At 31.7% G+C, this 72089-nt stretch overlaps 1 protein-coding gene, 2 long non-coding RNA genes, 1 other non-coding gene and 2 pseudogenes across 6 annotated transcripts; 5 read left to right on the forward strand and 1 right to left on the reverse strand.

The window, feature by feature from the left end:
• The first annotated feature begins 4639 nt into the window (after positions 1-4639).
• On the forward strand, positions 4640-5199 carry LOC146886988 (uncharacterized). The gene is made up of 2 exons (XR_014994272.1): positions 4640-4828; positions 4947-5199. It is a non-coding gene; the product is annotated as an uncharacterized LOC146886988 (long non-coding RNA).
• Positions 5200-14956: 9757 nt separating this feature from the next.
• Positions 14957-17394, forward strand: LOC146886989 (uncharacterized). The gene is made up of 3 exons (XR_014994212.1): positions 14957-15178; positions 15325-15387; positions 16303-17394. It is a non-coding gene; the product is annotated as an uncharacterized LOC146886989 (long non-coding RNA).
• A 114-nt stretch (positions 17395-17508) lies between these two features.
• LOC114181047 (uncharacterized) lies at positions 17509-20982 on the forward strand (annotated as a pseudogene). The gene is made up of 3 exons (XR_003603736.2): positions 17509-19670; positions 19851-20009; positions 20104-20982. The product of XR_003603736.2 is annotated as an uncharacterized LOC114181047 (transcript).
• Positions 20983-24178: 3196 nt separating this feature from the next.
• Positions 24179-27158, forward strand: LOC146886990 (uncharacterized). Its single transcript, XM_085671967.1, has 3 exons — positions 24179-24222; positions 24269-24441; positions 24727-27158. The coding sequence occupies exons 1-3, from the start codon at positions 24179-24181 to the stop codon at positions 25314-25316; spliced, it is 807 nt and encodes a 268-aa protein (XP_085528093.1). The 3' UTR covers positions 25317-27158.
• Positions 27159-38725: 11567 nt separating this feature from the next.
• TRNAR-UCU (transfer RNA arginine (anticodon UCU)) lies at positions 38726-38797 on the reverse strand. The gene has a single exon. It is a non-coding gene; the product is annotated as a tRNA-Arg (tRNA).
• Positions 38798-52893: 14096 nt separating this feature from the next.
• LOC114182554 (uncharacterized) lies at positions 52894-57541 on the forward strand (annotated as a pseudogene). The gene is made up of 13 exons (XR_014994231.1): positions 52894-53043; positions 53162-53262; positions 53708-53814; positions 54234-54320; positions 54672-54974; positions 55217-55359; positions 55433-55607; positions 55749-55839; positions 55929-56078; positions 56338-56503; positions 56586-56775; positions 57078-57162; positions 57330-57541. The product of XR_014994231.1 is annotated as an uncharacterized LOC114182554 (transcript).
• The last annotated feature ends 14548 nt before the right edge of the window (positions 57542-72089 follow it).

Below are 72089 nucleotides of genomic sequence, written 5' to 3' on the forward strand. Positions count from 1 at the left end.
ATCTTCCTCACTCGTCGATCACCACTTCTCCTATTGCCAGCGAGATCAAGATCTTCACCACAACGGCGACACCACTCACCGCCCAGTCTCCCTCACCTTTACATCTCCTAGTTCAGTCTCCTCATTGCTCATTCATGTGTTTCCGTATTTTGTCTCTCTGTTAAGTGGTGCCTCTCACTTCATCATCTCATTCTAGGTTTTTTTTCCTCCATTTGCGATGCCTACTCTGTTCGCGGTTGTCAATTCTTGTATGATCACAGGTAGTATATTTCATTCTCTCACCTATGTAATTTAGGGTTAAGCTTTTGTTGTTGTTAATTTCTTTGAATTTTGGAATAATACAAGAAAGGAAAGGTAAAATTTGCCTTCGTTGATGAAACAAAGGTGTACTATTTAGTTCACATGAGCTTCAACATTCGTAACAACAACGAAGAAGAATGTGAGGCGACGAATAGTGAGAAAAAACTCCAAGGGATGTAGGTAATTCTGATTTAGATTTCTAATTTGTTTCATTTTCTTAAGGAGCTACCTGTAATGATTCAAGTTGCATACCTATGAAGTCAGTTAGAGTGTTGTTCACATTAATGGAAGTGATATCACATTTTTCTTTTCCCTCTGGAGTGAAATAAAAAGGTAAAGGTTTTCCCTGTTTTTCTTTTACAATTCACAAAAAATATGAATAAATTATCTGTGAGCAAAAGTAAGATTATGTACCATAGAGTAATAAGAATTGTAACAATTGAATTGTTATTTTTATCTCTTGTGATGGAAAATGGTTGAAGAACAATTTAAATAAGATTTGGTGTTACAATTGTATGATGCATGAGGATCCTTACCTGCCTCATCTTACTCTAATGCTAGTGTTACAAGATTTGGTGTGGATCGCGATAGATGTGGACAAAGTCTAGTTCTACAGTGTTGTTACTAGAGGTTGTTTCAACCACACCTGGGAAGGGTTTTTTTTTGGCCCCCTTTTTGGTTAACATTATACATCTTGTAAACCTAACTTTCACATTTAGCTTGTGTCTTTTTTAGATGTTCATGTTTCCAATTACCAACTCTTAAATGCCATTTAATTGTATTCTGAAGAATGCAACCAGAGGTAATATAAATATTATGTTAGATTTTACTAAATCTACTGTAACATTCATATTTACACCTTTCCAATGTTCTAAATTATTTTTTTGAAACACTTGTATTGAAATACAAATAACATCATTTATATTGTAACGTATACTTATTTTTTCTCATTTTGTAACACAGACCATCCGAGGTGCAGAATGAATCACCTATTCTAAGTTGTCCTTTTTGCATTATGTTAGAATAGGGTTTGAAGAGACACAAAATGTACTCTGAATCTAAAGTTGTTTAAAGATAATGTTGGATTGATTATTTACATAGTACGATATTTTTTTGTTTTTGTTTTCAAGTAATAAGGCAAGTTCTTTGTAAAAGAGGTCTAATACCAGCTTGAAGAAATTTGAATGTAACAATGCTTTATTTGAATTTGCCATGATATCCTGTGCTTGTTTTGAAACAAACTTGCATTGAGTTTTTTCCAGAGAACTCAACAAGCCACCAAAACTATGATTAATCTTCATTTCTAGCTATTATGGTGTTTCTAAAGTCTTAAAAAATCACACCATGATGAAAGAAGTCACAGACCCCCTCAAGTGTGAATCATGGATGTGGACATGTGAATCCTTGAAAGCTTGATGTTACTCTTTGTAGTTTACATTATAGTGTAGTTATTATCTTAACACATCATGAGTGGATTTCTCATTTTTTTATTTGAAGCTCGAAGTTTTTTCATTAGTTTTATAATTCATTTGTTCAATAAATTATAATTCATCTTATAATTATGTTCTTTTATATCAGTAATTTCACCTTCTCTTCATTACTCTATTATTTCAATGCTTTTTATAATTTATAGTGTTTCACATGCTACTTTGCAGTATTCTACGTCAAGAAATTGACTATATACATGAAGGAAAGAATGTAGATTGGCTCTAACGAGATTTTAGAAACATAAAGTGGATTCGATTACTTGTAAGTTTGAATACCTCATCTCATTATGCTACTAGTATGTGTTCATCCCTCATGTGATTTAAATTAAGTTCACTAAAGTCTTAATCATGTCATTACATTTTCATTGAGAAGCAAAGTAATTTTTATAAATGTTGGTTAATGAAATTCATTCTATGAACCTTGCAGATTTCCAATTTAAGTCTAGCAGCCTTTTAAACTTGTTAGGGGAATCCCATGATGCATGTCTCAAAATGTTTCAACAGTAACAATATAAAAAGTAGGAGAAATTAGAGTTTTAGTTCTCTTTTAACAATATAACAGGAAGCATGTTTATGGATCTGTGGGAGTCATAGTAACTTAATGAGGAATAATAGGTTGTTATGAGTAACTTTATTAAATGTGCCCTGCCAACCCTTTTATTCAACCACATCATGTAGATGACAAAATAAAGTTTTATCATTTTCTTAGTACCATGTTAAAATTGAAGTTTATTTTCTCTAATAGTTTGTGAGGTTAGACGAGTTTATCAAACTCAATACAAGATTTTGAGAAACTCTAGACAAGTTTAGATACTCTATCATTTTGGTATTGTATTGTATTTTAGCATTCTAAACATGAGTAGGTTGAGACATTCATAAAAACTGGACAAGGGGAAAAGGCTGGTGATGCTGAACAACAGAGTATTAAATTTGAAAATTTAAATAGAAGCGCCAGTAACTAAAATTTACCGGAAGGTTCTACTATTTTCATAGGTAGGTTTTCTCACTTTTTCTTTGATTTTCATTTTCAGTTGTGGTTTAATTGTATTTCTTTTTTGTGTAACTCTCTCGCAGACATATTCTAATCCTTTACACAACAATCCTTGTTGTAATTTTATAGGTTAACTTTTTTGGTATCTTTTAACAATGTAAAAGTTAGTGAAAGGGGGAAGTAACGTTGTAATCTACAGAAAGAATTGTAGTCATGTGGTGGTGAGAGTTGGAAAAGAAGGTGATGTTATATATTTTATTTGTGTCTTATCTAAACTTGGTGAAGAGATTCCACCACCAACTTGTGTTAAAAGCAGATCTAAGATTTTTATAAAGGGAGGAGAAGTGATTTGATGAGGAATGAAACCAAGATCAAAAGAGAGGATTCGGTTTGTTTGCTTCATCTTTTAAATAAGAAAGAGATTTGATAAAAAACAACATGATGAAGGAAAAGAACAAGATAACATGGGCTTGCTTGTAGGTTTTCCCATTGAAAAAATAAAGTCATGTTTGTCCCTTGAAAATTTTGGGGTGCCCAAAAAAAAATGAAGGGAAATGAATACTTTAATGTGAAGTTTATAATTGGGCACAAAGATGTAGCATATTTTAATAGGGGACAACCCGGTTAGGATATTTGTGATGTGAGTAACTTTCTTGGTATTCTATTTTGTTAGGAATATTGTAGTTTAATTATTTTTATTTAGAGCGCAGAAAGAGGTGTGGGGTATATACATTGAATTTGGATCATTTATTGTTTTCTAGATACTTATGCTTTTTGGCATCAATAGTTTTTATTTGTCCCTTGGTTGCATCAATTAGAATATGGTAAAATGATTAGAATTTCATACGAATATTTCTACATAGAGAAATAGAAAAACATAAATTTAAAACATTTAGTAATGTTTTAGTTTATTCTTTGAAAATGAAATAAGATTTTAAAAGTGATATATATCAGTATCTCATTATAAATCAATTGACCCATCTTTCAAAATAGATGAAACTCTTGTAGTTGCTCCTTATAATCTCAAACCATCCAAGCCTGAATTTGAATGACATAAGTTATTCAAGGAACACCATTTCCCTCAAAATTGTTATTTATTATCCACTGTAAAATTGTTTTGACCTTTATTCTCCTTTGATCGTGGGTGGAAAAATCAATACATTTTTCTATTCTATCATTAGTTACATTTTTTTCTTTATTAAATTTATTTTTGTTCTCATTAACAGACTATTCTTAATGGATTTGGATAAGTCTTGGATTGATTTGCTTCGAAATACACAACAATACATGGATGGATTGAATAAATTTTTGGACTTTGCATTTGCTAATAAGAGCATTGAGGGTTAGATAATTTGTCCATGTTTGAAAATGCTAATGGGGAATTTGTGAATGATGGAGCAAGAGAGATTGGAGTAAGTATAAGTTGTCTAAAGACAAATACTGAATCAAATTGAATGTTACCTTCATTGATAACATTTTGTATTATTTGTAGGAAAAAATTAAAGCATGAGACAAATACATATTCCCTTTCATAAGATATATCAATTGAAGATTCACTAGTTCATGTTCTAGGAAGTAAAGAACATTGTGGTCGTGTCCGAGGAATGGGATTGGGACCTTGCCCTTCTCGTGTGTTTGGATATACTAGGAATTTTCATTTTGGGACATCCTCATCTTGTCCTTCTTATTCAGAATTGCAAAATCAGGTTATTGATTTGGATTGTCATGTGTAACAATATGATGTTTGCTTTTGATTGTCATGCCAAGGTTGTAAATGTTGTTGTGTTGAATATTATTGGACACTATTAATGTTGTTGTTGTGTTACTTTGGATTGTTTTTTATAAGTAGGAGTAAGAAATGTAGTATATTTTTTGTTGATAGATTGAGTGTTTTATAATGTTTATGTGTTTTTTACGATTTTAATAATAGATTGTGTTCTAATATAGGTCATTGCATTAAAGTCACAATTGGATGAACAAAATAAACGAAATGAAGAATGTGACAAAAGACTTGATGCAATCATGAACTTCTTTTCTCAAAATTATCAAGGTCAATTGCCTTCTGAGTTGACTATGTTCAATCCTACACCGGTAATGTTTAAGACTGCATAACTTCTTTTATTTTTCAGAGTTTACATTTGTAAGTATGATTCACATTTATATTATAGGTTTCTGATCAAGGAAGTGTGCCAACTAATACAACAAGTTCTGGACATGAGGAAAATCATATGTGATAGTTGAAGAATATAATATAATGTGGAAGTTAATTGAATCATTTTATGTTTTGAGAACCATTGCAGTACTTCATGATAGTTTTTGCTGACTAATATTGTACTTGAATTTGAATTTGAATTCGTATATTTGTTATACTTTGATATAAATTTAGTCATCTATAAATAATTTGTCAATTTGATGAGTTTATATCTATTTAGGTATAATTTCAATAAATATAGATTAAAAAAATAGAATAAATGTAAATAATTATGATTGAAAAAATATATATGAATACATAAATGATAAATGAGTAAAAAAAATATAATAATAATAATTTAAAAATCTATGGTACTTTACGGAGGTTTTGAAACCTATAGTATTTTATGGAGGTTTTGAAGCCCAGGGTATTTTAGGGGGTTTTGAAACCCATGGTATTTTATGGGGGTTCTGAAACCTATGTTATTTTATGGAGGTTCTAAAACCCATAGTATTTTATAGAGGTTTCAAAATCCATGAAATTTTACGAAGGTTTCAAAATTCATGATAATTAACCGGGGGTTTTAAACCCATAAAACTTAACTGAGATTTTAAAACCTATGTTAAATACAAGAGGATAAAAAACCTCCATTATTGATTGGTGCTTCCTGGGATTCCTAAAAACCCTAGCTAACACATTTTCTAGGGATGGTTTAGTGGGGGAAATCAAAACCCCGGGTAGAGAACTTAGTAGAAATTTTAACCTTGGGTAATGTAAAAAAAAAACCTCCGTTAAAAATATTTTTTCTTGTAGTGCATGACTCCTTCCTACAAACATAACTTCTCTATGAGAATGAATCCATGGATAGAATACTCAAAAAACAAATAGAAAAAACCGAAAAAGAAATTGTTAAATTTTGATATGCTTGAAGATATTATAAACAAAATTATATTTTGTTAAAAGTCTTTATAAAATACCTAAAGAAAAAGATGAAAAAGAAGGATACCTCTGAAAAGTTGCTTGAACCAACAGAGCCGTGATAAAATTTTGTTCCAGTGAAAAGAGGTTGCAGTAGCAACAACATACTGAATATAACTTGAGATAAAGTGAACCATTCCTTCCTTCACAGTTCCTTCCACTACAGAAATTATTAGATTTAGTAACATTTTTCTATTACATTTATCTTAAATGTTACCTGTTGGCAAAAGCAATACAAGTCTAAATGCTGAAGCAAGATTTTGATGATGATAAAAGAAGCCATGAAAGCCATATGGAAGTCAATATGAAGACCATGTGTTTTTATGTTTAAAGTTATCTTGTCAAATGTAATTAGATTAGTTAGAATCAGTATTATACAAGAAAATTTTGGTATTTCTCGAAAAATCAAGGCGATAATCGATTATCACTTAGAATAATCGATTATCACCTCTGATAATCGATTATCACCTCTGATAATCGATTATCACCTCTAATAATCGATTATCTGCTCAAAAATTTGTTTTTCATAAACCACACTGGAATAATCGATTATCACTAGTGATAATCGATTATCCTGGTCAGTTGGGCGCGACTGTTCAGCTTTTTGACCTAATTTCTGGAACCCCTATTTAAGGAACCTCAGAGTTACTTCTCACTTACCTTTTTGAGAAGCTAGAGTACTAGTGTTGTGACTGCAAGAGAGTTCTCTGAGTGTTCTCAATAGAAGCTTTGAAAAACCTAGTGTGGGTAGAGCGATAACTTTTCCTGAGAGGTGTTCTAGGAGATTGAGTGCTGCTACTGTTGCTAGGAAAGCTAAGGTCAAGGTTCTCTGTGTGATTCAGAGAAAGGTGTTCATCTCTTGTGTGATTCAAGAGAGGTGTTTTCTTTCCTTACACTTTTAATATCTGATTGTAAATTTGTTACTTGTTAGTGATTAAGTTAATCTCGTTTTTGAGAGATTAACAACTGGACGTAGGGTCTTTTGATCCGAACCAGTATAAATACTTGTGTTCAATCTTCTTCTCTATCTCCTTATTTCATCTATTATTGTGTTTAAAGAAATTAATTATTGATTTAATTGATAAATTTTGGAAAAATTTTAAAGTATTAATTTTATTACTTAAAAACCAATTCACCCCCCTCTTGGTTTTGTCCGCACGCTCAAACATTTCGCTGCACGATACCAACAATTGGTATTAGAGCTTGCTTTGATAGTTATTCAAAATTTTCATAAATGGTTGGACAAAATCAAACCTTTGCTAAGGGTGCATCTATCAACAGACCTCCTCTATTTACTGGTGAAAATTATCCTTTCTAGAAAGTTAGGATGCAAATTTTTCTGGAATCTGTTGATAGAGGTATTTGGGATGATGTTTTAAATGGTCCATTTGTTCCTGTTAATATTGTAAATGATGTGCAGGAACCAAAGCCATTTTCGCAATGGACAGCAGACGAAAATAGACGTGCTCAGTATGATGTAAAAGCTAGAAATATAATTTCATCTGCCTTAACCTTAGATGAGTTTTACAGGATCTCAGTCTGCACCAGTGCCCAAGAAATGTGGTAAATATTGCGTGTAACCCATGAAGGAACAAACGATGTGAAAAGAGCACGCAAGAACTCCTTGATCCAAGAATACGAAATGTTTCAAATGCAACAAGGAGAAACTATATACGATGTGCAGAAACGATTCACACATATCGTCAATCATCTTACAGGTCTAGGTAAAACTTTTGACACTGATGAATTAAATATAAAAGTTTTTAAATCCTTGAACAGGACTTGGTAGTCGTAGGTGACAGCCATCACGGAGTCACAAAACCTTGCGACAATGACGATGGCGGCTCTGTTTGGAAAGCTGAGAGAACATGAGCTTGAACTAGGCAAATTAAATGATGAAGAAGATATTGGAAGAAAGAAGAACATAGCCTTTAAAACCGAAGTGATTAAAGGCAAAAGGCAAAAGGAAGAAGAAGATTCGGATGACGATGAAAATCTTAGTCTTATGATTAAGAAATTTACAAAATTCATGAAGGCCAAAGGTAAAAATCAATTCAAGAGCAATAAGAAGGATAATCAAGGATCATCCTCAAATTTTAAATGCTATGGATGTGGAGAATCTGGACACGTCAAAGCTGACTGCCCAAATTCAAAGAAAAATGAAGAAAAGAAGGGTAGAAAATTCTTCAAAAAGAAAGCATACATAGCTTAGGAAGACAATGCCTCAAGCTCATCAAATTCTAGTGATTCTGAAACTGAAGAAGCAAATCTATGTTTGATGGCTAATCATGATGATTCTGACAGTGAGATGACTTCTAAATCCAGAAGATCAATGTGGTATCTTGACAGTGGTTGTTCAAGACACAGGAGATAAAAAGAAGGAACAAGGATTTGTCACTTATGGGGATAACAACAAAGGAAAAATACTTGGAACAAGTGATGTAGGTGGAGGAAATACTTTGGAGATCAAGGATGTACTGTATGTGGAAGGACTAAAGCACAATCTTCTCAATATAAGACAATTATGTGATAAAGGACTCAAAGTAATATTTGAGAGTGACTACTGCACTATTCATCAAAAGGACTCCAAAGAAGTAGCCTTAAAAGGTATGAGACACAATAATATTTACTTGATTGATCTTGATATTGCATCATCTAGTGATATAACTTGTTTAGTTGTTAAAGAGGAAAATCCCTGGTTATGGCATAAGCGAGCTGCTCATATTAACATGCAACAATTAAACAAACTGATTTCTAAAGAATTAGTAATTGGATTGCCAAAAATAAAGTTTGAAAAAGATAAACTATGTGATGCATGTCAAAAAGGAAAACAAGTAAAATCTTCATTTCATTCAAAAAATGTGATTTCTACATCAAAACCTTTAGAACTTTTGCATATGGATTTGTTTGGTCCTTCAAGGACAAAAAGCTTTGGAGGAAATTATTATGCTCTTGTTATTGTTGATGATTACTCACGATATACATGGACTTTCTTTCTCACACTAAAAAGTGAAGCATTTAAAGCTTTTAAAAAGTTTGCAAAAGCAGTTCAAAATGAAAAAGATTTGAAAATTAAAGTTTTAAGAAGTGATCATGGTGGAGAATTTAAAATGAATTATTTGAAAACTTTTGTGAAGAAAACGGAATTATGCATAATTTTTCTGCACCTAGAACTCCTCAACAAAATGGAGTTGTAGAAAGGAAAAATAGATCTTTAGAAGAATTAGCTCGCACAATGTTGAACGAATATGATGTGCCTAAATATTTTTGGTCTGATGTTGTGAGCACAACTTGTTATGTATTAAATAGAATGCTAATTAGACCAATTTTAAAAGTTACCCCTTATGAATTGTTTAAAGGAAGAAAGCCTAATGTAGCACATTAAAAAATATTTGGATGCAAATGCTTTGTTCTAAATAACGGAAAAGAAAATTTGGGTAAATTTGATTCTAAAGCTGATGAAGCTATTTTCTTAGGATATTCATTAACTAGTAAAGCCTATAGAATTTTCAATAGAAGAACCTTGAATATGGAAGAATCTGTGCATGTTGTTTTTGATGAAATTGTGGACCTTGAGGAGAACCCTCTTGAGTCAAGTAAAACAAATGCAGGTGATGAAGAATATTTTAAAGAAGCTCTTGATGAGATGTACCTAAATGAAAATCCACCGACTGAATCTGAGGATCTTTCTAAAAGCTAGAAATCACCTAGAGGATTGACTCTAGAAAATGTCATTGGAGATATATCAAAGGGAGTAGTTACTAGAAATATGTCAAATTTCTATATGATTATTGCCTTTGTTTCACAGATAGAACCCAAAAGTGTAGACGAAGCTCTTCAAGATGATCAATGGTGCATAGCAATGCAAGAAGAGCTGAATCAATTTGAAAGGAATGAAGTTTGGGAACTCATTCCTAGAGATAATTCACACCAAGTCATAGGAACAAAATGGGTGTTCAGAAACAAGCTAGATGAGGATGGAAATATCACTAAAAATAAAGCCAGACTTGTAGCTAAGGGATATAGACAAGAAGAAGATATAGACTATGATGAGACTTATGCTCCAGTTTCCAGGTTAGAAGCTATACGTTTACTTCTTGCCTATGCTTCTCTCATGAAATTTAAACTATATCAGATGGATGTCAAAAGTGCTTTTTTAAATGGATTTATAAAAGAAAATGTGTATGTTGAACAACCACCTGGCTTTGAAGACTATAAGTTTCCTAATCACATTTATAAATTAAAGAAAGCATTGTATGGATTAAAACAAGCACGTAGATCTTGGTATGAACGATTAAGTATATTTTTTGCTAGAAAATGATTTTGGAAGAGTAAATGAGCATATTTTGCTAGTTCAGATTTATGTAGATGACATAATATTTGGGTCTACTGATAGTTCACTATGTAAAGGCTTTGCAAGCATAATGCAGGGAGAGTTTGAAATGTCAATGATGGGAGAATTGACATTCTTTTTGGGTCTTCAAATTAAGCAAATGGAAAATGGAACTTTCATTTCTCAATCTAAGTACTGTAAAGAAGTACTTAAGAAATTTGGAATGGATACTGCTAAGGAAGAAAGTACTCCTATGGGAACCTCCTGCTACTTAGACAAAGATGAATCAGGAATAGAGGTAAATCAAACTATGTTTAGAGGCATGATAGGTTCTTTGCTGTATCTTACTACAAGTAGGCCTGATATTATGCAATCTGTATGTGTGTGTGCTCGTTTTCAAGCCAATCCAAAAGAATCACATCTTACTGCAGTAAAAAGAATTTTAAAATACTTAAAAGGAACTGCATGTTTTGGACTTTGGTATCCTTCAGGAACATCTCCTAATTTGATAGGCTATTCAGATGCTGATTATGGTGGCTGTAAAATAGATAGAAAAAGTACCAGTGGTACTTGTCACCTCCTAGGTAGTTCATTAGTCTCTTGGCACTCGAAGAAACAAGCTTGTGTGGCTTTGTCAACTACAGAAGCTTAATACATAGCAGCTGGAAACTGTTGTGCTCAAATTCTTTGGATGAAACAACAACTAGAAGATTATAATATCTTTCTGAATCACATACCTCTGAAATGTGATAATACCAGTGCTATTAATTTAACCAAAAATCCCATAATGCACTCTAGGACAAAGCACATTGAAATAAGGCATCATTTCCTAAGAGATCATATTAATAAAGGAAATTGTGAGATAGAATATGTAGATACAAAGCATTAATGAGCTGATATCTTTACCAAACCTTTAGCTAAAGATAGATTTTATGACCTAAGAAGAGACTTAGGCATATTAGAGATCTCTTAAATTGCCAAAAACTCAAAATCCTTAAAAAAAACCGAAAAATAGCGTCAATAATCGATTATAAGTGTCAATAATCGATTATCAGACACTCTTAAAAATTCCCAAAACATTCTGGAATAATCAATTATTTGGGGACATAATCGATTATCCTTAAACTTCTCAGCCTTAAAATTCAAAAATGTTCTGTAATAATCGATTATTTGGGACAATAATTGATTATCCTTAATTCTGAGCCAAAAATCAAAACTCACTGGAATAATCGATTATCACTTAGGATAATCGATTATCAGCTCGTCAGGATTCATATTTTGCCCAGAACATGAACCAATAATCGATTATCATCTTAGGATAATCGATTATTACACGTTGTTGGACCAAATAATTTTAAAAACTAGCCGTTGCAACGGCTAGATTTGCATCAAATCGCGTGTATATGGCCGTTGGAGACTCTTCTCTATAAATATGAGTCATTTTTTTCACCAAAACACTTTTTTCTCTCCATCAACACTCAGATTTCTCATTTTCTCAAAAACTCTCAAAAGCTTCCCTCTCCTTTACCTCAACCATGGCTGAATCCTCTCGTAGAAAGATTCCTACATGCAGAAGGACTGCATCTCGTGCCTCTCAACCCTCAACTGCACCTCGAACAGCTTCCATTGAAGGATGGATTTCGGATGAAGAAAGAAGATCTGAATTCATCACATTGTCGAAATACAAAATCCTCATCACTCCAAAATTCATCCAGTCTCAATGGTTTGTAAATCGCCATTTCACAATTCAAAATTTTCTGGCTGAATAAGGTGTGAAATTATTCACAGAGATGCAAGGCATCTACTACCCTGATTTGGTACGAGCCTTCTACTTCAATTACAAATTCAGAGATGGAGTTGGGTTCACAAAGGTGAAAGGTGTCGACATTATTCTAGATGATGATATTTGGGAAAATGTTGCACAATTTCCCATTCATGGTGGCACATCCCCAATCCTCACGGCTGGCATTGAAGGGTTCAACAAAATTTTTGCATATAGATCCTTTATGCGATGCCCAGATCAAGAAATTGGCCGTCAATTGCTAGCCGGACCTCTCAAAATCGATGAGCGACTACTTCACTATCTCATTGTTTGGATTCTATGTCCATGTGGTACAAACCATGCACAGTGCAGTGAAGCAGATCTCATGATCATTTATGCCATGCTCAATCACATTCCTATCTATTGGCCAAACATCATTCTTGACACCATGCTCAAAGCTAAGAGATTGCCTCAATATCCTCTCCCATATTCCTTACTCATCTCTCGTATTTGTGAGTATAAAGGGGTGAATGTCTCTGATGAACAGTCTCATAAGACCACTACGGCAAACAAAATTGTGGAAAACTCCTTGAAGTAGATGAAATTTATTCCTTTTGGGAATACCTACATTCACAAGGATGATATGCCTCCCTCGGACAATGAAGAAGAAGAAAATCCTCCCATTGTTCCTATTCCTCCTGTTGACACAAATATTGGATCATCCAGTGGTGTTGGTGGCTCATCCTCTTCTTTAGAGGATCACATTTTAAATCTCAACTAGACACTTGAAGAATTCTTTCTTCTCTCCACTCACAGACATGAAGAAGTCACTGGCTTAATTAGAGGATTAGATTCTAGGATCTTTAACTTAGAACATAAATTTGATAAATATGAGGAAGATGATGACATGAGTCAAGACTTTTAAAAGTCTACATCATCGTCTATTTTTTGTGCAATTGTAATATGTTTTCTAGTTTTATTATCTATTTTCAATAAAAGTATATTTGTCTTGTTATTCTTTACCATTGCCTAATTGAGGGGGGGCTTCTTTATTAAAACTTTTTTCATATGATCAAAACAGGGGGAGAAAAAGTTTAAACATTTAAACCAAACAGTGCTACTAACAAATCTACTTGTAAGATATTTTGATTGCGGATACTTTAAACATATTATTTTGATCATCATCAAAAAGGGGGAGATTGTTGGCAAAAGCAATACAAGTCTAAATGCTGAAGCAAGATTTTGATGATGATAAAAGAAGCCATGAAAGCCATCTGGAAGTCAATATGAAGACCATGTGTTTTTGTGTTTAAATCTATCTTGTAAAATATAATTAGATTAGTTAGACTCAGTATTATACAAGAAAATTCTGGTATTTCTCGAAAAATCAAGGTGATAATCGATTATCACTTAGAATAATCGATTATCCTGAGCTGAACCAACTTTTTCAAGAAAACACTGGAATAATTGATTATCACCTCTGATAATCGATTATCTGCTCAAAAATTTGTTTTTCATAAACCACACTGGAATAATCGATTAAGTGATAATCGATTATCCTGGTCAGTTGGGCGCGACTGTTCAGCTTTTTGACCTAATTTCTGGAACCCCTATTTAAGGAACCTCAGAGTTACTTCTCACTTACCTTTTTGAGAAGCTAGTACTAGTGTTGTGACTGCAAGAGAGTTCTCTGAGTGTTCTCAATAGAAGCTTTGAAAAACCTAGTGTGAGTAGAGCGATAACTTTTTTTGAGAGGTGTTCTAGGAGATTGAGTGCTGCTGCTGTTGCTAGGAAAGCTAAGGTCAAGGTTCTCTGTGTGATTCAGAGAAAGGTGTTCATCTCTTGTGTGATTCAAGAGAGGTGTTTTCTTTCCTTACACTTTTAATATCTGATTGTAAATCTGTTACTTGTTAGTGATTTAGTTAATCTCGTTTTTTAGAGATTAACAATTGGACGTAGGGTCTTTTGATTCGAACCAGTATAAATACTTGTGTTCAATCTTCTTCTCTATCTCCTTATTTCATCTATTATTGTGTTTAAAGAAATTAATTATTGATTTAATTGATAAATTTTGGAAAAATTTTAAAGTATTAATTTTATTACTTAAAAAACCAATTCACCCCCTCTTGGTTTTGTCCGCACGCTCAAACATTCCGCTGCGCGATACAAACATTACCTTATGAATAGTTATAGTAATACTTTTTAGAAAATGTTATCACAAGTAATTAAAAATGTTACTATAAATATTGTTACTATGATATTGTAACATTTTAAAATAAATGTTACTATAAATAAATAAATAATTTTTATTTTTTACCTTAATTATAAAATTTTAAAATGATAACAATAAATTTAAAATTAATTAATTTTATTATAATATTGAAATATTTAATATGAATTAAATATTTAATATTTTAAAGTAATATTTTAAAGTAATATTTTAATTTATTTAATAATAAATTTTAAAACCTTTTCAGATATTTAAATTCTATGTGGTTTCAGATCAATTTTAAATTAATATTTTAATTCATTTAAAGATAAATTTAAAATAATAGCTTTTAGATCGCTATAGTATCATCACATGATTTATTAGTTTTAACAACATTTTTTTGTTACATTTCTTAAAAATGTTATCCTATGTATACCTAGTCATACTTTTTAAAAAACGTTACAAGTAACACTTTTAAATAAATATTACGATAAGTAATTAAGTTTTCACTTTTTTAAATTGTAACTTTATAAAAATATTTTAAAATAATAACAATAAATTGATTAATTAATAAATTTTATTATAACATTAAAATAGTTAAAATTAATTTAAAAATTAACATTTTAGAGTAATATTTTAATTTATTTAAAAAACATTAAATTAACATATGACCAATTCATTGTGTTTGAATCCCTGACAAGTAGAAGAGTAACAATACATCCTAAGTCCTAACAATCCAAACTCTCGTATCTTTCTTTTCAAACCCTCCTTAGTGTTACCAAAACATCTCCTTAGTGTTGCTCGAAACATCCTCAACGATTTTTCTTTAAACTGTCCTTGGTAGTGCTCGAGTCATCTTCAACGATCTGGCCGTTGCTCGTCTTTCGCAACCTGCTTGAAGGCATTGACTTCCATTTCCATCTTCTGGTATTCAAAATCTTCTTCTCATACACCTCTTTTCATTTCGCAAAACCTAATGCATCTTCCAAATTTCTCATATTCTTTTCCTCTTATTTCAATATATCTATTTATTATTAACAAATTGTTGATTCACTATTTTAATTTCGCATCAGCACAAATCGATGAAGCATCACAAAAAGGAGGGATTTCTTTGCATTCTTGAAGATATTGTAAAGGTTAGTAAATCTCTACAATTGGTGAAGCGTTTTATGACTTTCTTTGTTGGTGGTTCAGACGTTGAAATCTGCCATTATGAGTACAGAACTATAGATTGCTATTTTGTTACTTCCCTTTGAGTTTGTGCTTGTAGTCGATAGCATGAATTGGTCACCCTTATAGTTACAACCTTCAACAACTTGAAATTGTTAACCAGAGGTTGAACCATCGTTCTTATACAACATTAAGAATATGATTTTCTTGAAATTTTGGTTTGAGGGATTGTCTGCTCAATATTTTTATGTATAATTTTATTATTTAGGACTGTACATGCTTATGAATCATAGATTTGTTCCACCTTGTATTTTAGAACAATGAGTATATTACCATTGATATATACTTTTTTGTGCTTCGATTGCTTTCATTTTGGCACATGTCAATAGTTAAATATGAAGACACTTTTTATACTTTGTTTGAGAGAAAAATTGTTTGATGCGAATTGGTTGAGAAGAACTATACACTTCAGTTCATGTCTTATGACCGTCAATAATTCCTCAGGGCTTCTTTGCATTTGGCGAATACCCACAAGGTCTAGTTAGAATTTTCATTCCTATACCCATCGACTTGGACCTACATAACGATGATGCTAATTTGGAATTAAATGTGGTTTAAGCTGACAGTATAGTGTTTCAATTTCTTTTTTAAACTAATCCTCTGTGCAAGCAATGCTGATAGTATTGGGTTTTTACGCTGCACACTAGAATGCATGATTTTGATGTTGTTTATAGAGTTTTCATATTTTCATTTGACTGTAGATTGCTATGTATCATAAGTTTTCATAGTCATTTCATTCTTCTCTTTCAAATATGTTCCTGTGAAACAATTTTATTAGAACATGTGATTGATGTTTGTGAATCAATTGTGTGCATGTACAGTTCTATAGTGTATTCGGTCATTTTATAGGGAAGAGGAATGTAAATATCTGTTACGTTGGAGTTCAATGAACATACGTACACGCTTTCGAAGTTCAGACAATTTCAAGAAGAGTGAAATTTGCTTTGTTAGTTTTGAAATATTATCTATTTAATACAATATTGTTAGTTTGGTCATGTATTCCTTTTGTTAGTTGGATTTTATTGATACTGGATCAATGGATCAATGCTTACAGAACTTGGCATAAATGTATATCATGATTCCTTTTATGAAGTGAAGTTGGTTGCCTAAATTCATTCTCTTTTTTTTCTAAGAGGTGCTAACAACAGAAATACAAATTGCAAAAATTTGTAATTCGGTAAATTTGTGAAATAAACAAGTTGTGTTTCAAGTATGTAATTTGTTGAATTGCATCAAATTAGATTGAAGATCAGAGAATAGATAATGTTCATTAGTGTACATGATATAGAGAGAGTCAAATCCACCAAGCTTGCTCTAACACTACTAGACCCTTGCATTGTTTTGCTGGAGACACAGCCAAACAATGTTATTTCCCTATCTAATGAGACAGAAAAAGAGGTAAGCACAGTCAAATATGTTATTAACAATTTTATCATTTCAATTGATAGTTACAAATCTCTTTGTACCTACAATGGAATAGGATGGCAGACAGAGGCAGATCAATATATTTTAACCAAACTTTGTTGTTCTATGAGATTTCCATTTATCGTATTGTAGTGCCACTCCTTTGTCTGCATCCAACTGATTAGGAACTTAATGATTCCCATACATCTTATACATTCCCACCATCTTGGTTTACCTTGAATATTTTTTTAGAGGATCTCTTGATCTTTCATCAAGTTGAAAAGAATCTTTATCTGGTTCTTCAGTCTTTATGATGTTGTGACTAGTAACATGTATGATTTAAGTAATTAGTTTTGGTCAAAAATTATTGCAATTCACAGCACTTATGTGTTCATTTCTTGGATTTTATTGCTTCATGGCATTTAAACTTGGACCACAAATATGATTTTTTGAGTGATATATTTTTTGGACCATAAAGTTGAAAAAGTTATCTAATTCAATTATGTCTTTTACAGTAATTATCTTAACAGTAGCTGAAACAATTATCAAGGAAAATTAACCAGAAAACCAAAGTCATGGACAAGAGTTGGATGTGTCAACCAAGATCTTCTAGCAGGTACTTAGATGGTTTAAACAAAATTCTCAACTTTGCATTTAGTAATGCAACACAAGGTGATCAAATTTTATGTTCGTGCAAGAATTGTAATAATTGTTGTTGGAGTAACCGAGCAGAAGTGTATGAACACTTAATTTGTGATAGATTTGATAAAAGATATGATAAATGCATTTTTCATGGGGAAGGTGGATCTTCAAAAGTGGATAAAGGAAAGGCTAATATGCATGATAATTTGGATGAACATCTAGAGGATACTTTCATGATGCCTGAGTGTGATTTTGATGACATCTTAGATGAAGATGAAGAGTTTGATGTAGAAATGGTGAGGATTTACAATTTAGTAGGTGATTCTCGTCAAGAAGCATACCCGGGTTGTAAAAAATTCTCAAAACTATCAATCATTGTTCGTTTACTCCATATTAAGAACCTTTATGGGTGGAGCGATGTATCATTTAGTGCGCTACTACTATTGCTCAAAGAATTTCTTCCTGAAAACTCTTCTTTGTCAGTAACATTCCATGATTGCAAATAGTTAATCAAAGAGTTAGGTTGTAGTTATGAAAAAATCCATGCTTGTCCTAATGACTGTATCCTATTTTGGAAAGAGCATGAGAATGAAGATACATGCCCCAACTGTGGCGCTTCTAAATATAAAGAGAGAGTGTGTCTAAATCTTAAGAAGAAAGTTTCTTGGAAGGTAATTTCTCCTCCGGTTCCAGCCAAAGTGTTGAGGTATTTTCCTCTTAAACCGAGGATCAAGAAGTTATATATGTCATCAAAAATTGTTGATTCAATGAAATGGCATGAGAAGGGTCGTCCTAATGATGGAAAATTAAGGCATCCTGCATATTCACTTGCTTGGAAAACTTTTGATTCACTACATCCTGATTTTGCATTGGATCCACGAAACGTGAGACTTGGGTTAGCAAGTGATGGATTTAATCCATAGTAGAAAATATAGTATTTGGTCGGTTGTTCTAATGTCATACAACCTACCTCCATGGGCTTGCATGAAACAACCTTATTTGATGTTATCTTTACTTATTCCAGGTCCTTCTTCCCCTAGTTGATGTCTATTTAAAACCTCTAGTTGATGAGATAAAGGAGTTATGGGAGAAAGGATTTGAAACCTATGATGCCTCTAGTAAGCAATATTTTATTGTTCGAACTGCATTACTTTGGACTCTAAGTGATTTCCCTGCCTATGCTATGCTATCAGGTTGGCGTACTAGTGGATAGTTGGCGTGCCTTGTGCGTAACTATGATACATGGTCCAAGTACTTGTCAAAAAGTAAAAAGATGTGCTACATGGGTCATCGTAGATTTTTGGACTCTAATCATAAATGGCGGAAAAATAAGAAGTGTTTTGATGGCTATGAAGAATTTCAAGTTGCTTCAGTTCCATTATTAGGTTCTACTTTATTGGAAAAAATTGGCGAAAGACATAATTTATTTGGAAACCCTCAAAAGAGGAAAATAAATAATGTTGATCTATGGACAAAAAAAAGTATATTATTTGAGTTGGCATATTGGGATACTAATTTGCACCGTCACAATCTCGATGTAATGCACATCGAAAAGAACGTTTGTGAAAATGTAATTGGAACACTATTGAATGTAGATGGGAAATCAAAGGATCATATCAAAGCTTGCCTTGACTTGGTAAAGATGGGTATAAGGCAGGACATTCACCCAATAGAAATAGAATCAAATAAATATTAGTTACCACCTGCACGATTTACTCTTTCATCAAAAGAAAAGGATATCTTTTGTGGCATTTTGAAAGGAGTGAAGCTTCTAGAATATTATGGGTCTAATATTTCTAATTGTGTTCAACTTGAGCAGCAAAAACTTCTTGGGCTTAAAAGTCATGATTTTCATATTCTGATGCAAGACTTACTTAAAATAGCAGTACGAAGAGTTTTACCAAAAGAAGTCGCAAGAGTTTTAATTAAGTTAAGCTCATTCTTCGAGATTTTATGCTCCAAAGTTATCAATGTTGAATTATTTGAATGTTTGGATGTTGAAATTGCATTGATTCTTTGCGAATTGGAAAGAATTTTTACCTCCATCTTTTTTTGTTATAATGGTTCATCTATCAATACATTTAGCATACAAAGCTAGAATTGCAGGACCCATGCATTATTGTTGGATGTATCCAATTGACAGGTAATTTGATTTATATTTTTGTCCTTTTGTAGGTTTCTTCTTAATTCGTACTTAAGTTTTGTACTTTTATGCTTATAAGTTTCTTCTTAATTTAAAGAACTATGTGCGTAATAGATGTTATCCAGAGGGTTCTATTGCAAAAGGGTATATAGCATATGAATGTTTGACATTTTGTTCAAGGTACTTAGATGACGATATCCAAACAAAATTCAATAAACCAGCAAGGAGTTTAGATGGTCCTATAGGAGATGGAGTCATGACAAGTTTGGATCCTCTTACATGGGAGCAAGCTCATCGATATGTGTTATTCAATTCTGAAGCTATCAAACCATTTCTCAAGTAAGAAGATATGCATACTCAAGAATACATATTATTACTACACTTTATTATAGTTTACTTAACATATATAGCATATTCATTTTTTTTTATGTAGCCAACATGAAGAATTTGTTTTCAGTCACAATCGTCAAGGTTCAACAAGAAAATGAAATAAGGCTAAAGATCAATGTCTTACTTTTCATGAATGATTTGAAGATCGAGTAAGGAATTTAGATGTTAGTGAAGATGTTAAATGGTTGTCTAAAGGGCCAAATACAGTTGCGAGAAGATTTTCTGCAATGCAATAAATGGCTACAAGTTTGTCATTGAAAGTCGTGAAAGAAGCAAGAAAGATGAAAATTTGTTGGTAGAAAATGTTACCTACTATGGAGTTTTGAAATATATAATTGAATTGGATTACTATGGACATTTCAAGTTTGTGTTGTTCAAACGTCATTGGTTTCAAATTAAACAAGATGGTTTTGGATTGGTACTAATAAATGTCCATAGGTTGATCTATGAAAATGATCCTTTTGTATTTGCATCTCAAGTAAAGCAAGTGTATTATACAAAAGACCCAAATGATGATTGCCATGTTGTTACTAACACCACCCCTAGAGATTTGTTTGATATATATGGTGATCTAGAGAATGAAGATGTGGAAAAGCACTTGGATGATCAATTAAGAAGTCTAATGTTTGATCAAATTACGGTTAATGAAAATGAAAATATTTTGTTTAGGGATGATGTACCTGGAACAACCGTTGATGCAAGTTTAACAGATGATGAAGAAACAAGAGAAGAACCTAGACAAGAGTCACTTGATGATTGAGTTCACTATTTAAATTGCTTATGTTTTTTATGAATGATTATCTTGTTCCTTTTTAAGATTATTGAATATGGTGTGAGTCGATTAAAAAAGCTAAGTGAAATCCCCATTGGACATTAAGATAGCATGCTATCTAGATGTCAAGATTCCTTTCACAAAGCTCAAGAGAAGAAGATGATGGATTGATTCAAAACAAAAAGGAAATGGAAGGCACATAAACCATAGAAAACCAAGAACAATTAAAGGAAGAAGAAAACATAAAATGGAAAGGAAAGAAATGGTAAAAATGTGAGAAGCACGCCACTACAAGGCTAGGCTAGAAGCCATGGCAACCTTGAAAATGAGTGGATGTGTGCCGCAACTTGCTATGCAATATAAGGCTTAAAAGTATTCACTCCTAAGGGAGGAAACTCTCACAAATGGTTGAGACACAAGAGTGTTTTTAATTCTAAATTTTCAATCCTTTTACATGTCTAGGAGCACCCCTTATATAGAAGAGTTTAGGGCCTCTAAGCAAATAAAAGATACCTAAGGATGTCTCTACAAAAACCTAACCCTAGCTTCTAGAAACTAGGTCAAATAAGGTTACAAAAATGAGAGACAAAAGAGCTAACTATGGTGTGTGCAAGGCTAATTTCGTTCTAGCACAAAAGGAGACGAAGAATATGTCTCATATGTCTCCAAAAAGTGGCCAAAATGTTCAAAAAACAAAGGAGACCAAAGGTACATAGGTACACTTGTTTTATGCCTTTTACTTTATGCTTTATGCCTTTGTTTTACTTTCTCCTCCACATCATTTATGCTCCCCAATCACCATGCACCACCTAGCATTGCTTTCTTACTCCTAATTAACCTACAAAGCAAATAAACATAGATTAGCATGTTGGCTTAAGTAAAGTCAACTATAGTCAACAAGTCAAACCTAGTCTAAGGTCAACAAGTCAACTAAAGTTGATTCAACTAAGTCAACTTAGGGAATCAAAAATAACAAACACAAATGAAAGGGATGAAGGATTAGTGAACTTACTTTCTAAACATTCTTAGTCTTCTTAAGCATGTGCCTCCATCCTTGGTTGGGGTCAATCCTTCATCTGTTTTTATTTTTTTACAATGGTACAATAAGGGCAAGAGGTAAAGTTTCATGGGCTGCCAGCTCAATGGAAGATACCCTTAATTATCAAGAAGTTCAAACATACACCAAGAAGTGTAAAGCTTTATGGCCAAGTGAATCAATGGCTGAAATTCTTAATGAGCTAGAGGAGACAGCATCAAGTCCTTGCCTAACACCCTTTGCACCCTATTTGATTAACGATGATAGTAAGTGTAAAGTACTTGATAATATATATTCTTTAGCAAAAAAATACAAAAACAAGATTATTCTTTTGTCATTTATTAAAACAGGTCTTGTTATCAAGAAGAAAAGGGGTTCAACAAAGTGTCTTAAGACTCATGGTTTGAGTCATGAAGATCGCATCAAGTTACACTAAATATTCTTGGCCAACATATTGGTCAATATAGGGCTGCCTTGAGCTCTTATTTGGGAACATTGGCTAGCAATGCACACATTGCTCCTTTGACATAACAACTTGGAGAGAGTTGAAAGATAATTGGAAGGATATGTGGCAAATAGTCAAGGTATCATTATTTTTCTTATCATTGATATATGCTTTTTATTTATTTCTGAATTGATTTTGGACCAAGATTGAACATTAAATGTCAATATATTAGTGTTAAGAGCTACACAAATTTGTCACTGTTTTTGGATCAGTTTCAAGATAAGATAACATTATTTATTTAGTTCGACCTTTCATCTAGAATGACCTAACTCGACCTTAGCCCAACAAACTTGGCTTCACTTTCAGCCTAGCCCGCCTCGGCTCAACCTCCATCTCTATCCGACTCAAATTGACCTTTGGCATTTGACTTAGATATACCTCAGCCCGACCAAACTCAGATCAACGCTTGTCTCAGACCAACTCAAATCGACGTTCGTCTTGGCCCGACTCAAGTCAACCTTTAGCATGACCCAACTCGGATCGACTTTCAACTCAGTTATACTAAAATTGACGTTCATCCTAGGCCGACTCAGCCAAACCTTCAAACCAGGTTATTCGACTCAACTTGTGGCTCATACTAACTCTACTCGACCTTTAACCTAGGTCAAGGGTTGATCTTGTCCTTAATCTCATTGACTTGACTTAGAGACACTTTTATTTTGAGTTTTCAAAATCCTAAAAATACTTATCTAAATATGATTGAAATTCAATTAAATAGATTGAATTTAAAATAAAAAATTTGATTTGAATTTGGAAAAAATCAATTTAAATAGACTTCAAGTAATATAAATTTGAATTATTGTAGATCGGATTTTACAATTTGAAATTTTGTTCGTATGTTTAATAGAAAACAATTTGTAAAAGAAGAAATCAAGTTCGTTTTAGTGAAAAAAAAAATCATTTTGTAAGGATGGTTTTATAATTTTAAAGCACAAAGTTAAATTAAAATGAATATTTTAATACAAGGAGGTTATAAAACTTATATATAATACACAATTAATTTATTCTTGATTTATCTACAACGTCTCGTCTCTTTAAATATAATTTTATTTAATTATAGTTTCCAAACTTTTCTTTTATTATTTTTTTATCAATAGAAATACATGCATGTATCACATGCCTATTTTTTTTATTACAGAATTTTTTTATTAAACTATAAAATATTTTTTTAATTATTGAAATAAGAAATGTTAATAAGTATAAAATAAATTTGATAAAAATAAATAAATTTTGTAATTTTCTTTTGTGTAAATCTATGATGCACCGATACTTCAACTTGGGTCATGTATCCGTGTCTCATACTTTAGAATACTTTATCGATACTTATCAATGAAGTATCTAGTTTATAAAGTCATAATACACTATAAGAAACTCTTTGAATAATGACCAATTTTAATGAAAAAAAAAAATCAGGCACTATATAGTGACCAATTTATGTGCCAATTTAAAAACTAAAAATTATTGGCAACTAAAATAGTTCCAAAAAAATTATAATTGGTCTTTAAGTTAATAATTAAAATAGATTTTATTATAGATTGGTTTCTAAATTAGTCACCAACATTAACTAGTAAGATTTTGACTACCAAAATAATTAATTTTTAAATTGGTCACTAACATTAACTACCAAGATTTTGGCTACCAAAATAATTGGTCTCTAATTAAAAAATTGGTCTCTAACATATTTTTTATTATTAAAATCGGTCATTTTTTAATAATTTTCTTATAGTGAAACTTTTGAGAATTCGCCTTTTTTCTTTTCAAACGAATGTCAACGTCTTTTTTCTTTTCTCATTTCCCATCCAATCATGGGGAATATGAAATGTGGAGGATTTTTCAGAAATCGGGAAAGGTACAAGACATTTTCAAATATAAGAGACTGAATCAAAGGCCTAAAGGTTTGGCTTCGTGAGATATCATGGAGTATCTAATCAGTCAACTTTGGAGAAGCAACTAGACAACATTTGGATTGGTAATACGAAGATCTACGTAAATCAGCCAAAGTATCAGCGTACTAATGATGTGCCATTAACAGAAAGAAGAATGCCTATAGAAAAAGGTGATTGCAAGGGTAAGAAATCTCTGAGTTCTAAGACAGTATGGAAAAGGAAAAATGTACAAACTCATGCTTAAGTGGTAAAAGAAGGAGTGACTAATGATATCAGCGTAAGGAAATGGGACGGTGTTGACATAAAAGTGTCGGTGGAAGAGAAGGATTGGCTCCAAAGAAGCTATAATGGAAGGGTTCATGACATGAGCAACATCGGAGAAATCAGAGAAAGTTTTATTTTAAATGGCCTGGAGTTCATACGCATTAGATATTTGGGTGATAATGCCATGCTTCTCACACCATAAGGGGAAGATAGTGTTGGAAAAGTCGTAAAGGAGAACCATGAGTGGTTGTCAACAATGTTTGAATCGATCACCGCTTGGAGTAACCACATGAGTATAGGCAACAAAAGGATATGGGTCCGATGCAGGGGTATTCTGATTTCCTTATGGGGATGGGAGTGTTTCGAAAAGGTGATTGGATTGATAGGGAGTTTGATAAAGATAGATAAAGATACAGTTGAGGAGGAACAACTAGAGTTTGCGAGATTATGCATACGTCTACCCATTGAGTCAATAGTAAATGTTAGAGGAAAGATCAAAATCAATGGGATAATTTATCAGATTTCGATAAGGGAAGAAATGTCTTCTCTACAACCTCTGAAGTGCACATGCAGAGCCTTTGAAAATAATGCAAAAGATGAATCCTCTTCTAACTCGTTTACTGGAAATGTCCTCCTAGATTCATCTGATTCAAACTGTGCGAGTTGGGATAATTTCGAGTTATCACAAGGCAACGATGATGTTTCGAATGTATCAGAGAGGAAGCAACTGGTGAACAACAATGACATTCAGTTGCGCGTGAGACAAACACACCTCTTCCGGGGACAACAATGAATCACTAAAAATGGAAACGATCATGCAGGATAACCAGGGTAGCAGTCACGGGCAGCATACAAGCATAAGAATGCAAAATGTTGTGTCAAGTAAAGCACAATTTGAAACGTTAGAGAGGATCAGGGGTTCAAATGGTCATAATAGCCCAAGAAGCGTGTCTTACGTCAGTGACTCTCTTAACAAAAGTTGGGCCTCAAATGTTTTTTGGCCCATCATGAAGGCGATTGCTTTGGGTACCCAAAAATAGACTTGACCCATTTTGCTGATTTAGATATGAACCCTTACTCACATGTCAGCTATTACACTGATTTGAGTGAGAAATACTATAAAGTTACCGAAATGGTTGAGGAGTACGGGCACCAAATTATCACAGTAGAGAGGACTGAAAATACACCCAAGTCACGCACTTTTTTGTTGTCTACAAGTGATGGTGAAGGAATAGCGGAAAGCAAAACAGATAAAGTCGTTCAAGACAACGGTAGTAACACAAAAGGGAACCAGCATCAAATCGTGCGAGGAGAACACAACAATATGAAGCTCATTGTAACATCTCGACCAAATATTATGAATTTAAATAATAAAATAAAGAAACAATGCATCAACATCATTTATTAAACATCATTTCTTAAAAACGCGAGAAATTTAAAACATTTATTACTTCATAATTTAATAAAAAAAATCATAATTATAAACTTAAGTATAATATCCAAATCTGATAAAAGTAAAGTTTATAACTGAGTCAAAAACATAATACATAAAACTCTGATAAAAATCCTCTCCCAACTACCCCGCTCTGGCGCTATGCCTCACCAGATCCACCTACAACATCATCTGCTCTTGTGTACCGCGTACACGATCATCGCCAAACACAAATAGATAGGGTGAGCTAACAGTTAATCATTAAACATACATAAAACATACATATATACATACAAACACCAAAGGACTCCCATCCTTTGTTCCAATATCACATGGATACCACCATGTTACCCGTGTTTTACATCTTCTGGTGAGTACCTCAAGATGTCTTGTTGCCACACCTACCAACCACAATTGGCAGAGCACGTACGGGAAACCATGCTACGGACCACACTCCGTAACGCGAGGTGGAGATCCCAATACGAATAACATTCGTAACGTCCAAAGACTACCAAATTCGTCAGCTTAATACTGAGGAGGGCAATCTAATTGGACCCATCCGTACATACCACAACGTGCACACTCACACCGGCAACACTCGCCAACCCGAGCCTCAACTCAAGAGTTCCTTATGTTCATCTGCCATCCCGAGCCACAACTCAAGAGATGTCATTCCGAGCCACAACTCAAGGAATGCCACGTGCTTAACCCCTATCCTGAGCCATAACTCAAGGGATACGTTCCGAGCCACAACTCAAGGAACACCAACAAGCTGACCTTCGAGATATCACAAAAGCCTTGTAGATCACGCAAGTCCAAAGCATTACAAAACACATTTGCCTCCCCAATATCGCCTGGCGCTACTCACGAGTCGCCAAGCGCAATGCGCTTCCAGACCGCCTGGCGGGGAACGCGTACCGCTAGGTGCCACGGGCCTAAGGACCCACTGACCTGCAGACTCCGCCTAGCGGGGGTACAAAAGTTAATTACACATAGGGAAGATGTTAGTACCCTACAACGCCCATCCTAAGACGGTACCTTTAATTAAAATACAAATGTGATCTCCTTTAAATGTTTATTTTAAAAAAAATAATAAATAAATGAATAAAATAAAATTAATAAATTAATAGAAGTAAATAAATAAATAAATAAATAAATAAATAAAGATGACAAAGAAAAACAAAGGAAACAAAAAAGATTTTTTTTTTGTTTTTTGGGCCCGATAAGGATTACTTCTTGCTCCTACGTATCTCCATTCATAATGGAGAATCAGGGTCACGTAGTTCTTTATGAAAAAACTTTTTGAAAAACAATTTGTTCGAAGAAGTTCATACCGCCTTTTTTTTATATTTGAAAATTTTGTATTTTTTTTAGTAATCTTATATAAGAGCGAAGGTATTAAGTACTAAGACGACGCGAGCGGTCACACGAGCATCTATACATTTTAAAAGTTAAAAGGGTATTTAAATTATTTATTTGTTATTACTTCCTTTAAGGACAAAAAAAGAACTTCCGAAAAAAATAACATCATACCCAAAAACGTGATTATTATATGTCCATAATTTATGAAAATATTAGGAAAATAAATAAATAAATAAAAGATTAGGAAATAACGTTTAGGATTAAACATATTATTTTATTATAAAAATTTTTAAAACACTTAATATGAAAAAAAGAAAAAAAAAACACAACATATTCATACAATGTTAAAATATGATATCTCTCACTTATTCACGCAACAATGTTCACAATCAATGCAATCAACAAACATTAATTATAAAACTAATGAACCCAAAAATGCATGACAGTAATGTTTTTTCCATATAAAAAAGAAATAGTGAAAACATCAAATTCAACCAAGATCAAAAACACATATCAAGAAATACTGCAAAACACAACAAAAAAATAATTTTGCGAACCTGAACGGGAGATCGGACTTACAATAGTTGCGTTGGAACACCAAGAAGCACGTGGGGGTGGCGATCGAAGGTGAGTGGGTCTTTTATGTGCGAGGGTTAAAAGAGAATGTGTGCTTAGGGTGAGAGAGGTCTCCAGAATTTTTAAGAGAAAAAAAAACATCCCTTTCTTCTTTTTCTGATGGGTTTATAAACACAATATTATAAATCTAATGTAATCTCGTAATAAAGGTCTGCCTTAATTACAACGAATTTTAAAAGGTAAGAACTGGTCTTAATATTATCACATTATGGGAATCAAATCATAGAAAAATCAGAGCACAAAATCAAACGTGATCAGCAAAATTGATTCTAATTAGTAAAAAAGATATTGCTTTTTCTTTATCTAGAAAAAGAGGTGTCATAAAAATCAGAGCACAAAATCAATTATGATCAGGACAGATTAATTATAATTACAAAAGGATATTCTTAAGAAACATATTACTATTTTCCTCATTTGGAAAAGGAGATGTCATAAAATCAGAGCACAAAATCAGAGTAAATGATTCTAAATATTAGAACATATTCTGTTTCTAATTATTAGACTAACTTCTTAATCTGAAGCAGAAAGGACAAAGCATAGAGTGGGGGTGCAAAAAATAAAATTTTGGGCTGCCAATAGTTGCAAGAAAAAAAACAGTGTGGGTGTACAAAGTATTTTGGGCTAAAAAAAAAGCAAAGCCTCAAAAGAAAATACATAAAAGATTAAAACAATCTCTCGCTTTTTTTTCTTTTTATTTATATATTTATTATTATTATTATTCTTTAGACAAAGAAAAAACCAAAGAAAAACTTATTTACTTTTTATTTATTTTTTTAATTTTTTAATTTTCTTAAAAAAACAAATTATTATTATTAATTCTATTATTTATTTAGCCGGACGAAATTGGGTGTTGACACATTACCATACAGATTTCCAATCCATTCCTTAGTTCTCATCTCATTTCATTAATCAATCATTATTCATAATAATATAACCAACAGATCTCAATCTTGCTTTTACATACCACCAACTGACCCCTCACTGAATTTCCCCTCGTAGCCAACTCAACTACAACCTCCCCTGATCTACACCTGTCGCCTAGCGGCCATGCAAGTGTCGTCAGGCGGTGCATAGAATTATGAAGTTTTTCCATAAATTCTTGCACCTGCGAAACCCCAACCTTCCCAAGTTTTCCCTTGCTTGCGAATTTCGATCAATTCTCACGCGATCTCGCTTATGATTATAATAATTCACAGCTTAAACACATCCATTAGTATTTTCCATAGAAATTCAACACCAATTAATCTCGTGACATTCAAACCCAAACATTTCCAACCCTAAAAGATGTTTCTGGCCATTTCGTAAATTTTAACCCCCAAACTCATTTAATTCAAGGTCTATAAGAATCCAATGTTCAATTAACGTTTAAAGTTACTATTTTCCCCATTCAAACTCATCCAGAACCCCAAAATCATCAAAATCGAGGCGCATTGCTTGCGTCGCCTAGCGGTTGTTCATCACCGCCAAGCCATTCATTAGAGGGAACCCAGAACTGGGTGAGAAGTTTGCGTCGCCTAGCGGCACAACGCTTAGTGCCAAGCGGTTCCTCATATGAACCTAGAAAATAACCTAAATCAGTATGGGTTGCCTAGTGGCAACTCATCGTCCCCCAGGAAATTTCTGGAAAGATTCCAGAAACCCGAAGTTCAATCAATGGTAGAGGGAAATCATATATGCATTAAAGCTATAAATCATGCATTAAACAACGAAACATAAAATTAGAGTAGTCCAGCTCGCCTAACCTGGATTCCTTAGCTTAAACATTGAAATTTGAGAGTTCCTCCTTTGCTCAACAATGGCTTCCCTTGCTTTCCTTTCCTTTCAGCTCCTTATCTCACTCACTCATGCAATGTTTACTTTAAAACCACTCTACTATACGAATACACCAATGGTAGCCCAAACAAACCCTTCTTTGACCCTTAATTGGTCACTTTAATTGGTTCTTAATTAAAGTTAATGGCCAAAAACGAAAATTGGCATTAACATGACTTTAATTACCATTCAAGACTCATTTAGTGGTTGTGTTTCCAGCCTCTTTGGCTGCTCCTAAAGCTTCTAGGGTTTCCCCGCCCTTTCACATTCATGCCAAAAGAAATTTTGGCAAAATGACAATTTAGTTTGGATTCACATAGGCTCGAACCCATAACCATGCTAATGTCAAATCAATGCACAACCATTCAACCAATTCATGATTCGTGATAATTCAAATACATCTAGGAATTTATAATCACTCGTCATGATTAAGCAAATCGTTAAAATTAATAAACTATTAAAATAACATACAAAGGCATAAATTGGACGATCATCCCAATTATTGAATCAAATCCTAAAAATCTAATGTGAGAACGCCAACAAATTAATTGAGAATTTACATTGATTAATTTGTAAATCTACAACATTAATTAATTTAGCAATATTCTTTAGATAACTGATGATCGGTCTATTTTGAAAAAGTTGTGGAATAAATTTTTTTATTTATCATTGTTTTTTTTATCTTTATTTCTTATTTTATTTGATTAAACATTTTGTATAGTTTTTATAAGAACTAATTTGTTAGAAATTAATTTCGTGTTCGTTGGGAGACGACCTAGGGTTACTTTACCCTTTCTATTTTCTTGACTACCATCTTAGCAATTCTGAAGTTGCTATAGTTTAGTAGTATTAATTTGATCGCGTCAACGACATCGTTATCAAATTTGGCACCGTTGCCGGGGAACACGGTTAGAATTTTTTGTCATTTTAGTTTTTATGTTTTTTTATTTTTTTTTGTTTATCACTAACAATTTTTTCCTTTATTTTTGTTTCTAACATTTATCTTCTTTCTTTACTTATTTTAATTTTTTAAGCGTAATTTTTGTTTGAGGAATTTTGTTCGGAAATTTGTGAAACTAGTTGGGGAACACTTTGGCTAAGGAAAGATAAGGTACTTAAGTTGTCTATTGAAACGCACCTCTCTTTCCTCGAAGTCTACTCAACAAGCTTTCAACTTATTTATTTTCAGAAAACCTCTTTGAAAAATGAAAAATAGTTTTTCATATGAAAATAATCAACAATGTGATTTTCAAGTGAACTATGATTGTTATCCACAGCAATCACGTGATTCATATGATTATCAGCAACAAATTGTCACATATACTTCTCCACCCGATATAAGTAGGTTAACTATACATCAATTTAATGATTTATATCCTAGATAATCTTTTTTGGAATATGAGCAACAAGCATACCATGAGCAACAACCATATTCTAAGTTTCAACTCTAGCCATCATATGTTTCATTTGGTTCTCAACAATAACAACATGTACCACCCCAACAAGTTGCAGCAACCAATGACCATCCTATTAGGGAAGTTGTGTTATTAATGGATGGATTGAGAGGGAAATTGGACACTGTAGCTGAAAGGTTGCGAGCTAATCAACGATGCAAAGATATTGAGCAAAAATGGTATGGAAATGATAAAGTATTGTACGACATGATGGAGGATGCAAGTAACAACAACTTTGTATTATTACTTTGTACTATTAATACCACCCTCCCATGCAATCCGAAATTTGCTGAAATCCCAGAATTTAGAGCACTTCGTCAAGAAATACAAGATATGCTTCTAAAGTGTGCCATTAGAGTTGAACAAATGTCAGAAGATTTCAGTCAGCTAATGAAAGACAAAGCTATGGAGGCCACCTTATAAAAACTTATGAAGACGATAGTTGAGCAAAGGGATGAAATGATAACGTTAAGGAGCATGAATCAAAGGATAGAACAATTGAGCACTGATGTGAATGAGTACACGATTCAAATGTTAGATCAGCCAACAACAGAATCATATCACACTGATATATCTACTAATAGATCAACCAACGAACACGAAATTGATTTTTAACAACTTAGTTCTTATAAAAACTATGCAAAAGAGTTAATAAAATGAAACAAGGAATAAATAAATAAAAATTTTATAAAAAATAAAAAGATTAAAAAAATGATAAAGAAAAATAGATTGATTCCACTGTTTTTCAAAATAGATCCATCATTGGTTATCTAAAGATTATTACTCAATTAATTATTGTTGTAGATTTACAAATTAATTAATCTAAATTCTCAATTAATTTGTTGGCATTCTCACTATTAACCAAAGTAAATTCTCAATCAAAAGCAAGAACTTTGTAGATTAATCATAGTCAATTTAACCAAAGTACATTCTCAATTAAATATTACTATCATTAATCATGTCCATTCTTTTACCTCTAAAATCAAGAAAAAAGCTAATTAACCAAAGTACATTCATGATTAATTCTAGTTCAAGTTTTCACCTCTAATCAAAGTACATTCTCAATCATTGGTAAAAACCCATTCAATCACATGAAAGTTTCTAAATTTAATCAAAGTAAATTCTCAATTAAAATTAAAAACCTTTGAACTCATATGATTGATATGCATATAGATTAAAACATCTCACTAATGAGCTATGATGTAAAAACCATTACTTTTCACGTGATTCAAAGATAAAAGACATAGATGAATTAAAACTTCAACAATAATAAAAAGAACAAATAAATTATTTCATTCTAACCTCAGAATCCATAATGAACCCAAGAAGTTTAGCATTCCATAGAAGGCAAAATAAAATAAAAAGGTTAAAATACCTTTTTGGTCCCAATTTTCGTCAAGTTTTTTCAAATAAGTCCTAATTTTGGTTTTATGTTCAAATAGGTCACAATTTTCGTCAATTTTGTTCAATTGGGTCCTTTTTTGCTAACACCGTTTAAATCATTAACGGCCATAAACAGTGACTGCTACATGTCACTTCGTGGTTTTTTTTGAATTATTTTTATTTTTATTTATATTTATTTTTATTTTTATTTTTATTTTTATTAATTTTTTTAAAATTTTTAATTTTTTTAAAATGTACACGTGTCAACCCAGGAGCGTGCCACATGTCACTTCATGGTTTTTTTTAATTTTTAATTTTATTTATTTTGAATTTTTTTGAATTTTTTTTTAAATGTCCACATGTCAACCTAGTAGTGTGCCATGTGTCAAAGTCAATGTTCTATATCCAATTTGGTCCCTATATTTGTTATTTTTGTTCAATTAGGTCCCAATTTTTGTTAACATTAACGAATTTGGTCGCTATCGAAGATGTGACCAAATTTAATTTTTATATCAAAGTTATAATGATGTGAATTTTAATATATTATATAAAAATATATTATAAAAAATGTGAATTTTAATATAAAAATTAAATTTGGTTTTAATTTGCAGAGGGACCAAATTGGTTAATGTTAACAAAAATTGGGACCTAATTGAACAAAAATAACAAATATAGGACCAAATTGAATTTAGAACATTGACTTTGACACGTGGCACGCTACTAGGCTGATAGGTGGACATTTAAAAAAAATTAAAAATTAAAAAAAAATAAAAAAAATTAAAAGAAACCATGAAGTGACACGTGGCACGCTTTAGGATTGACATGTGTACATTTTAAAAAAATTAAAAAAAAAAATTAAAAAAACCACGAAGTGACACATGGCAGTCACTGTTCATGGTCGTTAATGATTTAAATGGTATTAGCAAAAAAGGACTCAATTGAACAAAATTGACGAAAATTGTGACCTATTTGAACACAAAACCAAAATTAGGACTTATTTGAAAAAACTTGACGAAAATTGGGACCAAAAAGCTTTTTTAACCAAATAAAAATAATAGAAGAAGAAAGTGGAGAGAGAAAGAAATTAGGCCCCCCCTAAGGGTTCCTAAATTTTGAAGTGCTGAGATTTTTTTTTTCTGCTTTCCCTTGGTCTCTTTATATAGGACTTGGACTGAGCTTTTTTGTTGGTAAAATCTCTCAAATATCTTTTAAAATAAAGTTAAAAATAAATATTTAAAAATATTTGGAGAGATATAGACTATTTGACAAATATAATAGGTTGATATTATCAATATCTAATATAATTAAATAAATAATTTACTTAAAGATATATGATAAATTATCACCAATTTATATTTGTATTAATTTTCCAAATCAACCCTTTGCAATCTCCTCAAATGATCTTCTAAATAATCCAATATCTTCAAAAGATATATTCGTTTGTTGTGGATCTAAAAAGACTCAAGAAGATCTTGTCATATTTAAAAAGATTTGGTAGTTATTATCTTTTGATATTTTATGATATAATTAAATAAGATAATTATTTTAAAATATCAAATAAAATATTTAAAGATATATTTTTCCCAAATTATCTTCTATCATAAAGATAAAGAAAATTGTAAGGTCCAATTTTTTTGTTGCTCTCTTCTTAGCTTAGCCAAACTTCTTTACTTTTTCAAGCTATTCTTGCCATCTTCATGCAATGCTTGGCTTGGACTTTTGTGGTTTTGATAATTTCATATGCTTGGATTTATCTTTAAGGTGTCATGAAGCTTTAAGCAATGTATTTCAACACCTCCATGAGCTCAACTTAGCTGCACCTGCACTAACACACCTCAAAATATCCAAAGAACATTTATGCAACTAAAAAACTATTTTTAACATGTTTTTCTATCTCATGTTCAATAAACCAAAAAATAGGAAATCCCAATTAAATCAATCTTTTAAGAACAAAATTCAGTAAAAAAATCCATAATTAAATATTAATTATTACTAGACTCGAACCCAATTCCATTCATAATAACTAAGTACTCTTAACCTTTTGAACTAGTACTATTCCACATCATAAACCCTAGCATTAAATGACATAAAGGTTCTCACTATCTGCATTTATTAAATAATTATTTACTTAATTATTTAAATTTCTGAGGTTTTACACTCATCTGAAGAACGACGATTGACCCAGAATCCTTGATTTAGAGAATTAATCTGACGAAGGGGGAGACAAGTTATAGAATGATGGCTAATCAGAATATTTCAATGGCTAATAGCTTGGAATCTAATCCTCGACAAAGGAGTGAGGCAGGGTTAGTCACTCAATCTCTGAGTAATTCCTTATCTGATATAGACATTCATAACTACAATAAATTGTTTTGGATGAGGAATAACTCTATAAAAGCTCCTAGTCTATGGAAATTAGGGAAATATATAGGTTTAACACATGTAAGGGAGGAAGATAACATAATAAAGCGAATTAAAGAGATGGAAGAGAGGGACAATAATATTAAAAAGAAAACAAAGGAAGGGTATAAAGTTAGGACCTAATGAGGATCATAAGTTTTAATAATAAAGGTTTAGGAGGGGTTGAGAAAAGTAGATACATAAGAGACATTATTAGAAAGGAGAAGGTAGACGTGGCATGTATCCAAGAGGCTAAAATGACTATTATAACCAGAGAGAAGTGTTAGTCAATTTGGGGAGATATTAATATAGATTGGTTGCATAATGGTGAAGAAAATGGAGCCGTAGGTATTCTAAGTGTGTGGAACAAGAATAATTTCACATTGTTAAAATCAAAAAGTGGGAAAGGTTATATAATTATAGAGGGGGAGTGGGGAGAGAACAAACAACGTGTTACTATAGTAAACTCTCCATGTACGTTTAGTGAAAGGAAAGTTTTGTGGGAAGAACTTATCAAGAGTAGGGGGATGATGAAAATCAAGTATGGTGCATGATTGAAGTCTTTAATGCAGTTAGGAACCCGAATGAAAGAAAAGGAATATCTCAAGTAGGTACTAGAAGAAAATAAATAGAGGAATTTAATAATTTCATTGAATATATGGATCTTTTGGAAATACCTATGTTAGGGAGATCTTTTACCTAGTATAGAACAAACGGGACTGCAAAAAGTAGATTGGATAGGTTTTAGTTTCATAAATACCGATATTTTAGCAACTAATCCAATAAATCTTAGTGTAGTGTTAGGTCTACTGGTTTTTTTTGGAAAGGGAGTGTGTGCGAGTTGTTTATTTCAAAGAATAAATTGGATTTAACCAAACTGCAGTTTTTAGTTTAGTTAGAATTAAGAAAATGTGCAGAATCCCACGAATTACTTCTGAATTCATTTTCTTTTTTGAATAAATTAAGAAAAATCTTAAAGAACCATAGCATTTCGCGCTTTATTGGTAATCCACTTTGATTCTCTATTTACCAAAAATTTTGGACTATTACCATGGTTAAAAAGAGTTTGAAGTCTATACGCAGTGTAGTACTCTTTCTACCGCTATATTAATACAGAAAGGAAACGGTTTCATAAAAATTATTCGATTTTTTTCGATATAAAACACTCATGTCGATAAAAAAATGGCTTGAATCCTATTTATGGCGAGAAATAAAAAACGGGTGAATTTAAACCTCCCCTTTGTACGATGCGTAATCGATGGATGACCTATGTATAAATTCAAAAGAAGTCTTTGGATTTGAATAAAAAAACAACTTTGTTGACATATATTTGTTTGGTCAAAAGAGTCCTCCGAATATTCTGGTCTTATATTGGTAATTGTTTTCACTTTGAATAGAGAAGAGAGGATAGACTCATTACATAAAAAAATGGTAAATTTTCGATAAGTAATTGAGTGTGAGAGCCAAATGAATCGAAAGATTCATGTTTGGTTCGGGAAGAGATCATAGACATTTTGAAATGGATGGAAAGAGAGTCTACTTTCATTACGTGATTTATTAGATAATCGAAAACAGAAAATATGGAGAACTATTCGAAACTCAGAAGAATTACAGGAAAACGCCATTGAACAGCTCAAAAAAGCCCAGGCCCGCTTAAGGAAAGTTGAAACAGAAGTAGATATGTTTCGGGTGAATGGCTATTCTGAGATCAAACGAGAAAAATTGAATTTAATTAATTCAATTTATACAACTTTGGAACAATTAGAAAATTACAAAAACGAAGCTATTGATTTTGAACAACAAAGAGTTATTAATCAAGTTCGACAGCGGGTTTTACAACAAGCCTTACAGGGAGCTCTAGGAACTCTAAATAGTTGCTTGAACAACGAGTTACATTTACGTATTGTTAGTGTTAATACTGGCGTGTTTGGGATTACGAAATAAAAAAATAACTGATTAGGCTTTCTATTATAAAATAGAGTATAAGCATCATTTTTTTCTTATAAAAAATAAATTTAAGATATTGTCATGGTAACCATTCGTGCAGATGAAATTAGTAAAATTATTCGTGAACGCATTGAGCAATATAATACAGAAGTAAAAATTGTAAATACTAGTACCGTACTTCAAGTAGGCGATGGTATTGCTCGTATTTATGTTCTTGATGAAGTAATGGCGGGTGAATTGGTGGAATTTGAAGAAGGTACTATAGGCATTGCTTTGAATTTGGAATCAAAAAATGTTGTTGTATTAATGGATGATGGTTTGTTGATACAAGAGGGAAGTTCAGTAAAAGAAACAGGAAGAATTGCTCAGATACCTGTAAGTGAATCTTATTTGAGTCGTGTTATAAATGCCCTGGCTAAACCAATTGACGGTCGAGGAGAAATTTCAGCTTCAGAATCTCGATTAATAGAATCTCTCACTCCCAGTATTATTTCAAGACGTTCGGTATATGAGCCTCTCCAAACAGGACTTATTGCTATTGATTCGATGATCCCCATAGGACGGGGCCAGCGAGAATTAATTATTGGAGATAAACAAACAGGTAAAACAACAGTAGCCACAGATACAATTCTCAATCAACAGGGACAAAATGTAATATGTGTTTATGTAGCTGTTGGTCAAAAAGCATCTTCTGTGGCTCAAGTGGTGACTACCTTACAAGAAAGATGAGCAATGGAATACACTATTGTAGTAGCTGAAACAGCGGATTCTCCAGCTACATTACAATACCTCGCGCCTTATACAGGAGCAGCTTTGGCTGAATATTTTATGTACCGTGAACGTCACACTTTAATCATTTATGACGATCTCTCCAAACAAGCACATGCTTATTGGCAAATGTCTCTTCTATTACGAAGACCACCAGGTCGCAAAGCTTATCCATGGGATGTTTTTTATTTACATTCGTGTCTTTTGGAAAGAGCTGCTAAATTAAGTTTTCAGTTAGGCGAAGGAAGTATGACTGCTTTACCAATAGTTGAAACTCAATCGGGAGATGTTTCAACTTATATTCCTACGAATGTAATTTCCATTACAGATGGCCAAATATTCTTATCGGCCGATCTATTCAATGCTGGAATAAGACCCGCTATTAATGTTGGTATTTCAGTTTCCAGAGTTGGATCGGCGGCTCAAATCAAAGCCATGAAACAAGTAGCTGGTAAATTAAAATTGGAATTAGCACAATTCACAGAATTAGAAGCTTTTGCACAATTCGTTTCTGATCTAGATAAAGCTACTCAAAATCAATTAGCAAGAGGTCAACGATTGCGCGAGTTGCTTAAACAATCCCAATCAGCTCCTCTTACTGTGGAAGAACAAATAGTAACTATTTATACCGGAACCAATGGTTATCTTGATTCATTAGAAATTGGACAGGTAAGGAAATTTCTTGTTGAGTTACGTGCTTACTTAAAGACGAATAAACCTCAATTTAAAGAAATCATATCTTCTACCAAGACATTCACTGGGAAAGCAGAAGCCCTTTTAAAGGACGCTATTAAAGAATAGATGAAACTCTTTTTATTCCAGGAATAAGTAGAAAAAAATTGATGAATCATTAAATAATTTTGTAATTCAATTTTCCAATTTTTATAATTAGTATCTTTTAATATGTTTTTATTTCATTTGAATATTATATATAATGAATTCGAATCAAAATGTAATAAATAAAAAAAAAATAGAAGGACAAGGTTGAAATTAGATATGCAAACAACTTGCGTCCAATAGGATTTGAACCTATACCTAAGGTTTAGAAGACCTCTGTCCTATCCATTAGACAATGGACGCTTCTATTTTATATTTGATTCTTTAACCTTTTTAACTAAACTTTATTAAAAAGATTAAAGAATCAAACAAATATAAAGAATTCTAGAAATTATAAAAATAAAATAAATCAAATATTTAGAATAATAAAATAAAAAAGATACATCAATTGAATATAATTGAATATATATAACTAAAACTAAATTAAGAAATGAAAATGAAGAATTGACAAATTCTTTAAGAATTCTAGATTCATTCTCGAAGAAAAAAGATAGATTTAAATAGAATAAAATAGAAGCGGGTAGCGGGAAACGAACCCACATCGTTAGCTTGGAAGGCTAAGGGTTATAGTCGACGTTGATTCATCATTTTGATTTAACGTCTCTAATTTAAAACTGAACGTGAAACTTTTGTTTCATTCGGCTCCTTTACGGAATGAAGAGATGGACAATAAAAAAAATTAACCTATAGCATCTATGTCAGCCTTTTTGTATGAATAGGTTTCAAATATCTTGCTTTTTAGATGATCCCTCTAGAAGAGCAATATTCTAACAATCTATGTTTTTTTTTCTAGTTACTTCGTTCTCTATTTCTATTTCAGAAAATCTTTAGGAAAAGAAGAAAATTTCCGTCGAGCTAAAAAAATGTCGATGTCTCTAGTAAACTAAAAGAATTGTTTAATAGCTATTTTGCTTCAATTTTTACTATGCAAAAAAATGGAAGATTTAGTTACGATTAGAAAGAAACTTTGTATATTTCTCTCTATAGATCCTTTAGTAATACTCAAAAAATTCAGATTATAGATCCAATTCCAAAAACTTATGTTTCATAATTTTAAAACTCAATTTCTCAAATTCGATTTGATTCTTCTTGTATACAAATTACAATAATGTATATTATACCGCAAATAATTCATCGAGGGGTATAAAGGAGTCCCTTTAAGTAAAAAATAAAGTTTTTGATCGGCATATGAATCAAATGGGGGATCCCTTAACTTTTGGGTGGTCTTTGAAACGAATCGCACTTTTACCACTAAACTATACCCGCTACAATATCATTATTGTATCTTTTGTTGAACAAAATGATGAAGGATTATCTTGTTCCTTTTTAAGATGATTGAATATGGTGTGAGTTGATTAAGAAAGCTAAGTGAAATCCCCACTGGACATTAAGATAGCAAGCTATCTAGATGTGAAGGTTCCTTTCACAAAGCTCAAGAGAAGAAAATGATGGATTGATTCAAAACAAAAAGGAAATGGAAAGCACATAAACCATAGAAAACCAAAAACAATTAAAGGAAGAAGAAAACATAAAATGGAAAGGAAAGGAATGGTAAAAATGTGAGAAGCACGCCACTACAAGGCTAGGCTAGAAGCCATGGCAACCTTGAAGATGAGTGGATGTGTGCTGCCACTTGCTATGCAAGATAAGGCTTAAAAGTATTCACTCCCAAGGGAGAAAACTCTCACAAATGGTTGAGACACAAGAGTGTTTTTACTTCAAAATGTTCAACCCTTTTACATGTCTAGGAGCAACCCTTATATAGAAGAGTTTAGGGGCTTCTAAGCAAATAAAAGATACCTAAGGATGTCTCTACAAAAACCTAACCCTAGCTTCTAGAAACTAGGTCAAATAAGGTTACAAAAAAGAGAGACAAAAGAGCTAACTATGGTGTGTGCAAGGCTAGTTTCGTTCTAGCACAAAAGGTGACAAAGAATGTGTCTCATATGTCTCCAAAATGTGGCCAAAGTATGCTAAAAACAAAGGAGACCAAAGGTAGATAGGTACAGTTGTTTTATGCCTTTTACTTTATGCTTTATGCCTTTGCTTTACTCTCTCCTCCACATTATTTATGCTCCCCAATCACCATGCACCACCTAGCATTGCTTTCTTATTCCTAATTAACCTACAAAGCAAATAAACATAGATTAGCATGTTGGCTTAAGTCAAGTCAACTATAGTCAACAAGTCAAACCTAGTCAAAAGTCAACAAGTCAACTAAAGTTGATTCAACAAAGTCAACTTAGGGAATCAAAAATAACAAACACAAATGAAAGGGATGAGGGATTAGTGAACTTCCTTTCTAAACATGCTTAGTCTTCTTAAACATGTGCCTTCATCCTTGGTTGGGGTCAATCCTTCATCATCCTCCCCTCCTTGGAGAGAATTTGGCCACAAATTCTTTAAGCCTTTGTAGATGGAGCTTGAGTTGATTTGGGGGAGGATTTGCACCTCCCTTTTATGAGCTCTTGTTTCATTCTTTCTAAGGGTATTACCCCTAGCTTTGGTTAGGCCATCTTTATTTTCTAGACTACTCTTCCTCCCTTTCTTATGCTTTGGGCCTTCCTTTTTGGCTTGGGAAGGGAAGGAAGGGTGATGCACATCTTGCTTTGGAAGACCTTTTTTGTAGGCAAGTAACACCTTAGTGAAAGCTTGCCGCTTTTCTTTTTCTTCTTTATCTTTTCTTATTATATTTCTATCCTTATTAACTTCTTGAGGTGATAGAGGTTGTAAAGTGGTATTTTTCCCATTTTTGAAGAAAATGTATTGGTTGGTATGACCATCATGTAAAGTTTGTTTATCAAATTGCCATGGCCTACCTAGTAAGATATGTGTGACTTCCATGGGAACAACATCACATAGCACCTCATCTTTGTAGCTTCCTATAGAGAAGTTAATTTGGACTTGTTTATTGGCATCTATTTCTCCCTCTTTACTTATCCAAGCAAGCTTGTAGGGCTTAGCATGAGGAATGGTCTCTAAGCTAAGCTTTTCCACCAACCTTATGCTAGCTACATTGGTACTACTTCCTCCATCAATAATTAGAGAGCAAACCCATTTGTTAATTTTGCATCTAGATTGAAAAATGTTTTCTCTTTGAGTTGGCTCAAGCTCACTTTGATCTTGACCTATCATGCGCCTTAATAACATAGTGTCTTTCTCAAAAATTTTAGTTTTACTAGAGGAAGAAGATTCTTTTGAAAGAGAATGGGGAGATGAGTGTTCACTTTCAACATCATTACTCTTCTTTAAGATCATGGTCCTCTTGGTTGGGCAATTTAAAGCAATGTGATTATAACCCAAACATTTAATGGAACTTGATCTTGGAGAAGTGGAATGGTGAATGTGATCACTTGGTGACTTACTTTTACTTGGTGGTTCTTGATGAGAGTTAGAAGGGAACTTATCATGTTTCTTTTTATCATTTCCCTTCCATGAGTGACTAAAGTAGTGGTTGGGTGAGTAACTCTTCTTTGCCCTTCTTTTTCTTTTCAATTGAATTTCAATCCCAAGGGCAAGTGTGAAAACATTTTCAAGAGTGGAGTACTCATACAACTCTACTTGGTCTTGTATGTCTCTCCTAAGACCACTCACAAATCTTTTTATTTTCTCTTTGTTAGTTTCTTTTATTTCAACCCTACGCATTTGAGACTCTAATTCTTTAAAGTACTCACTTACACTCATAGAACCTTGGTGAAGCCTTTGGAGCTTCAAAAGAAATTCCTTCCTATAGGAGGGAGGAACAACTCTAGCGCGCATAAGAGTTTTAATGTCCATCCAAGAAGCCGCGGGTGGCCCTTGGTCATAATTCTTACAAACTTTATGCCACCAAGTATTGGCATACTCCAAAAATCCTAAAACTACTAGATCAACTTGTGCTTGATCCTTTACATGATTTTCATTGAAAATTTGATCAACTTTAGCTTCCCAATTAAGGAATATTTTGGGATCACTTCCTCCATAGAACTTAGGAATCTTTGGAGTTTGCTTCTCTTGTGATGGGTTGCGCCTAGAATGCCCTCTTTTCCTAGCCTCTCTTTCTTGCTCTTTAGCTTCAAGCCTTTGAATGTGCTCTTGGATTCTTAGGTCACTTTGCTCCTTTTCTTTTCTCAATTGTTCAAAGGACTCCTTCCTAGAGAACTCCAAATCCCAAAGCAATCTCATCAATGTATTGTTTTTGTTTGGAGTAGGTGCATTTGATGAACTTGCCATGATTCCTACAACAAAACACTCAAAGCCAAGACAAAATAAATGAATTAGGGGTTAGACAACATGAAAACCGAGACCAATTCCAACCCAAAATGTAACCCAAGTATTTAGATCACTCTCCCAAAGTAACAAGGCAAGGCTACACTCAAAGCTCCTCCAAGGAGTGAAGAAAACACTTTGTTCAAAAATCCTTTTCTTGCATACCAAGTGGCTTGGTTCAAACACTCAAGAATTTCAAGAAGACAAACTTATTATGACAAAACCAAGAGTACCTAAAGACAAGCAAGAAAAGCACAAAAACAAGAAATGCTAAACTCTAAAGAAGAAAAGTTTGAGACAAAGTTTTAACAAGACTAAAACAAGAAAAGCACATTATAAGAATGACATGGAAAATACTTGAACATGCATTCCCTAGTCCTAAATCATGCATACACCAAGAAAGATTATAACCAAGTCAAAGAATGGAACTAATTTGCCAATATCACCCATTTCTCAAGCCTGAAAACTAGTAGCATAACACTTAGGGAAAAACACACTTTGAGTTCACCAATGAGCAAGTTTGCTCTCGGTTTTTTGACAAATTTTGGTGTAAAAATTTTCTTCTTTTCACAACTAGCTTCATAAAATGGTGAGAAAGAGTTTTAGGTGGCTTGGACACTTAGTTCTTCAAGTTTTAGGCCAAAATCAATTTCATGGAGCATACATCAAGCAAGACATAAAGTGAAAGCAAGATTCAAATACTTGGAAAAAACAAGAATAAGAAAACTTCAAGTTAACATATGACATATGACTCAAGCAAAAGTTAGGTACATTTAAAGACTCAACATGACATACACAAAGACACAAACATGTAGCTATCATGCATTTAAACTCATGGATTTGAGGCTCAAAGACTAAGCATCCAACGACATGTTATCCAACCACATTTAGGAGCTTAAAGAGGTGCAAAAACCGTAGCCAAACTGCCACAACAAAACCTGAAAACGCTGATTTACGTATTCTTGGCAGATCTGACCTTTGCTCACTAATTTGATCATAACTTTCTCCACAGAACTCCAAATGCGTTGCTTCTTTTTGTTCTGGAAACTAGACTCAAAGAGCTTTCTTTTGACACCAAAAACGTAATTTTTGGACTGCTGAGCTGGTGCAGTTTAATTTTTTAAAATCGTCATGTTTTCTGCCAACACCGTTTTTGTGTATAATAGAAGTGGATTTGAACCATACAAAGATAGCTACAACAAGACAAGGTTAGCACATGAAAAACACCATATTCAAGATAACCTAGGCTCTAGATACCAAATGATGAAGGATTATCTTGTTCCTTTTTAAGATGATTGAATATGGTGTGAGTTGATTAAGAAAGGTAAGTGAAATCCCCACTGGACATTAAGATAACAAGCTATCTAGATGTGAAGGTTCCTTTCACAAAGCTCGAGAGAAGAAGATGATGAATTGATTCAAAACAAAAAAGAAATGGAAAGCACATAAACCATAGAAAACCAAGAACAATTAAAGGAAGAAGAAAACATAAAATGGAAAGGAAAGGAATGGTAAAAATGTGTGAAGCACGCCACTACAAGGCTAGGCTAGAAGCCATGGCAACCTTGAAGATGAGTGGATGTGTGCCGCCACTTGCTATGCAAGATAAGGCTTAAAAGTATTCACTCCCAAGGGAGAAAACTCTCACAAATGGTTGAGACACAAGAGTGTTTTTACTTCAAAATGTTCAACCCTTTTACATGTTTAGGAGCACCCCTTATATAGAAGAGTTTAGGGGCCTCTAAGCAAATAAAAGATACCTAAGGATGTCTCTACAAAAACCTAACCCTAGCTTCTAGAAACTAGGTCAAATAAGGTTACAAAAAAGAGAGACAAAAGAGCTAACTATGGTGTGTGCAAGGCTAATTTCGTTCTAGCAGAAAAGGAGACAAAGAATAGGTCTCATATGTCTCCAAAATGTGGCCAAAGTGTGCTAAAAACAAAGGAGACCAAAGGTAGATAGGTACATTTGTTTTATGCCTTTTACTTTATGTTTTATGCCTTTGCTTTACTCTCTCCTCCACATCATTTATGCTCCCCAATCACCATGCGCCACCTAGCATTGCTTTCTTACTCCTAATTAACCTACAAAGCAAATAAACATAGATTAGCATGTTGGCTTAAGTCAAGTCAACTATAGTCAACAAGTCAAACCTAGTCAAAGGTCAACAAGTCAACTAAAGTTGATTCAACAAAGTCAACTTAGGGAATCAAAAATAAGAAACACAAATGAAAGGGATGAAGGATTAGTGAACTTCCTTTCTAAACATGCTTAGTCTTCTTAAGCATGTGCCTTCATCCTTGGTTGGGGTCAATCCTTCATCACAAAGCAATCAGACAAAATAAAGAAATAGGGGGCATAATATTCTAATAAGTCAAGTATTGACATGTTTCATTAGAGAATCTTCTAATGAAATTTGAAAAATGGGATAATTTTCATTTTTTTATTTTGCTTAAGGTTATATATATATACAATTTACGTTACCAGAAAAAAGAGAGGGAGTAAGAAAAGAGAACATTTTTATATTATCTTATTTTGGTTTTATCTCATAGGAATCTATCCGTATCTCTTATTTTTTTTAATTACAAATATTTTTACAAATATTTTTTTTTCGAATAAAATATATTCAAATAAAGAATTTTTCTTCAATATTCATGGGAATAAAAGAAAAAGAGTCTGACTAGGTACTGGTCGGGCTCATTGGCTGTATAAAAAGAAAAAAAGAAAAATAAAATATATAGAATAATAAAAAAAAGATAGATAAGATAAAAAAGAATAAAAAAAGCAAGTCTCTTTTTTTTAAGCTCCCTTTTTGTTCTTCTTGTTTATGTGATATAACATAAACAAAGTAATTCTTTTTTTTTTCAATTGGGGAGAGATGGCTGAATGGACTATAGCGTCGGATTGCTAATCCGTTGTACAAATTCTTGTACCGAGGGTTCGAATCCCTCTCTTTCCGTTGATAATTTGGTATTTTTTTTTTTGAACTTGTTTTTTTTATTTACTAGTTAAAGATGTTAAAATAGAGAAAATCATAAAAATATTTCAAAATTCCGCACAAGCAAGAAAACACAGAATCCATTTTTTTCTTATTCTGTTCTTCACGTCCTGGATTACGTCCTGGATCGTTAGATAGGAATCCGAAGATGAAAAGAGAAACGAAAAAGATCACTACCGTATAAACAAAAAGTTTTAGAGTAAGCATTATGAAATCTCCAAGATAATTAAAAAACGACAAAGAAAGAGAATAGATTCTCTTATATTACAACATATTTTGTTTCTTTTAATACTAAGATACTAAGTTTCTAAAAAATGAAGTTTTTTTAGGATATGAGGAGAGATATATATATGAGATTCGAAAATGAATTGATAGTAAGAGTAGATTATTTTATTACAAATTATCAATAATTCTTTTGACCAAAAATCCTTTTTTTCTGTAATCTAGGTATTCGATTGGTGAGGGGTTCCAATCGAATAATCGGATTAGGTTTTTTCAATTCAAAAAACGTAAATGATGAGAAGGTCCCTTTTTTTCCTATATATTGAAAAATTTCAATATTGCAATCCAGAAGTCACACTGTAAGACTTATCTGATCTTATAAATTGTTAAAATGTTCGAGTTTTTTCTGATAAGAATATCGAGAATCCTTCTTTTATTTGAACTTTTCCAGTTTCAAAATATTTTTTATTCTGAAATCAAAAAAATTGAAGAAATCATACTTCCTTCTATATAATATCTTAATTGAATTGTATGTAATGATCAATAAATTTAGTTTTATCCTATCTATCTATATTCATTTATAGATATAGATAGATATGTAGATACGCATATAAAATACTAGTCGCAAAATTTTTTTTATAGAAATTTTTGAACTGGAATTGACGAACAACCAATATCAATAATAGTCTATATTAATGTAAAATGGAAAATGGGGCGTGGCCAAGCGGTAAGGCAACGGGTTTTGGTCCCGCTATTCGGAGGTTCGAATCCTTCCATCCCAGAGCATATCTATTTAGGATGTATATCATATTTGAATACAGATTGTATCGCATAATTAAAAGGGACCCTCCTTTTTTTGAAAAAAAATTACCATTTTTCTACTTTACAAATTATAAAAATAGAATAGAGTAGAAAATATATTGCTAGAATATCAAGTTCATTTTCATTATATATAAGAAAAACCAAAACGTAAAAAAAAAGGATAGATTCTTATGTAGCGAATGAATCAATCACTATTCACGATTCGATAAAAAAACAGGTATGTTGCTCCCATTTTTTTAAAAAATTGAAGATTCTCGGAGTAATGTCTAAACCCAAAGATTCAAAGAAAAGCTAAAAAATCAGGGAATTAAGGAAATACCATTTTCAAATTGTATCATCAATTCTATTATCAAAAATTTTAGAAAAAAGAAATGAATGATAAAGAAACAAAATACGGGCAAGAAAGAGGAGTAGAGACCACTCAATAAATGAAATAGCTGCTGCTTGGTTTTCTTTTTAGTTTTTTGAGAAATTTTCAAATTGAGTGTTATGGAGGTACAAATAGGAAGAGTTTTTTTTTTCAGAAAGAAAATACGAAAGAAAAATACTTCAGTCATTGTTTAATTGATTTGATGATTTTATTGCTCTATTTTACATCATAATTTTCAAAATACATAGAATTTTTTATATTCTCGAGTCGTACGGGGATAAAAATTTCTTGTACGTTTGGAGGGGGTATTTATATCTATCCCAAAGAGCTCTTTATCGAATTGTTGCTAAGGGATGTTCGACCCCAAAGAGAGGGAAGATATCTTCAGAAAGTGGATCCTATAAAGAATTAAACCTATTTCAATATTCCTGTTATTCTTTCATTTCCTTGACAAGGGGCGCTTAACCTACAGGAACTGTTCAGCATATTTCAAAAAAGGCAGGTGTTTTAATAGAACTTAGCTCGAATCAACAAACGAAATTCAATTAATGAAATCAAAAAGGGGGTGTAGATTATTTGTATATAGATTTACAAAACTCCCCGCTCTCTTGTTATATTCATACTTCATTTTTTTATTTCTTGTTGTTTATATAGAATCATAGAATGCAATTTTATATAGTCAGACAATTCATGAAATTTTCATAAATCTTCAAAAAAAATGAAAAATTGTATAGAGATAAAAGAGAGAATATAGGAAAAAAAAGAGTAACTAAATATAGTAATTGGACTTTTAAATAGATTACCCCCTATGAGGTGATTTTTTTATTTCATATTTCTTCTTATTTTATTCTTATTTCTTTTTAATACTGACTCGCTCTTTATTTTTTTCAGTTATTAATCCTAGTTATTTGATTTATATACTTTTTTTTATAGTAAATAAATGAGATAGAATATTCAAAATGGAATATTTCTATTATTTGATTTTTCATCCAATGACTATACATTTTTTATATTTTTATGGAAATACATGAAAAAAACTCTATGGAAAAATGGTGGTTCAATTCTAAGTTACTTAATAGGAAGTTCGAATGCAGGTGTGAATTAAGTAAATCAATGGAGAGTCTTGGTCCTATTGAGAATACCAGTCTAAGCGAAGAACCCAAAATTTTAACTGATATAGGTAAAAAAATTCAGAGGTGGGATGATCGTGATAATTCTAGTTATAATTCTTTTGATTATTTAGTAGGTGTCGATAACATACAGGATTTCCTATCTGATAAAACTTTTTTAGTTAGGGATAATAAGAAGAACAATTATTCCATATATTTAGATATTGAAAAGAAAACTTTGGAGATTAACAACAATCATTCTTTTCTAAGTGAACAAGAAATTTTTTTTCTAGGTATCTGAATATTGTTATTAAGAGTGATTACGATCATTCCATGTATGATACTCCTTTTAGTTGGAACAATTATATTAATAGTTGCATTGATAGTTATTTTCATTCTCAAATCTGTGTTGATAGTTGCATTTTTGGTGATATAGACAAATACAATGACAGTTCTTTTTATAGTTACTTTTTAGGTAAGGTCAGAAATTGTAGTGAAAGTGAGAGTTCTAGTTTTAGTTTAATAACTAGTACGAATGATACAAATGATAGTGATTCCACTTTAGGAGAAAATTATAAGAATCTCCATGAAAGTGAAAAATTGACGCATTTGTGGATTGAATGCGAAAATTGTTATGAATTAAATTATAAAAAAATTTGGAAATCAAAAATGAATATTTGTGAATACTGTGGATATCATTTGAAAATGGACAGTTCATATAGAATCGAATTTTCGATTGATTCGGGTACTTGGAATCCTATGGATGAAGACATGGTTTCTCTGGATCCTATTGAATTTCATTCAGAAGAAGAACCTTATAAAGATCGTATTGATTCTTATCAAAGAAAAATAGGATTAACTGAGGCTGTTCAAACAGGGACAGGTCAAGTAAATGGTATTCCTGTAGCAATTGGTATTATGGATTTTAAGTTTATGGGAGGTAGCATGGGATCTGTAGTAGGTGAGAAAATCACCTGTTTGGTAGAATATGCTACTAATCAACTTTTACCTCTTATTCTTGTATGTTCGTCCGGAGGAGCGCGTATGCAAGAAGGAAGTTTGAGCTTGATGCAAATGGCTAAAATTTCTTCTACTTTATATTATTATCAAACAATTCAAAAATTATTCTATGTATCGATACTTACATCTCCTACTACGGGTGGGGTGACAACTAGTTTTGGCATGTTGGGGGATATCATTATTGCCGAACCAAACGCTTATATTGCATTTGCTGGCACAAGAGTAATTGAACAAACATTGAATAAGACAGTGCCCGAAGATTCACAAGTAGCTGAATATTTATTCCATAAGGGTTTAATTGATTCAATCGTACCGCGTAATCTTTTAAATGGAGTTGTAACTGAGTTATTTCAATTCCATAATTTCTTTTCTTTGACTAAAAAGGAAAGAAATTATGGAATTGAAATACAAAATCAAAACATACAGGATCAAAGTAATAAAATAAAAGAATAATAAAAAAATACTAAGAATCATAAAAGGGTATATTCTAATATATATCGGCTTAGCTATAATCACTAGAATTCCTATATACTAAGTGTAAAGATATAGGAATTCTAGTGATTATAGACTGTCTTTTTTAATAAAAATAAGAATAAAAATCGACAAAAATAAAAATAGATATAGTACAAATAGTAAATCGAGGTACCCTTATTTATGATAAACTTTCCTTCCATTTTTGTTCCTTTAGTGGGTCTAGTATTTCCGGCAATTGCAATGGCTTCTTTATTTCTTTATGTTCAGAAAAACAAGATTTTTTAGATACGGTGGTAAGTAGGGAAAAATGTTATAGATCTTTTTTTGAGAGCTGGAAGCAATTGGATGAATTCCTCCTAAAGGTTTACATTTCAGTAGCGCCAGTTGATGAAAATTACTTTAGAAATAAGTAAAATTCTGGGGTTTTTTATTCCACAATTATTATTCTTAAAAAGAAAAAGAGGGGGTAATGAATATTTTAAAAAAACGATCAAAAGAAGTAGTGATCTATTCTATAACAGAGTCTCGAAAAATAAGCAATATCTTTTTAGCCTTTATCATTTTTTTAGGTTCATTGGGGTTATTGTTGGTTGCAATTTCCAGTTATCTCGGTATGGGTCTTTTCCTTTTTTCTCAAGAAATTAGTAATTTTCCATTTATTCCACAAGGGGCCGCGATGGCTTTTTATGAAATTGGGGGTCTCTTTATTAGTTTTTATTTGTGGTGGATTATTTTGTGGGATATTGGCGGTGGTTTTGATATCTTAGATAAAAAAAATAAAGAAGAAGTATGTTTTCTTCGTTGGGGATTTCCTGGAAAAAATCGTCGTATTATTCTCAAAATACCTATGAACGAGATTAAATCTATCAGAATAATAACAAGAGTTCAAGAACGAAGTATTTTGACTCGTACTCTTACTTATGAGAGTATCGTTTATATGGAAACAATAGAACAGGGGTTTATTCCCTTGACTCGTATTGAAGATAATTTGACTCCACCAGAAATTGCAAATAGAGCTGGCGAATTATCTTTTTTTTTAAGTGTACCGCTTCTTTATTGATGAAAATTGGACTTAACTAGAAATAAAATTGCACAAAAAGTTTCAGAATTGTCCTATTTATTTAGTGTACCGATTGAAATATTTTGAAAAAAAAAACTATTTTCTTCAAAATATTTCAATTTTTATTTTTATAGATTGGACATTTTTTGATTTCGAAATTTGAATATTATAGTCATAACTCGAAGTGCTCCTTGGTGTATTTCAAAAAAGAATCCTTTTTTCTTCAAATCTTAGAAATTAATATCCTTTCGAAACAATATTTTTTTCTTCATTGGATTGGAATTGACTGTGAATTCTTTCGATTTCTTATTCGATTTATGTATTCTTTTTTCTCAATTAAAGAAGGCAAAGGCTAACTTCCGAAGTTTAAGTCAAAAAAAATGATAAAATACAATCTAGATTTATCTAGAAGCTCTATAACTTGTAATGAAACTTATACTTGATAGAAAAGTTATTATCATATAGAGTTGACGAAAGAGATGAAGTTAAGTTCATTAAAGACGAAAAATGAAAAAAAAAAGAAGCATTCCCCTTCTATATCTTACATCTATAGTCTTTTTGTCTTGGTGTATCTTTTTCACGTTTAAGAAAAGTCTGGAATCTTGATTTATTAATTGGTGGAATACTGGTCAATCCGAAATTTTATTTAATGATATTAAAGAAACGGACGAGAGACTGTTGATGTAGTGCACGTCAATCACACGTGGTCCAACTGTAATAATAATAGTAATACTATTAATATTTAATACTAATAGTATTAATAATTATAAGAATATTAATAATAGTAATAATTACAGTAATATTATCAATAAAATAAAAATAGTAAATGTAATAATAAGAAGTATGATAACAATAAATATAATAATACTATTATTAATTAAAATAGTAATAATATTGATATTAATAATAATAATTTTAAAATAAATATACTAAAAAAATAATATACTAATAATAATAAAATCATAATAGTATTATTATTATTAATAATAATAACAATAATACTAATAATAACAATAATATTACTACTAATTGTAAAAATAATAATATTGTTAATAATAATAAAAAATACTAATAATAAAAATAATATCGATACTAATAATAATAATATAAAAACTTATTATTATTATTATTAGTAAGAATAACAATATTATAATACTGATAGTATTATTAATTAAAATAATATAATAATAATAGTGTTAATAATAATAATAAATATAATAATAATATTATTAATACTAATTATGTTTGTATCAAAATTATATTACTAATAATAATTATAATGATAAAAATAATAATACCAATAAATAATAATAATAATAATAATAATATTATTATCAATACTAATAATATTAATTAAAATTATAAATGTAATAAATAATAATAATATTGCTGCTAATAAAATAATAGTATTAGTAATTCTAATTCTAATAATAATAAAATTATAATAAAAATGATAAATATAATAATAGAAATGTATGCTTACATTTTTGAAAATAAGATAAGATAATGAGGTATTAATTGGGTAGCATTTGCATAAATTAGAAAAAGCATTAACGTTATTTCGAACAAAACACCAAATGAAATGTGTGAAATGATGAAAACTCCAAAAAAAAGTTATTTAGGAGTTAACATATGAAAAAGTACAATACTTCTTTTATATATATATATATATATATATATATATATATATATATATATATATATATATAAAATAAATGGTCATCGCATAACATAAATATATTAAATTTGATAAAATTGAATTGTTTTTTTTAAATAAATAGATATGTACTTTTCATTTAATTTAATAAATTTTCATAAAATACTTAACATAATTTTAATTTATTGTATGTTTCAAATAGTTTTAGAAGAAAAAAAAAAGAATAGTAAGGATAATTTAAAAAGAGTAGAAATAAAATAATTAATGAATAGATTAAAAGTTTGTGAACTAACAAACAATGGTGTAGTGCAAGTCAGTCACACGTGGTCCAACATAAAGAGGAGAGGGTTAGAGGTTACCGTCTTTAAAAGCCCTAACTCATAAGAGAAAAAAACAAATTCTAACCTAAACCTAACTACAGAGAAGAAAAAAGACACACTCATTTGCGGCGTGTGTAGTCTTGGAAGTGTTATGAATATGTTTGGCTGTCTTGCATCTGCATAAAAAAGTATGTTGTTAATGATGCTCTTCTTTTCTGTATTTTTTCCTTCCTTCGTTATATTCATTTCCCTCTTAGAACTTTCCAACAATGTCTATCATTTATTTTATTTTACCTTTCCTTCCAGCTGTGAAGAAAACTGTGAAGGAATGATTCACTTCATCGCTTATTTTCACTGGAATGAAATTCTATCACGCCTTTTGTTGGTTCAAAGGACTTTCTACAGAGGTATTTTTCTGTTTCGACTCTTATTTCATCGTTACATTTATAAAGACTCTTAATAGTTTCTTCAATCAGTCTGAATGCTTACTTGGTCACATTATGCATATTTTTGTTTGTCTTGTACCAGGTCACTGGTATCCCTCATGAGATACTTTATCTTGTTTAAAATTGTTTATCATGTTGGATACGTGTGCCCTAGTACAGAAAAACCTCCTTGGTGTTTTTTGTATGTTTCAACTATAGTTGGAAAGCGATGGAATTTTTGACAAACTTGCAATGCAAGAAAAAACTTGAAATTTTTTAACTGCTATTGTTTTTGTAAATGTGAAATGTTCCAAATGTCAGCTGAGATATCCATGGTACAAAATGACAGAATCAGAGAGTATAAAATACAGTACTTGTATATATGTATATGTTTTCTTTAATGATGGTTTTCCTGTGATGAATACAGTACTCGTTTCTTATATCGTAATGTCAAGGAATATGGTTTCGCCAAAACATGTCGGGAATGCGGAGAGTTTTGGGGAATGCGGAGAGTTTTGGGGAGTGTTTGGAAAGGTATGATTTCGCCATGTTAACAACATGTTATGTTTCTTTTTTTTTCTTTTATTAATTGCAATTCATTGTTGCATTTAATAGTTCACTGATTGAATAACCATAATCGAACAAATTGCTTTAATGATATATACAGTGATGTTACCAAATTGGAACTAATTATTTCTATTAATATCATGCATGAGTGATATTGCAGTTGGTCATTTAATTGAATGTTATCAAATTTTAGATGATTTTGCAGTTTGGTCATTTAATTGAATGTTTTTTACCATGACTGATATACCCTTCTGATACATTAAAGTTATACTGACATGTCGCAACCATTCATATTATATTCATACTATATATAGTTACTTAATTTAATGTTTTCTGATCGAAGAAGCTCCTATGAATGCAAATTCATGCTTTGTTAATGATGTCAGGAGCATGAACATGTTAGTAGTTCAAGTTTTGATGAAGTTCTAGCTTGCAAAGGTGCTTCACCCATGAAACCAATTGCGTCGGAGAAGGTACCATACCTTTTGTTGGGTTAATTTGTGTTAGTTATTAGCATATACGTTTCACTCATTGGTGCATAGGGTTTATATGCGTGTGGTGCATCCAGTGAGAGGAGTTAATTTTTGCTGTATGCATATGCATGAATAGTTGAAATTGTTTTACCTACATCTAATCTTGACATCCCTGTTAACTGTATGGTATAGATTAACTTTTCATACCTGTGATGCATTAATATTTTAAATTGGATTATGTATTCAAATATTTTTACTAGATTTTTATATGCGTACTTTACATGTACACATGAATCACAGCTTCTTATGCTCTGATGAGTTTCGTTGATGTTTTTTTGTTCTTTTTTTCAGGACCTTGTAGTATTTCTCTCGGGGGAAGTGGAGAAGGAAAACTCTTCACAAAGAAACAGTAGTTTACAGCTTGACCCTTTACAGCTTGACCCTGTAAACACTCAGAGGAATTCTACCAAAATATCTGAGAAGACGGCGCGTGAAGAATTAAAGGAAATATCTAATGCAAAGAATGGTGATAGTGCTGGCAAAAGGAAGAGCTACAAAAAGCGTAAAATTTGTCAAGAAGTTCCAAATGAGGAAAAAGGGAACGCAAATGACGACACCAGAACTTGTAGCAAAGTCGCTGAAAAGGAAACAAAGGTAGATAGCAACCATGATTTTTGTCACAATAAAATATTGTTAGGAACTGAGGCTGAAGGAAAATCGTTGTCTGCGGTGCAGATATAAGGGTGATATATTTTGTGTAACATTAAATTATGCACTCCAGATATAATGGTGAATTTGTTACATATATACTTGTATTATACCGACTTATTTTGCAGCCATTCATAATTGCTTTATAAAGTCCTTTTTCACATTTACCTGTGTATAAACTTAATCAGGCTCTTGATTTGAAGAATGGAGAGGTTGAAGCCATGTTACGAGAATTGATACGTAAGCAAAATTTACGTCGAGGACAAAACAACTTGGTGGCTCAATTTCAAATTAGAATGTTGACCCTGATATTTAATGATTCAGAAAATGAGTGAGTTATTCTTGATCGATTTGTTTGTTTACAGTTTGGGCGGTGATAATTATTTTGTATGACTTTGGTTTAGGTGTCCATCCTTGACTGCTAGTGACGGAAGTAATTCATGGTTGAAAGCACTGAAAGATTTAATAGCTGAATCTGATTATCACAAGTGGATATCACAACTTGGATTTGTCTAGGAAGCTCACTTTCACTTTGCTGAATTTTCTTTGTGATGAAGCTTTGGGCACTGACTAAGAAGAGTGTCAAGTATATAAGAATATAGCTTTTTGGTGCATTTTGCTTTTGTTTTATTGTTTTACCACTTTTTCAATCCTTTTCTTTTCCATGTTGTCTTCATAATCTTGTTTTGAAGTGGTTGGAAATGTTCTTAACGTGTACAGAAAATTGAGGTGTTGTATTGAAGATCAAAATGCAAAACATGCAGAAGATGTGAAAGAAGCAAAATCCAAGGTTGCTGAAGCTGTGGACAAGGTAATAGCAAGCAAGGTTTTACGTTCTTTGTATCTGGATGTTTCTTGCTCTTATATTGTATTTGTAATTTTGTATGCATCTATTTATAGGAAAAGGGTCTTAGGAAGAAATTGCAGTTTGAGACGATTAACGGTATTATGCTAAAGGTGACTCCACATCAAATGGAGAAGCATAATGCTCTACTTGCAAAGCTAAAAAGTGAAGTAGTTCAAGCTCATGATGAGGTGCACTTCCAAAAGGTATGATATGATGTTCGTGAATTAATCATTATCTTATGATGTCTAATGTTTTCACATAATACCAATAACATTCAGTTATGCGACATCCTATAAGGTTTTTAATTCCATTTGGTTTAATTGACCATTTTCTTATGGAAAATTGATTGTTTGGACAAAGCATTTTTTTTTTCAAATCATCTAGACTTGGAATTGGATTCACAAAATAAATTAATGCTCTTAAATGGAAAGTTTGGGTACATGCTGTTTTATATCTTGTAAGAATTTAATATTTTTGGTTATCGTAATGGTTATCATTTGTTTTTCTAATATTATAGAGAAATGTGGTTCTGATGCCATGAGAATAAAGCCTGAGTTTGTGGACAACGATGGAAAGGTGTTTTGGAAGTTGAAAAGTTATAACGATGAAAGCAATATTCTTTTGCAAGGTAACTCTCAAAATTCATTTGAAATGATATTACTATTGTGATTTGGGCTCTAGGAAGTTTTCTAAAAGAAAGCAATATGCAGATGTGAAAATGCAAGATGAAACCGCTTCTTCATCAGAAGAAAAATGGTTTGTCTATGGTCCTGAGAAGAAGGAAGAGGTTGATAAGTATATTCACTCAAAGGTGAATAAGTGGATTGCTTTTGTGGTTTTGGATGTTGTACATGGCATTGGAAAGCTTGCATTCTTTGTATTTTGACAATAAAGATGATGGTAAATAGTTACCAAAGCTAGCTTAAGTCTGTTGAATATGTTAGAGAAAAGTTATCATCCTAACAACCATTTTATCTATCAATTAAGAAGTATTATGAATTTGAAATTGGATCCTTAGATAGCATTTAAGATACTTGCCGATTGATAATGTGATATTTTCTAATAACCTTGATATGCAATTTTTAATGCTCTGTTTAGATGTTATATTTTAGTTCATTACATGTGTCAATGGTATTGTAGTTTTCTGTTCTATAATTGATGCTCCACATGTGCAAGTAATAACAATGCTACCATTGTTTCAGGGCTAAAAGACTCAAAAGCCACAAGGGTTAAGAGTACTAGCATAACTGTTGGCCAAAATGCATTGTGTGAGGTAGATTCATATAGGTAAGTCCTTTCACTCATGGAGTATTGGTGTTGTATTTATGAGACTTATGTAAATTTATCTAATAATATTGTGTTAAAGTGTGTTGCTAGCGTATTTGTAGCTTGATTTATATTTTATTTGTTCTGAATATGTGGATATGATTAACATCGTGGAAAGTGTTTTGTAGGTATTGGTGGACATCTTTCTATGCTCGACCATTTTTGATTGAGAGTTGAGTAGGTTTCCCCATTTTTTGTGTTCTTTGTATAAATGAAAGCATTATTGTGATATAAAATCATGTAGTACGATTGGGAAAAAGTTGATGATAATGCTAAAACTTGAAAAAGAATATGAACTTGTTGTATCTTGTTGTAGTGAATTATAAAGTTGTATCTTGTTGTTACATCTTTTACCTTAATATCTTGCTATATGATTTTTTCTTAACCATACAATCTATCATATTATATATATATATATATATATATATATATATATATATATGGGGAATTAGTTGGGAAAGTTGTTTATAATAAATAGTTCTATTTATCACAAGGGTTATTATTTACAAATTTTAAAGGTGAGTTTGATTTCTATATTCAACATTTTATACCTATTCACATAGTCTCTTTATTTTCTTTCTTTTTATATAATTTTTAAGTTATTTTAAATAGAGTTCTATGTTATTATAATATCATAATAGAATATTTTTGTAACTATCATTATCTTACCAAGTGTTAATTGAATAGTGATTTCGTTATTTTAACGATTAAATTGTTTTATTTTTGTAATAATAAAGTGTACGTTGACTTTCTCCAGGAGATAAAAGTTCATGAATAAATTATATTTAATACTTTTTTAGCATCTTCAATTTATATCATAGTCAAAATAATGAACTTAGAACTTGAGTTTTGTAAAATATCTGTCACATTAAATTGTGAGATTTTAGCTTTTAATTAACAACGTAAGTTATAAGAACAAAATAACTACCTTCTAAACTAAAAAAGTTAATGTATTAAAAATTATAAAGTCTTATGACTTGTGTTTTGAAGCATAAATTGCAAGAATTTCTTAAAAATAATATGATATAGTAAAATAATATCACATAGCATAATATCATTTTATAATATGTTTAAAAACTATACATTTTTTTTGTATTTTCCTTAAAATCATTATATTGTTTCTGTTCTTTGTTTATACTAATTCACTTTTTTAATTCTTAAATACATTACTCTTCATTTCTAGTAAGAGAGATGGCTATAGCTGATGAAATTGTTAATGTAATTTGAAAAAAAATTAATAAAATATTATTTTTAATTTATCCCCTTAATATGTAAGGAGACATATCAATATGCTTATATCATCCAAATCTTGTAATAATTTTAGGATCATTATAATTACAATACACCTGAATGATTTGACAACTTGTGTTCTTTTTTATGAAAACCATTTTTTTAGTTTTATTATATTTTCTCTTGTTTAGGGTATAGAAATTTGCATAAGACTATATTTTCTCTTAAGTATCATAGTATGTAGTTGTAAAATATGATAACAAAAATTATATACTTTTTGAATTAATGAGTTACAGTTAGATATTATAACACTTCATCTGTATACAAAAAAAATGTATTCACAAATTGTAAATAAAAGTTAAATTTTATTTTGTAAGCCCCATTTCTTTTCAGCCTTATAAGTGATTGGGCCTGGTCTTCTTGTAGGTCCAAGGCCAGTCCAACAGGAGACCCCAATACCCCCTTTGCAGCCCCTAACCATTCACTCTATCTTTTCCAGAAATCAAAAACTCTCCCTCAACTCCAACTTGAGAGCTCTGCTAGGGCACAATGAACCTCCCACTTTCGAGCTAGCTAAGTTCGTTAGGCCTCCAAGTAAGTTACTCTTCAAGTCTGTTGTATCCTTTCTTCCCCTTTTCAGTTGGGTGCTTTAGTTGCGTTTAAGGTTCGTCCTCTTATACTCGTTTTGTCCTGGTATTCCTATTTCAACTCACTACCATAGTTCTTAGAGTTGTAATACTCCTTAGTTGCGAGTTTGTTGCATTTTTGGCATCTAAGCAAGGTAAGGGAAGCTAGGTTTTTTTTTTCATTTTTATGTATGTTTGCTCAATTTTGATCTGTTGTGTGCGTCTGGTGCTTGAATGATGATTATGACTGCATGAATCTGGTTTGGTGTGGGTGTGCTTGGCTGAAAATGGTGTTGCAGGTGCGAACAAGTGAGAAACTTGCTAATCTCGCACAACAGGAAAAATGACTTTAGACAATGGACTAAAAACCATGGCCTAAAGTAAAAAAACCGTGGCCTGAAGATTAGATAACGAATTGACAACGGATTTGCAGTCGTTGCCTAGGTGGCCATAGCCTATACTAAAGGCAACGATTTTTTCCATTTAGGTCAGGAAATTCGAAAATTGTTGCTTATAATGCAACAATTAAAAAGCGTTGCCTAAAATGTTCAAATAGGCAACAGTTTTTCAGCCAATATAATACAACAGTTTTTTTCGTATTGCTTATTTTTATAGACCACATTTATGAAAGTGTGGAACAAAATAGATTTGTTTAAACAAGGCTTATACAAATTGAATGATATAAAATAATTTAAAATATAATTTTAATTTTATTTATACATTTAGACAATACTATTTTAAATAAAATATTAATAATTTTATTTGAACAGTATTAATTAAAATATATTTATTCTATTAAAATGGTAGAAATAAAATAAAATAGATTAAATAAGACACTTCTAACCTATAAGCGAGAGTAGCAGGAACTCACCCCTAGATTCCAGCTCGAGTTGTCGCCTAGGTGACTGATTTTATTTTTGAGCGAGGCACAATCTCGCTTAGGCGAGACGCTGTTGCCTGAGCGAGAACTCGCTCAAATCCTTGCAGTACTCCCTATCGAGCTCTCGCCTGGGCGAGGAAGGCATGCCTGAGCGAGGGAAGTTCTCTCGCCTGAGCGAGGACCTCTAACTTGGGCGAGACTCGGGCAGGAGGTGCTGTGTTGGCTGTTGCTTGTTCCAGGATTGTTTTCTCTACTTTTCCTTTCCCAGTATACGTGATCATGTTGAGGTGTATGCTTGAATAATGAGACTGAAATGAGTGTGTTATTATGTAATAGGATGGGATTTGATGATAAAGAATCTTCAAGTGAGACAAATTTGAGAACAAATTCTCTTCAAGAAGAGGGAATGATAGAGGACTATTCCAAGATTCTATATAAGAAGAACTTGAAGATGAACCTTTACAATTTAAAGGACCCATGAGATTGAAAGGCAAGGAGCAAGAGATTGAAAGATCAAAACTATTCAAGGCTCCTAATGCTACAAGCAATCTGAAATTCAAAGAATATGAAGATCATGGCTTGAAGCACATTTGAAGATAGTTTTTAGGAAAATTAGTTTATGATTTTAGACTTTGGGTTTCCTCTTACAAATTAGTTATGTTCTATGTTTTTGGGCTTTGGGCTTTCTTTTATAAATTAGGTTATGTTTTGATGTTTTGGGCTTAGGCCATCTTGTAGGGTTCTCAAGTTTTCTTAAACTTATGTGCCTATATATAGAGGTACCAAAAACAATGTAGGGACTTTTAGTCATATATTGAATTTGATTTCATTAAAAAGAGGATTCTCTTTGTTCTTGGCTTAGGCCTTCGATTCTTATCAAAGATTAACATCTTTGTGGCGAATCTTCGCTTGACTTATCAATCTGCTAGATTGTGGCGTCCTTCATCTCTGTCTTATTCCGCGTTCTTCTATGATTTATTCATGTTGTGCCTCTTGAGGATTCAAATTCAGAAACGATCATTCTTTTTCCTCGATAGGATCGTATCATTGGATATTGTTATGCAAATTTTAATGTACGAGATTGAATGAGATTCTTGTTACATTGAGTATAAAATGGAAAACCATGATATGTTTGGTTGGTGGTGGATTGACATGAGAATTGAATGATTGAAATGGCATGTGGAATGTTTTGGTAAAAAGTTTCATGGGAAACTTTTGGTGTTGTATGTGGTTAGTGTATACCTTGATATAGGATATGTCTAGATAAAGGAAGGTATCCTGAACTCTAATAATTATTCATGCTCACATAGAGTAGAATAATGTATGTGGTGAGAGTGGTAGGAGCTCATAGTCTTGGGACATATTGGGTCCAAGACGTTAGAGGATTAACCCTATGTGTGGTTGGGTGATAACCCCTTACATTTAGACTCTGCAGAGTTTAGAAGCCAGCATAGGCTCATACTTCCTTTAGAATTCTATATCAAGAGTATAATCCGGATATTGAGTCATAGTGTCTTGCTTGGTTGCTATAATATGATTTTATGACTACTTTGTTGCATGCTTGAGAACTGTTTTAAGTATCTGTTTGCTATAATATGTTGAAATTTATTTTACACTAGCTTACCCTTTCATTTTTGTATATGTTCTTGTCTCGGTTTTCCATTTGCGATAATCACCTTATTGGTGGGAGTAGATGGGGGAAATGTTGAAGGTAGACCTGATAATGGCAGCGGTGCAGTTTAGATGGCCTGTTGTGTGTGGCTCTTAGGAGCAGTTTTAATGCTCTGGGGCCTTTGTAATTCTTTGTTTCTAGGAGCAACCTTTTGCAAACGGTTAAACTTAGTGGATTTCGTATGCATATTGTTCTTCTGATTGTTCCATAAATGCTATAATTATGCGATATTTTGATTTAGTAGATTTAATTTATTTAAATGGGATGTCACATATTTTATATGCATTTAAAGTTTTACATTTAAAAAAAAGCACTTAAATAACACACAATTTTGAATAAAGTTTAACATATTTTATGTTTAAACTCATTTATGGGTTTATTAACATTTTTTATAAAGTATTATTCAACAATTAATTATTCTATATTTATTACAACATTCAAAATAATTAAAAGTAATAGAAAATGAAGGATTATAACTAATGTTACTTGTGTAAAAATATTTGAGAATTAAATTTCTCTCTGAATCAAACATTATTATTAATTTCTTCTTTTTTTATTAATATTTAATTTTTGTTCCTTATATATGGTATAATATTTCAATTTCCCTTGTTTAATTAAGCTTGTTTTTGAATTAGAAGAGTAGAAATGAACGAAAAAAAGTGAAAGTTTGGTCGTTTAAATTAAGATAAAGACAATAATAAATGACGACAAATGAAAAGAAAATTATAAAAATTTGTAAACGATTGAATTAATATAGATGATAAAAAATTGATTAATAGATGATATTATGAGACGACTAAATTTTTCTTGTAATCAAAATAATAATAATTATTGTTACTTATATTATTATTATTCATAGTAATTATTATTTATATTATTATTATTATTACAATTATTATTATTTTATAAATTTATTATTATTATTTCGTCATATTATATTTTGGATCTCTATATCACAATTTCAATTGAACAACACACTATTGTTTTTATATATGATTGTTAATTATATTTTTTTACGATATAGACCACAAGCTTGTCAATAGACTTTAACCAAATACATTCACAACTTACATCGTGCAATGCTAAAATTATGCACGATTTTATAATGTTGTTATGGTTTGTTTTACAAACCACCATAAAATCATTTTATGCTACCACGTGAACAAATATCCTATTTGTCATCAATCATTGTGACATTGTGAGAATCTGATAAATAACATGTATATGCATATCCCATTAGATATTATTTTGAATCATTTGGATAAAATAAGTTTATATGTGTAATACCCTTAAGGTAACGAAGTATATGATTTACTCCAATTCATTGTCTTCTTGTATGTGATGAACTATATCTTGCTTAACACATTTACATTGAATATAATATCAAGTCGAGTATAATTACCAAGATACATTAATGTTCTTATAACACTAAGATATGATACTTTCGGACCAAGAAGATCTTCATTATTTTCTTGAGGTCTAAAAAGAGTATTTATCAACATCTAACGACCTCATAACCATTGAAGTGCATAACATGTGTGTCCCATTTAGAACCTTTTAAGCACATTGATGATATAAGAACCTTTTAAGCACATTGATTATATAAGCATAAAAAATCATCTTTATTTAAATACTCAATTTCTATTTTCAAACAAAACTTTGTCCTTTGAAGATCCTTCATCTCAAATTCGTTCTTGAAGCAATTAGTTGCTTTTGTGACCTCATTAGCATTTCCAACAATGTTTATGTCATCTACGTAAGCAATGATTATGGAAAATTCATTTTCTAATATTTTCATATAAATACAAAGACAAATAAGATCATTTCTATAACCTCTTTTGAACAAGTACTCACTAAGACGGTTATACCACATACATCCTAATTGCTTTAGTAAATAAAAGGACTTGTTCAATTTCATTGAATAAACCTCCTTAGAATTTGTCTAGTTGGACAAATTAAATCCTTCATGGTTTCATATAAATATAATTATCAACGAATCACACAAATAAGTTGTAACATCATTTATTATATATAAATACAAATCTTTTTGTGTAATTAAGATATTGCATCCCATGCTAGTAAATATGTCTCTTCACAAATTAATACTTAATACCAGATAAGATTTTTATGAAAAGTCTTGAACAATTAAGAGTGCTTTGTATAAAATAATTTCACCATTCTTAATTTTATTTTTTATCACAAAAATTCATTTGTACACAATGGATTTTATACCCTCTTTTAGACAAATAAGATCATTTTTATACCATTTTTTTAACAAGTACTCACCAAAATGGTTATATCACATACATCCTAATTGCTTTAGTAAATAAAAGGACTTGTTCAATTTTACTGAATAAACCTCTTTAGAATTTGTCTTGTTGGACAAATTAAATTCTTCATAGATTTTCATATAAATACAATTATCAAAGAATCATACAAATAAGTCGTAACATCATTCATTAGATATGAATACAAACTTTTTTGTGCAACTAGGATAATCAAATATCGAAATGTTGTTGCATCCCATGCTAGTAAATATGTCTCTTCAGAAATTAATACCAAATAAGATTTTTGTGAAAAATCTTGAACAATTAACCATGTTTTGTATAAAATAATTTCATCATTCTTAATTTGTTTTTTTTTTTTCACAAAAATTCATTTGTACACAACGGGTTTTATACCCTCTTTTAGTCAAGTAACTTATTAATTTTATTATATAAATCAATGTCATCACATAATTTATGATATAAAAACAAAAATTGGAACTAATTATTCCTGTCAATATCATGCAACTTAAAAGTCAAATTTTAGATGATTTTGCAGTTGGTTATTTAATTGAACGTTTTCACCATGAATGATATTCCCTTCTATTACATTAAATTATATACTCTAGAAAAAAAAAATGGTAGTATGTTTCAAGCGTAATCCTTGCTTTACAGTTACAGTGTCGCAGCCATTCATACTATATTTATTAAGTGTTTCTTTACTGTTATTCTTGTGTGTAATTTTAAAAGACTTGGTTCGTAAACCATGAATGCATGGACATAACTCTTTGCTAATTGAATTTCATATCATATTAGACTCTTGGCTTTGATCCTAAACGATCCAGAAAAAGAGTAAGTTATCTTTTACAATTCTTTTTTGGAGTTTTTTCAGTGATTAATTATTTTGAGATACTTGATTTAATGGCAGCCTTTATTTTATTTTCTTATCCTACGAATTAGTTTAAATTAAATTTTGTTTACTTGGAAAGTTAGTTTTTGATTTAGTTATTTACCATGTTTTCTGATAATTTTTTTTTAAATTTATTAAAAATTAAACACGAAACTAAATATAAAATATAAAATATGAGTATTTGGTATCACTCTGTAACGACGGATATTCACTGTAAAGAAGTCTCTCATACATGAAACAAAATGAGTATTACCATTTTCACCATTTTTACTTAAATAAGTGAGTTCAAATATATTCAAATTTAATAAAATATTTCTCTTTTATGTTAGAAATTATTATATGTGTTCCTGTAGAGAACAAATAAGATGAGTTAGGCGCAAGCGTCAGCTTACCATGTAGTCCGTTATCTCCAACATGTCGGTTTGGACCCAGAAGGGGTTACCTGCAGAAGGGACTCCCAAGCTCAAGTGAGTCAAAACTCTCAAAAAGGTCAAATATGTGATTAATGAATGCGTACCTTTAATTACTGGGGTCCACGCGTATTTATAGAGCATTAATTATGTCTGATTATTCCATGGGCCGGGCCTTGGCTTGGGCTTTAGTTTGGGCTGTGAGTGCGCTTGAGCCCTAACCCAAACCCTTAAGACCTATTGAACACGGGGGCTTCCATTTTACTAAGTATATTGAAGTTATCGGCCTCAACCGACTACTTCCCTTGACGGTTTGTGTTGCTCGTGTGCCGTCTTAGGCAGGTAGTTCCTCTAGACGTCTAGGTTACCGGTCTTGGCCGGTTACTCGAATGCCTTGGTATATGGTGATCGTTTTATCATTATTTTGTTAAGTTGGCTTGGTGTGATACAATATGCTTCACTGCATTTTTAATATATTTTATAGGTTTTAATAAATTTAAGATCTACTACATATGATTAATTTATAGTTGGAGTATCTTATATTTTTAGGACATAAAACGTTTTGTTTACTGTTCTTCCAATATTTGAAATGTATTCAGTCAAGTAACTTTTTTTTGTTATAGAAATCAATGTGTTTTCAATACTCTTCAAATGATTATGCTAATGAATATTTAGAATAACAACAATTATGCTTATGAATATTAATAACAAAAATATGGAAAATATTTTTGATTATATCTTTTGAAACTTATCACCGAACAATAATAGAAGAGGTCTCACAATTGCGTATGAAGACAAATTTTAGTGAAGAAGAAACAAAACCTCTCTGCAATATTTAGGGTTTTCTGATTCTTGCACTCATTCCAACTCAACCATTAAATGAAGCAATTTACTGCTGTGTTTTGTTTCCTCTTATAAAGTAATTTTTTATGATCGCAAAAGTAAAAACAGTAGGAAGAGACGAGAAACTAAGTGAATGGCTAATGTATCCTTTTAGGTTTAGGTTTCCAATGAACTTTTGTTTTTTATGAAAAAAGTTTTTCTTTGCCTCTACTATGAACCAATGAGCTGAATTACGATAGAAACTAAGTTTAGATTTTCAATGATTTTTTTTTCTTTGCCTCTTTTCTCAACCAATGAGTTCAACTGGGACCATAGGACAGAATGACGCAGCAGGTTTTAGGTTTTCAATGAATCTTGTTTTCGTTGAAAATCATTTTTCTTTGCCTCTTTTCTCAACCAATCACGTCAATTGGGGATAGTAGGCTCAAAGCAATTTCAGATTCAGACGACATGTAATGATAGTGTTTTTGAATCTGAATGTTGTTTGTGTTTTTTATGCACATAAAAGATTTTGAAATTATTAATGATGTTATGTTTTCTTCAAGTATATATAAAGTTATTTATAAGACATATATAGTTTAATAGTTCGATCCATTAGTTCTGTTTGAATGACAAAACAGATATTGTCGTATTTAAAAGGGTTTAGAATTAAAAGGAAAATTATCTTTAATATCGACTACTAAATAATATAAGTATCAGAACACCAATTAATTTAACTTTTCTATTCTAATATCTTTTTTATATTTAAAGTTTAAAACAATAAAAAATTAATTATATTTATGTTAGTTTGATTATATCTCTTAGAAACTTATGACCAAAACTTATCACCAAACAATAGCAAAAGTCTGTTACAATTTTTTATGAAAGCACAAGAAACAAAACCTAGGGTTTTTTTTTTACTCTTCCACTTATTCCAACTCTGTAATTTGGTCGCTGTTGCTTCACTTGGGATTCATATTTGTGTAGAATGGCTATTGTCAATAGTATTCATCTTTTTAATAGTGATAATTGCAAAACAAAGAGAGACTAAAATTGTTTCTTAGAACTAATAAAATTTAGTGATGAGAATAAATTCGTTGTAAAACATTTACCGATAGAAATAAACTCATTAGTAAAACAATATTACCAAAAAATTTTATTGTTGGAAATAATTATGTTGGTAAATTTGAATTTGAATTATCAACGAAAATATTTTTGATAAATATTTGTTCGTAAAATCCTTAGGTGAGCTAGAGTTGTTATTATGAACTTATTTTTTCGTCGGCAAGAAGTATCGATAAAATGATGCCACATTTCCATTTTTGAGCTTTGACGATTTCGTGGTAATATTTGTCAACAAATATACTAGTAGTTGAATTTGATAAAGTCTATTAGTAAATTCCGTTGATAAAATTTATTACAAAGAAAATTTGTTGTTAAATTTGTCTAAAAGTTAGGCACCAAATTTTTCGTCCATTCTAACAAAATATGTTTATATATTAATTAGAGGCGTGTGAGGAAAAGAAGGGCATGTGAGGAAAATAAGAGGTGAAGGATGAAGAGGAGGAAGAAAGATGGTAGAGGCGGTGGCAGTGGTGCATGGTGACGACAATGCAACAGTGAAAATGGTGTGGTGCTGCCAGTAGAACGACAATAATGGTGAAGGTGGTGGTGGAGAATCAAATCACGATATTTATCGATGGATTTACCGACATAATAAGGTTGTCAGTAATTGTCGACAAATATTTACCGACATATATTAATCGATAGATTTTTTCATTGACAATTACAGACAAAATTTTGGTCATCAATAATAATTACCGATAGGTTTTTTGATCCATCAGTAAAATTTATTGAAGAGCATTTTACCAATAAATTTTTAGACGTGGGTGAGCCGTCAATAATTTTGATTTATCGAGAGATTTTAGGTACCCGTTATATCCAGTTAAGAAGGAAAATTTACTCACAAACATTATAAAATGATATTTAATACATTTAATGTTTGAAATCACTTAAGTTAGACAGAGAACAGTGTGTAAAAAAAATTTGAAACTAATTTAATATTGAAGAGATGAATTATATATTAAATGTTTAAAATTAATATTTTTAAGAATAAATTATTTGTTTAGTATGTGATTCACCGACAAAGAGTAAAAATGGTATGTATGCCTCCCTAAGTACACGTCTGGCATATTTCTACGTGACCAGCACAAGTCCAAAATCCTTTTTCTTCATACCTATACCCCTTATGCAATGTTAGTTTATAAAATACAAAAAACACAATAGCCAATCACCATTCTAACTCTGTCAAAATTATATATCTATATAATATCAAAGTGTAAACAATTGGACCTTCATGAAAAGGTTGTTCGACCATTAGCAGCATCTCAATTTTAAAGGCTCCAGCGTTCCAAGCAGCTCATTGATTTAGCTGCAACAGTCCCTCATTCACACTGCTCTACACTCCTCTGATGCAATAAACATATAAGCCACATCTTCATCTCATCCCCATGTGTATTTCGAACAACAATTTGGTATATTCGATATATTCCATTATGAATGTTCTACTGCCCATAGTCCATGCAAACATGAAGATATTCTGGGCTACAACCCATAGAATGCCACGTGCTTAACCCCTATCCCAAGCCACTACTCTAGGATACGTTCCGGGCCACCACCCAAGGAACTCCAGCAAGCCCACCATTGAGATATCTTAGGAGCTTTATAGACTAAACATCACCATTCAACTCCCATCAAACCAATACCACCAATTCTGGTTGCCCTTACGCCAATATCCATCCAAACTAGGCTTAATCTCCCAATTCTCGTCTAAGCACTCCAGTTCATCTCACTTAGGCTAGGTTACCTTGCCTGAACGAGCACCACGCATAAACACAGCTTCGAACACTCGCTTAGGCGACTTACACTCGCCTGGGCGAGATCACATTTCACCCAAGAGTCACATCTCTCGCTTGGGCTACAGGTTAAGCCAACTTCAGAACGTGCTTCGAATCCTCGCTTAGGCGAGAGGCTCTCGCCTGAGCGAGATGCAGTTTCGCCCAAAATATAAAACCTCGCCTGCGTGAGAGGTGCATCCAAAACACTCAAACACACACGGGTTCTCACTTAGGAGAGATGCACTCGCCTAAGCGAGATGGCCAGTCGCCCAAAATCAAAACACCTCGCCTGAGCGAACTGCTCGAGCAGAGATAGGTTTATGAGTCCTTGCATGTCTCGCCTAGGCGAGCCTGGCTCGCCTGAGCGAGAATTGCAGGTTTTGGCACTGATTCACGCACACACTACTCCAGAGACTCAAAACACGAATCAAAACATACCAATTCATTCAACACCAATTCATTAAACTTATGAGCACATTCGAACTCGAAAATATGCCCCAACCACTCCACCTTGCATACTCATAATATTTATAGAACACAATCCCAATATATACATACATTTAGGGCCAATTCCAATGCATCAGTATCCAAAACCCACAACCCCCAATTTCCCTCATTTTCAACACGTAATTCACCACACAAAAACCAATACATGCAACAAATATGACCAAAAGCATACAAATTCGGTACAGCTCCCCTAACCTTACAATTTGGCTTAGTAGTGAATTACTTGAAGCTTCAAAAACACCAACAACACCCCTTCTCAGTCTATCCCCCAATTGAATCCCAAAATCTCCTTCAACTGTCAACACTCTAAATTTCGTGCTCTCTATTCTTGCCATAGTCCAGCTCTGCCAAAAACCCTCAATTTTCCCCCAATTTTCCTTTTTATATGAAGCTTTAATGTGGTTAAATAAAAAGGACGAAAATTGCCTTTTATTTCTATTCAAGGGCCATTACTTAATAGTTTTTCAGCCCCTTTTGGCTACCCTCTTCTGCTATGGTCTTCCTCACCTATTCATATTCAGCCACACCACTTTTTAGCAAAAAGAAAGTTAAATTTGAGTCCACCCAGATTCAAACCCACACCATGCCGAAGCCAAATCAATTCTAAACCATCAGGCCAACTCATGTTGGCACACCTAGGTCTCGAACCCAAGTCCTCTCACACAATCAAAGTACTCTCAACCACTTGAGCTAAAACTTTTCCACGTCATACATAACAGAATTTAATGTCATTAATGCACTACCCTACCGCATTTATTAATTAATTAATTAAATTTCACGGATCTTACATTAGCTCCACCTTTAAAATTTTTCGTCCTTGAAAAAGAGAACTTACCAGCGAAAAGATGAGGATAAGACCTCCTCATGACATACTCCATCTCCCATGTCATTTCCTATGGAATCACATCACATATTACATGATTTTCCTCTAGATTGGCTTCAGGAAGGCATCAGTGGATACTCTACATTGGATTTTTCAAAGAAGTTTAAACTGATAACTTTTCTTTGTGATGAAGCCTTGAATACTGAGTAAGTATTTCAAGTCCACTTAGAAAATATATTTTTTTTTGTATTTTGTTGTTTTATTACTTTCACGATTTCATTTTTTTTTTCTTTTTTTTTAATTTTTGTTGTCTTAATATCATTTAAAGTTGTTGGAAACCTGTTATGTCCAGGAAATTGAGGAGAATCAAAATGAAAACTCAAGATATGCAAAAGGAGTGAAAGAAGCAAAACTTAAGATTGCTGCCAGGAAAAGGTAATAGAAAACAAGGTGTTATGGTCTTTTTATATGGATTACCATTGTTGTTACAGTGTGTTCATAATAATTCTGTGTGCATGATGTGTATTGGTAAAGTATCTTGAACTGAAGTTGAGAAATGAGAATGCAAAAGTTGTTCCTTCAACTGTGTCCCCCTTTCCAATGGAGGAAAAAAATAAGAACCGAGGTTGATGAAGCACACGCTGACATGCTCAGGTTAAATTCATCAATTTTTGTATTTTCTAAACATCTAGCTAGGTCTTGGTTTGATAGAGAAATAAATGTTCTTAATGTGGTATAAAAACAGTAAATAGAGTATGTGTTGGTAATTTTGTTTCGTAAATAATTTAACGCTCTTAACGAGGCCAAAATAGAAAGTTTGGGTACATATTGCTTTATATCTTGCTAGTTTTAAAGTTTATGCTATTTATTGTTAAGGTTGACATTTGTTTTTCTAATCTAAAGAGAATAGAGGATGTGATGTCACGAGAATCAATCCAGAGGTTGTGGACAACAATGGGATGATATTTTGGAACTTGCAATATTACAATGATGAATTTGTTATTGTGTTGCAAGGTAATTCTCAAAATTCATGAGCTCAATTTTTCTGATTGATGATACTTTTTACTTGGCTTTAGCAAGTTTTCTAAACAAAAGCAACATGCAAATATCAAAATACAAGATGAAACTGCAACTTCACCTGAAGAAAGTTGGTCTGTTTGTAGTCCTGCGGAGTTATCAAAATATATTTCCTCAAGGTGAGTTCTTTTCTTAAATTTAAGTGGATTGTTCTTGTAGTTTCAGATACTTTACATTGTATTTCAAAATTAAAATTTGCATTTTTATATTTTGTCATATTTTGTAAGAATTTTGATATACAATTTTTAATGTTCTATTCGGATGTTATATTTTGACACATTATATTTGTAGACTAAGCCACAACTATTGAATTGCAGGACCAAAAGACTTAAGAGCCGCAAGGTTTCTCACAGTAAATCAAGTTCGCATGACTTTTGAGCATAAATCTTCTTTCGGTGATGGAGTATTGGTATTGTATTATTAACATGATATAAATTTTTTGTTTTTGTAGGTTTCGGTGGAAATCTTTATCTGGTGGTTCTTTTTATCGAGGCTGCACATGGGTTATTCTATTGTATCAATGAATATAAATTTTTGTATTTTTTTTTATGGAACACAAAATGAAATGATTTTTTGTATTCTGTATATTTCTAATAGTTTCAATTTAATAAATAATTTTAAATCTTTTGTCTTGACCTTAGCTAGAATTTTATTTAGTAAGAGTTTTATGATTATTCATTTTTGTTGACTTTTCAGCGTATCATCACATATCATTAAAAGAAATTAATAAATACGCGAATAACCATGCATAGGTAAAAAGACGTAAATTA

This window comes from Vigna unguiculata, chromosome 4 (assembly GCF_037176805.1).
Source record: "Vigna unguiculata cultivar grain cowpea cultivar isolate G323 ecotype 2 chromosome 4, ASM3717680v1, whole genome shotgun sequence".
Taxonomy (NCBI): Eukaryota; Viridiplantae; Streptophyta; class Magnoliopsida; order Fabales; family Fabaceae; genus Vigna; species Vigna unguiculata.

Excerpts from the sequence above, each read along its gene's own strand:
- LOC146886990 (XM_085671967.1), top strand. The coding sequence starts at position 24,179 with ATGGGGAATATGAAATGTGGAGGATTTTTCAGAAATCGGGAAAG. Across the intron at positions 24,223-24,268 it reads TTTTTCAGAAATCGGGAAAG|GTTTGGCTTCGTGAGATATC; the intron begins GTACAAGACATT and ends AAAGGCCTAAAG. Across the intron at positions 24,442-24,726 it reads AGAAAAAGGTGATTGCAAGG|GGGAAGATAGTGTTGGAAAA; the intron begins GTAAGAAATCTC and ends TCACACCATAAG.